The 61,656-nt window shown below is 42.4% G+C and overlaps 5 protein-coding genes across 12 annotated transcripts; 1 reads left to right on the top strand and 4 right to left on the bottom strand.

The window, feature by feature from the left end:
• Nucleotides 1-3,842: 3,842 nt before the first annotated feature.
• On the bottom strand, nucleotides 3,843-14,544 carry LOC110515879 (acidic leucine-rich nuclear phosphoprotein 32 family member B). Its single transcript, XM_036933723.1, has 7 exons — nucleotides 14,098-14,544; nucleotides 7,696-7,845; nucleotides 7,277-7,399; nucleotides 6,987-7,164; nucleotides 6,567-6,673; nucleotides 6,427-6,466; nucleotides 3,843-4,112 (listed from the first exon to the last, which is right to left on the bottom strand). Exons 1-7 carry the CDS (start codon nucleotides 14,491-14,493, stop codon nucleotides 3,964-3,966), a joined length of 1,143 nt encoding a protein of 380 aa, XP_036789618.1. The 5' UTR covers nucleotides 14,494-14,544; the 3' UTR covers nucleotides 3,843-3,963.
• A 4,258-nt stretch (nucleotides 14,545-18,802) lies between these two features.
• LOC110519070 (acidic leucine-rich nuclear phosphoprotein 32 family member B) lies at nucleotides 18,803-39,140 on the bottom strand. 2 transcript variants are annotated; one of them, XM_036933724.1, is made up of 7 exons: nucleotides 38,492-39,140; nucleotides 33,708-33,857; nucleotides 21,652-21,774; nucleotides 21,214-21,385; nucleotides 19,497-19,567; nucleotides 19,372-19,414; nucleotides 18,803-19,269 (listed from the first exon to the last, which is right to left on the bottom strand). In XM_036933724.1, the coding sequence occupies exons 1-7, from the start codon at nucleotides 38,885-38,887 to the stop codon at nucleotides 19,112-19,114; spliced, it is 1,113 nt and encodes a 370-aa protein (XP_036789619.1). In that variant the 5' UTR covers nucleotides 38,888-39,140; the 3' UTR covers nucleotides 18,803-19,111. The 2 variants fall into 2 exon arrangements, with proteins under 2 accessions (XP_036789619.1, XP_036789620.1); XM_036933725.1 differs by having other exon boundaries at nucleotides 18,812-19,266; nucleotides 38,492-39,138.
• Nucleotides 39,141-43,036: 3,896 nt separating this feature from the next.
• On the bottom strand, nucleotides 43,037-47,675 carry LOC110497347 (tRNA (adenine(37)-N6)-methyltransferase). The gene is made up of 7 exons (XM_036933722.1): nucleotides 47,421-47,675; nucleotides 47,127-47,272; nucleotides 46,642-46,816; nucleotides 46,211-46,368; nucleotides 45,249-45,896; nucleotides 44,353-44,594; nucleotides 43,037-44,277 (listed from the first exon to the last, which is right to left on the bottom strand). Exons 1-6 carry the CDS (start codon nucleotides 47,504-47,506, stop codon nucleotides 44,362-44,364), a joined length of 1,446 nt encoding a protein of 481 aa, XP_036789617.1. The 5' UTR covers nucleotides 47,507-47,675; the 3' UTR covers nucleotides 43,037-44,277; nucleotides 44,353-44,361.
• A 327-nt stretch (nucleotides 47,676-48,002) lies between these two features.
• Nucleotides 48,003-51,016, bottom strand: hemgn (hemogen). Of its 2 annotated transcripts, none has more exons than XM_036933730.1 (4): nucleotides 50,863-51,016; nucleotides 49,792-49,882; nucleotides 48,721-49,199; nucleotides 48,003-48,548 (listed from the first exon to the last, which is right to left on the bottom strand). In XM_036933730.1, exons 1-4 carry the CDS (start codon nucleotides 50,924-50,926, stop codon nucleotides 48,433-48,435), a joined length of 750 nt encoding a protein of 249 aa, XP_036789625.1. In that variant the 5' UTR covers nucleotides 50,927-51,016; the 3' UTR covers nucleotides 48,003-48,432. The 2 variants fall into 2 exon arrangements, with proteins under 2 accessions (XP_036789625.1, XP_036789626.1); XM_036933731.1 differs by having other exon boundaries at nucleotides 49,804-49,882.
• Nucleotides 51,017-54,712: 3,696 nt separating this feature from the next.
• Nucleotides 54,713-59,958, top strand: LOC118936735 (acidic leucine-rich nuclear phosphoprotein 32 family member B-like). 6 transcript variants are annotated; one of them, XM_036933737.1, is made up of 7 exons: nucleotides 54,713-55,000; nucleotides 57,303-57,452; nucleotides 57,757-57,879; nucleotides 58,144-58,330; nucleotides 58,963-59,063; nucleotides 59,157-59,220; nucleotides 59,339-59,958. In XM_036933737.1, the coding sequence occupies exons 1-7, from the start codon at nucleotides 54,947-54,949 to the stop codon at nucleotides 59,419-59,421; spliced, it is 762 nt and encodes a 253-aa protein (XP_036789632.1). In that variant the 5' UTR covers nucleotides 54,713-54,946; the 3' UTR covers nucleotides 59,422-59,958. The 6 variants fall into 6 exon arrangements, with proteins under 6 accessions (XP_036789632.1, XP_036789631.1, XP_036789630.1 ...); XM_036933736.1 differs by having other exon boundaries at nucleotides 59,336-59,958; XM_036933735.1 differs by lacking the exon at nucleotides 54,713-55,000 and adding an exon at nucleotides 56,888-57,045 and having other exon boundaries at nucleotides 58,963-59,045.
• Nucleotides 59,959-61,656: the final 1,698 nt, after the last annotated feature.

Raw genomic sequence — 61,656 nt, 5'->3', positions numbered from 1 at the left:
ATATGGGCTAACAAATTTGCACCTGGGCACACATGCACTTCTAAGTAATTGAGGCCAGAGAGCATAATTGCTATATTCTAATTCAAATCATAGACCCATAAGATAACACATGACCAAATCAATGCATGGTCCATATAGAATTAAAACAACATTATTCTTAATGAGAAATATGATCTAATAAACAAATGTTTGCATAATCAAACAGGATGTTCCCCCATGATAGAAGGGTGGCATGACTAAAAACGTTTGGGAGGCACTGATCTAGCTAATGATAAGCACAAATACGGATGGGCATGTTTCAGCCTATTCATTTATAGCCACTATGCTGCTCCAGTTGGGTTACAGGTGATAATGCAGTAACACTTTATTTGAATAGTCCATCTGTAGATGCTCTTCAGACTATCAGTAACATTTCAACTAACCAGTGTTGGGGAGTATTAAACTATATGCGGTTCAACTAGTAATTGAACTACATTTTGCATCAGCTTTGTGGTAGTCAAATTAAATTCATATCATGTTATGCCATGTAACAGTGCTGTTCTGAACGACCAGTTGAAAAACGTGGTGTTGGGTTGTGGGTTCAAAATGCACAACTGCCCTTCAAATACGCCACACGGAGCAAACGTAGGAGATTTCAAAGTCTGTTCAAGAACATTGAAGAACGTTTTGGGGAAACGTGTTGTTCAGTACAAGCAATTACGCAATGCAGCAGACGTTCAGTTGAACTGAGCGCACCCCCGAACTGACTTTCTCACAATCGCTCTACAAACAAATTGCCCAGCATGGTTCATTTCTGAACTGTAAGAGTTAGACCAGTAGCTTAACGTAATACACAAATTGTTATTTCAGTTGTGATTGGGATATATTTACCAAATTATCAGGAACGTTTTAGATGTATTTTCCCTTCAAAAAATGCACCAGAAACAACCATTTCACAGCTATTTATTTTAAAATGTTATGACATGGGGGCATGCCCCATTGACCTTGACCCCTCCCCAATGGGCAACACAAAGTTACACCCTTGATGTCTATAGTCCGAAATTGTAATTTATTTCGCCACTATGGCCTATTTATTGCCTTTCCTCCGGTAATCCTACCTCATTTGCACACTGTATATAAACTTTTTTTTCTACTGTATTATTGACTATGTTTGTTTATTCTGTGTGTAACTCTGTTGTTGTTTGTGCTGCACTGCTTTGCTTTATCTTGGCCAGGTCACAGTTGTAAATTAGAACTTGTTCTCAACTAGCCTACCTGGTTAAATAAAGGTGAAAAGAAAATAGCAGCAAAGGGGGGACCATGATGTTCGACGAGCAGATGTCCACATACTTTTGGTCATGTAGTGTATGTAACCATGGGTCTACACCAGGGGGTGGGGGTGGGCATCAATGTAAAAATAAGAATTTGTTCTTAAAGCTACAACGCAACTCTTTGGGCACCCTGACCAAATTCACATAGAAAAGTGGGTTATATATCTTTCATGCTCATTGAAAGCAAGTCTAAGAAGCAGTAGATCTGTTCTATGTGCTCTATTTCTATGATTCATGTTAAGTTTAGTGGTCTTTTCCTTTCGGTTTTGTACACTGGCTTCACACAGCTGGAAAAAAACTCTGGTTATTGAGAATATATTTCACAGCGGTTTAGATAGCACAATGATTCTCTACACAGGTAGTATTCATCTCTTACCCTGAGGTCCGGCACCTGCTGGATTTCTGTTCCACCCGATAATTAATTGCACACACCTGGTGTCCCAGGTCTAAATCAGTCCCTGATTAGAGGGGAACAATGAAAAATAAGCAGTGGAACTGGCTTCGTGGTCCAGAGTTTAGGCACAAACTAAAATTAGGCAAACTATTAGAATTTTAGCAACTAGGTAACGGCGGTGCGATTTCTGCATATTCTACTTTTAAGTAGTTAACCACATAGCTACCCCGTCTATCTGCAATAACCCTTTTTGCACGAACCTCGTACCCCTGCACAGACGTGGTACTGGTACCTCTTGTATATAGCCATGCTATCGTTATTCATTGTACATTTTACAAAGCATGTGACAAATAACATTTGAGTTGCAGTGAAACTCCTGTTCCTATTGCAGTCTTTTTACCTTCCCTCCAATTCAAAATAAAATAAGCTGCAACATGTCATCTCGTAGAGTGACTAGAGTATCCATTGAGGAATTTGGTGCATATTGTGTGATATAAATTAGTTCTAGACTTGTCACTAGCGCAAAACGTAAACATTTTATTTACAAAGCTTGGTCATACAGAGAGTAAAAAAAAAAATGTAGCTATAACCTTGATTTGTGCAACAGGCGGCCACACAAAATCACAGCTCGCTTCTCGCACAGTTGCTATAGCAATTTTATTTTTGGGGAAAAAAATAAAGAATGCAGACAAAGGGGTAAGAAATAAACCTAACAATGTATTCATAATTCATCCAACAAAAATATTAAAAGCGCAGACCCAAAATGAAATACCAATCCTGAAGTCCTCACACAGGTATACATAAAGGGGAGTTGACAGTGAAATTGTGGAATGCGGAGTGGTGCGCTGCTTGAGAACCTTGGGAATGTCTCTGGATTCCATGGGGCGGAGGCAGCTCCACTCTGACCAACCGTCTGGTACAGCCTTGCCCTAGACTAGAGGTCGACCGATTAGGATTTTTCAACACCGATACCGATTATTGGAGGACCGAAAAAAACGGACAATGTTTTATTTATTTATAATAATGACAATTACAACAATACTGAATGAACACTTATTTTAACTTAATATAATACATCAATAAAATCAATTTAGCCTCAAGTAAATAATGAAACATGTTCAATTTGGTTTAAATAATGCAAAAACAAAGTGTTGGAGAAGAAAATAAAAGTGCAATATGTGCTATGTAAGAAAGCTAACGTTTCAGTTCCTTGCTCAGAACATGAGAACATATGAAAGCTGGTGGTTCCTTTTAACATGAGTCTTCAATATTCCCAGGTAAGAAGTTTTAGGTTGTAGTTATTATAGGACTATTTCCCTCTATACCATTTGTATTTCATTAACCTTTGACTATTGGATGTTCTTATAGGCACTTTAGTATTGCCAGTGTAACAGTATAGCTTCCGTCCCTCTCCTCGTTCCTCCCTGGGCTCGAACCAGCAACACAACGACAACAGCCACCATCGAAGCAGCGTTACCCATGCAGAGCAAGGGGAACAACTACAGGAAGGCTCAGAGCGAGTGATGTTTGAAATGCTATTAGCGCGCGCTAACTAGCTAGCCATTTCACTTCGGTTACACCAGCCTCATCTCGGGACTTGATAAGCTTGAAGTCATAAACGGCGCAATGCTTGACGCACAACGAAGAGCTGCTGGCAAAACGCCCGAAAGTGCTGTTTGAATGAATGTTTACATGCCTGCTTCTGCCTACTACCGCTCAGTCAGATTATATGCAACGCAAAACACATTAGATAATATCTAGTAATATCAAACATATGTAGTTAACTAGCGATTATGATTGATTGTTTTTTATAAGATAAGTTTAATGCTAGCTAGCAACTTACCTTGGCTTACTGCATTAGCGTAACAGGCAGTCTCCTTGTGGAGTACAACGAGAGAGAGGCAGGTCGTTATTGCGTGGGACTAGTTAACTGTAAGGTTGCAAGATTGGATCCCCCGAGCTGACAATGTGAAAATCTGTCATTCTGCCCCTGAACAAGGCAGTTAACCCACCGTTCCTAGGCCATCATTGAAAATAAGAATGTGTTCTTAACTGACTTGCCTAGTTAAATAAAAAAGGTAGAAAAAACTATAAATATATATATAAAAAAAATAATAATACATTTTTTTTTTTTTTTTTTTTTTTTTTAAATCGGCGCCCAAAAATACAGATTTCTGATTGTTGTGAAAACTTTAAAAAAATCGTCCCTAATTAACCGGCCATTCCGATTAAATCGGTCAACCTCTACCCTAGACAGGCTCAAAGCTGGGAGAGAGTCGTGGCGTAGGCAGGGTGGGCGTCAGGGTGGAGAGGGAAGGGGTTGGTAACTTGATAGGCTGTCGTTTTCTGCTCATAATCATCGTTGTCAGGCTCTTGCTTTCTCTTCTCTCCTTGAACAGCCTTGATTTCTGGTAGAAATGGGAAAGGGTTATTATACTATACTAGTGATGCACTGACATGACATTTTTGGCCGATACCGATATGCAACATTTTCCTTGCCAAAAAAACAGATACCGATAACCAATATTTCAAATTTTAGCAGCCTTTTAAGCATTCTAGTACAGTTAAATAGTTAACACACACAACCATGGACGCAGCGGTCTAAGCCACTGCATCTGAGTGCAAGAGGCGTCACTACAGTCTCTGGTTCAAATCCAGGCTGTATCACATCCGGCCGTGATTGGGGGTCACATAGGGCGGTGCACAATTGGCCCAGCGTCGTCCAGGTTTGGCCGGGGTAGGCCGTCATTGTTGTTCTTAACTGACTTTTCTAGTTAAATAAAAGGTTACACACAAACTGACTGTCGTTCATTTGTTCAGTCGTTTCATTCTCAACCAGGATTGATATGGAATGCCGTTTGGGTCTTTGCACAGCAAAAAAGATGCATATCGATGAATTGTTGTGACATGAAATTCAAGTAATAATGTAAAAAAATTTATGAACGCGTTAAATTATTGTGACATGCAGTCATATTCAGGTCCTGATTGGTCACACCATTTGACGTGTCAAATAAGCTTGTTGACCAATCAGGACCTGAATATGACTGTACGTCACAATAATTTAACATGTTCATTCATTTACGTAGTTATTTAAAATTGATTACACCATTATTTCTATTTCATATATGTCACAACGATTCATCGGTACGTATGCTATGATGCTGGTAAAGTTGTCTCGCACAGTGCTGATCATAAAAAAAGAAGCTAGCTAGCTCATGGATGCAAACAATGTTCTTCCCCAAAAACATAGCAAAACCACATGTTTCAGTAGCATAGCTAGGTGTCATCTAAAATAACCCTAATTTATAAGACAGTTCTTATTTGATTAATGGTGGTCGGACCCATCTATGTGAAGCTAGCCACAATAAGGATTAGCCACAATAGTGGACTTTGCGGTTAGCCTTCAAAATAAAAGTTTGGCATAATGCTACTATTTGTATTCATTTGCATCACTGTCAATGACACTTATTTTGAAGGCAAACTGTGAATTCCACTATTGTGCCTAATCCTTATTGTGGCTAGCTTCACGACACATAACCCGGTCCGGTCGAGCATCACTAGCATTGGGCAACAGGGTTAAGTAGCTGGCTAGCAATTTATTTTCATGAACTGAAGTTCAATTTCAATAGGTGAACAACAAGTGGCAACCTAGCTAACACTTACGATTCCTAAATCATTGCTAAGAATAATGAAAATGACTGCAGTTTCTACTGTTATTGCTTTTCAAGCTGGTTGTATTGGTGCTACCTAAAGCTAGCTACCCCAGAAGATGAGGTCAAACAAATGACGCTTTATTAAACGCGGTATTGTAAGCATCGTTCATGGCCTTTATTAAACGCGGTATTGTAAACATCGTTCATGGCCTTTATTAAACGCGGTATTGTAAGCATCGTTCATGGCCTTTATTAAACGCGGTATTGTAAGCATCGTTCATGGCCTTTATTAAACGCGGTATTGTAAGCATCGTTCATGGCCTTTATTAAACGCGGTATTGTAAGCATCGTTCATGGCCTTTATTAAACGCGGTATTGTAAGCATCGTTCATGGCCTTTATTAAACGCGGTATTGTAAGCATCGTTCATGGCCTTTATTAAACGCGGTATTGTAAGCATCGTTCATGGCCTTTATTAAACGCGGTATTGTAAACATTGTTCATGGCCTTTATTAAACGCGGTATTGTAAACATCGTTCATGGCCTTTATTAAACGCGGTATTGTAAGCATCGTTCATGGCCTTTATTAAACGCGGTATTGTAAACATTGTTCATGGCCTTTATTAAACGCGGTATTGTAAGCATCGTTCATGGCCTTTATTAAACGCGGTATTGTAAGCATCGTTCATGGCCGGTGTTTGCAGACTTTTTTGTAGAGCTTTGACAGTTCTACTGTATCATTTTTGACACGCAAAGACCCAAACGGCGTTCCATAGTATGTATGTCATAATGCTATTACGGTGTTACTCCGGTAGGAGCTATTCTGAAACATAGCGCAATTGGTAGTGTGTACCAGTGCTCGACCAGTCGGCGAAAGTCAACGTCACCCACGTGGCGTCATTAGCTCATGTACCTACTTTATAGGTATGCATGTCAGCTTTGACATCGGTTTTGCACATTGGCGCTAATCAGATGTGTTCACCGATATATCGTGCATCCCTATACTATAACGGTACTGTACTTAGTGAAGTATCCAAAAGTGAGCTTGTGTCAAAGTATGAATGACATACCATCTTCGTCAACTTCATCATCAATGCCAAGGTCTTCCTCCTGGAGAGAAGTGACAGAGCAGGTCAGCATCCACAGAGCTCTCAAACCATGTTGATCTTTTTAAACTATTGGGTCACAAACAAACCGAAAATGGCTTTACCTCCTTATCTTCGCTGATCTCATCATCCTCTCCTACTACTACTCCCTCCTCTTCATAGTCATCATCCTCCTCGTCAAAGTCTTCCTCCTCTATGTCCTCATCCTCTCCTAAAAAACAAATACACCACCTCCATTGTCAGTCAACAGAGAAATGCCGACAAACCCTACAAATACACAACAGAATTGCCTTCCATGACAAAACATATAGATTGCAATATATAAATATTCCATTTAGCAGATGTTTTATAGTGATGCGAGCATACATTTTACGAACAGGTGGTCCCGGGAATCGAACCCAGTATCCTGCCGTTGCAAGTGCCATGCTCTACCAACTGAGCTACAGAAGACCTTCCAGTCAACGCACATCTGCACTTACATTTCCTTGTATTCCCTCAAAAACACAAACTAAATGGCTGCCCACCCTCATCGTCGTCATCGTCGACCTCTCCGTCCGAGTCGGTCGCCTCCCGGTCCTCCACGTCGTACCCGTCCAGGTAGGTGAGCTGAGGGAGCAGCTTGAACACACTCTCCCTGTAGTCGTTCAGGTTGGTCACCTCACAGTTGAACAAGTCTAGAGACTTCAGGGCATCCAGCTTTTTCTGTGGGACCAAATTGGTCAAAACTATATGGGGAAATGAAATTTGAGGCATAGCCTGAGCCAATGAGATGGTGTCGCACTGTATTGTGCTCTACTGGGAGTTGTGTACCTACCAAAGGTTCCAACGTGCTGATGTCTTTCAGTTGGTTCCCGCTTAGATTTAGATGTGTGAGGTTGGGGAGTTTCTCTGCTAGCACGTCAAGGCCACCAGAGATTCTGTTGTCACTGAGTTCCAACTGCAACATAATGTGAAGATATCAGTCACTTCTGTCCAAAAACACCAAAGCAAGTAACAGCCTTTCAGAAAATAATGACTACGTCCCAAATGGAACCCTATTCCTTACATAGAGCACTACTTTAGACCAGGGCCCTCAAAAGTGCACTATATAGGGAATAGGGTGCCATTAGGGATGAACAAATGGCTCTTTCTATACCACCCCCTGGCAGAATTTAAGGTATTTTTCAAAAGGAGTTAACACAAATGTTACTGTAAGTGTAAGCTTGTGTTAAAAATTGAGGCCCCCCCCCCCACCTTTTTCAGTTTCCCAAGTTTGGGAAGGTTGGAGACTGAGATTAGGCCAACGTTTATCAAACTGAGGAATTCCAGATTGACAAATTCTTCTGTAAGGCCTTTGATTTTCCCTTCATTTGATCTGCAGTTGTCCAGGACAAGTTCCCGTACCTATAAGGATAAAATCATTTGTTCAATTGTAATCCATGTCATTCAAAAGAAGAAAAAACACATGCATGAGTTGTTTCAGATGCATTAAACACACAATGGATAATGCACCCATATTATGAAAAACATGTTATGCATTTATATAAAAGTTGTGGGAAACCTGTTTAGAATAGTCACATGTTGGCAACAGTAACTTGCTGCATCAATATTTTTCATAGATAAAAACAAAAAGCTTTTAATCTAAACTTCAGGATGAAAAAAGTCAATACACAAAATATGGACCGCAATGATAGGAGTGGCTGTTATTCCACTAACAGTTTCCCTGACTTCTGTATGAATACTTGCAACTGCTCAGTTCCTAGTTACAAAATGTTCCATTTAATTGTTTAAAGAGCAGAGTTCACATTTAATAGTCAGGGACAGTCGTTGCGCAACAAAAGGGTTGAAGAAAGTTAACGCTGAACGTCAAAGGTCATGATTTGCACACTAACAAAGTGAAACATTGATAAGGCTGTCGAGGGGAGCCATCAAAAGCATTTGGTTGCATTGTTTTGTCGAGGCACCGCGGTTGTTTCTTTAAACCAGCTGCCACGAGGAAGAACCGCACATTACAGTTCTACCTTCACTTGCCCGCTGTTCAGTCACTAATGACACATGCAATGCTTTTTGTTAGCAAGCTCGCTACAGGCTAGCCATTGCCCTTTTAAGCGCTGCCGTGCAGTGGAGGACCTGCAAGAGAAGCCCGACTGCCCGCCATTACCTACCCTACAGCAATGGAAAGGATTGCAAATATACTCTAAAGTGAAAACATTGGAGATAAATTGATTGACTAGCCGTCGAGCGAACAACTGATAGGACAGTTTGTTAGAAATTAGGTTGCAACTGCAGCCCGCAAATCAGGGTTTTCCTACAGGAGCCGCTCTATATTGTAATGACCTGACTAGATCATAAAGGAACAATTGTCCAGACTGAGGCTCGAGTTTACGAATTGACGGTTTATTAACCCAACTTTACACAGGCTACTGTGGCCGTAGCCCACACCAAATAAATTAAGGATACCCCACAAACCAACCGTGACCTTCTCTTGTGAAGCCCAGACGTAAGAGAGAGAACAATGGCTAAACCTGGTCTTAACTTCCAATGCTCCATCCCCCTGCCCAACCCCCTTCCACACCACTCTGCCAACCACCAGGATGCCCAGCATCAGAACATTACAGGCATTCCCGTGATTGGGAGATAGCAAGTTGATTGGCATGTCGGACACCGAGAACACTGATAAGTACAACACAACCCATTTATAGCCTAACACACAGCTGTCTGTGCGGGTTGCTACACAGCCCCCCCACCACAAAGTCCCTCGTCCCCTACCCTCTCCAGGACGCTGCAGGGTCCCACCCAGTGCCTGTCCAACTTGGGACATCTGCCTTTTTTTCTCAGGGGGCTGTAGACCCAGACAGCTCCCTAGCCACCATGTGCCTTCCCCAGGTGTGCACGTCATAGTTCCTTTTCTGCCTCACACCTGCATTCACCAGCTTCTCTCTGGCGAAGGTGTGGGCGGTCTCTGGGCGGTCCTGGAGTCTCCGGGCATACTCCGGCCCCGGGGGAACATGAGGGCTATCCAGGGGCCGACCAAATGCCATCTCCGCAGTGGTGCGAATCTCTCTCCCCAGCATGAGGAGGGCAGGCGTGCAGGAGGTGGAGTCTTGGACAGCGGAGCGGCATGCCATGAGGACCATAGGCAGGTGCTTGTCCCAGTCACGCTGGTGTTTGGCAGAGACGATGGCCAGCTGCTGTCCAAGCATTGTGTTGAAGCGCTCCACAAGGCCATCACTTTGAGGATGGAGAGAAGTAGTGCGGGTCTTGTGCATACCCAGCCTCTCACACATGGTGGCGAACACACGGGACTCAAAGTTTCTGCCTTGGTCGCGCCAAACCTGCTGAACATCCCCGCTGTCAGGGCGTCGACAATGGTCTCTGCCTCCTGGTCAGGCAGAGTATAGGCCTCAGGCCATTTTGTGAAATAGTCCATGGCCTTGAGCACCCAGCGGTTTCCACTGTCTGTGGTGGAGAACGGCCCAACTACATCCACTCCCACCCTCTCCATGGGAGCCCCCACTGGGAACTGTTGGAGCTGAGCACGAGAGCGGCCTAGGGGTCCCTTTTTCGCTGTGCAGTGGTCACAGTAGCGGCAAAAGTCCTCCACATCCCTCTTGTGCTGCCCCCAGTAAAAGCCCTGACAGAGGCGGCGCAGTGTTTGTGACCCCAAAGTGTCCAGTTCCCACCCCTCCATGAGTACTCTGGAACACAGCCTCCCGCAATTCTTTTGGGACCACCACCTGCCACCTCTCCCGTAGCCGACTCCTTCCATGCCCGCTGTAGCACGCCATCAGCCAACCGCAGTCTCTCAAACTTTGACCACAACCCTTTGGTCGCGAGTGAGAGCGCTGTCACCTCTTCCCATGGTGGCCTCACCTGCGCCTCTACCCACTGTAGCACTGGCTGTAGGTCTGTGTCCCGTCCCTGCTACTGCCCCCATTCAGCCACTTCGACAGTCTGCAGCTCACAGCAGACAGGCCCGCTCGCCCAACACACTGTGGCATAGACCCCCTCCTCTGCACACAGCTCTAACCAGAGGCCACTGTGTTCTTGGTGTGCCTTCAATGATGCAGACATTTTTTGGTACCCTTCCCCAGATCTGTGCCTTGACACAATCTGTCTCATGGCTTGGTTTTTGCTCTGATGTGTACTGTGGTACCTTAAAATAGACAGGTGTGTGCCTTTCCAAATCATATCCAATCAATTGAATTCACCACAGGTGTCTCAATGATGATCAATGGAAACAGGATGCACCTGAGCTCAATTGAGTCTCATAGCAAAGGGTCTGAATACAAATGTAAATAAGGTATTTAAAAATTTGTAAAAAAAAATAAAAAAACAACCATTTTCACTTTGTCATTATGGGGTAACAAAACGTGGACAAGGGGTCTGAATACTTTCCGAAGGTTGCTGGCTGTCACGTGACCTATATCAGTACACTTAACTTGAACATTATGAAACATATATTAGATCAAATACACCTCACGTAGCAAATAGGCCATACATTTTTGTTGACCAAATTCAAAACTCATTGACCGCCATACAAAAACTCCTTGCTTGGTTGGCGAAACAACCCCACTAGCTGGAGGGAGAAAGATTTTCAGCCAAATTAGGCCTCACTTCCTCTTTGTTATAGCTAGTACACACCAGTAGCACAGAACAATCAGACAGATATTTCACCAGTTGTATGAATGTGAAGCATCTGGTTGGTGTCTGGTTAGCATCTGGTCACGCAATACTAAATATGGTGATGAGAGGAAGCCCAGTGGCCAGCAATGGGAGAAGATGGAGTTTGGGCCGACATTTTGCTAATTTTCTCATCTATTAAACATTTGATCTCCATACAGTATTGTTTCCCCAAAACTAGAATATGTAACAGACAAGAGTTTTGTAGACTTTACCCTTTGCCAAAGTAAAAAAAAAATACGTGTTCCATATGAAAAATATGCAATAAATTATAGAACGTGCCAATAGGATCTCACTAGCTCGTGCATGCTCTGCCCATCTCCTTGGTTGTTCTGCCAACTATGATTAATTTGCTCCCATTGGAAATGACAGGCTCAGGTCTATCTTGGGCACAGGAGGTTGGTGGCACCATAATTGGGGAGAATGGACTCGTGTTAATGACTGGAGTGTGACTCGTGACTCGTTTCAGAAAAAACCTTGCGCATGTCACGGGTCACTATTTCACAGGAGAGCCATTTGAATATAAAAAAATGTTAAATCAAAATGCATATTTTGGCAGAAATGTCTTCTGAAACATAACTTTCATGTGCCTTAATAAAACTGGTATGCCTTCTGTAAATACAAATAAAATTGTTAAAATACTGAGCCTAGTTGGTTTAGCCACAGAAAGACAGCAACCTTCTCGCTAGCCATGATTGGCGGAGATAATGAGTGGACTGGACATGCCGAGAGATGAGTTCAGATTGGTCTGCCATATAGCACGCTTCTGTCCATTTGAGCTGGTCAGTATGTGTAGGTAATCCTGTCTTGTGCGGCTTTTTTTTTTTTACAAGTATATTGCGTAGGAGAACTGCATAAGTGTTGCTCTCCACTTTCTGGAGGACCAAGTTTTAACCAGTGGAATTAGAGAATGATAGCTAAGGAGATGGCGAAAAAACACCAGTCTCTGGATTACATCTTCAAACTAAGGGCAACCATGGTCAAATACATCAAACACGTGGTTTCTGGCCATTATGAGTCGTTCTCCCCGCAGCAGCCTTCTGTGCTCTTGGGTTAGTTATAAAATCTTTACCAGTAGTGTCCTTCGCCCCCACCGGTCGGACGCTGTTTTCCCGAAAGTTCTGCTAACGACGGCGGCAGCGGAGGACACTGTGCTAGCTTAGCCAGCTCGTCCTGAGGCTGACGCCGGTACACAGCAGGCGGGGGCGATGATGTGTGTTAGCTAGCTAACAGTGTCGCTGACTAGCAAGCTAGCTAGTTAGCACATGGTGTCGTCCCACCTGTCGTGGGGGCGACCGTTAGACAGTGTCCTTCGCCCCCGCTTGTCAGGCATGGTTTTCTCCGGTACGTGGGGGCGACAGTGTGCTAGTTAACTAACTAACAAGCTAGCACACAGTGTTGCTAACTAGCACATAGTGTTTCCCCAGCTTCCCGACTGCTGTGGGAGCGACCCAGTACAGTGTCCCGCTAGCTAGCAAAGAGGACTCTGGTACACCGCAGGCGGGGGTGACGCCGTGCGTTAACTAATAAGCTAACAGTGTTGTTGATTAGCAAGCTAGCTAGTTAGCACATGGTATTGTCCCAGCCTCCCACGTGTTGTGCTAGTGGGAGGTGGGGGGCGACCGGTAAACAGTGTCCTTTGCACCCGCCTGTCAGGCATGGTTTTCTCCGGTATGTGGGGGCGAAAGTGTGCTAGCTAGCTAACTAACAAGCAATCAGTGTCACCCCAGCCTCCCGACTGCTGTGCTAGCGACCACTAGACAGTGTCCCGCTAGCAGGAAAAGAGGACTCCGGTACACAGCAGGAGAGGGTGAAACATTTATTTCCCTTTTGATCCACATTCAAAAAGGTGTCACACAAGCATGAAGATGTTGTGCTCTAGGGGTGCATTCATGCGGGAACCAATGGACTTATCGGGGTGTTTCTACAGATGCAGGAGGGGACGTCCCTAAAGATGCAGGAATGCCCACATGCAACAACGCCCTGAATTGCAGGCTGCAGTTGCACACTATTGGAAATCAGTAAAACAAAGATGGAGTTCCTTCCTCTAGAGCTTCAAATACGACAGAATGACAACATGGCGATTCCTGAGATGCAGTGATCTAAACGCTCCAAATAAGAATGACTCTTTACTCGCAGTAATACCGTAAAAATATCAATTAAAATGCATTCAATGTTGAATACTTGTATTCATGCATGCATGAAAAGCCAGAGGGTCGTACGGAGTTTTAGCAACCCACACACCGAACGCCTTTTGCTCGGTCTCATGTCATTCAGGCCGGCTTTTTCACAAGACGGCGACCAACATGTTAATTGTCTTTCCTATACATTATAAAATGTGAAATTATTAACACAAAGTACAAAATATCGACAATGAACGTGGAGCTTGTTGGCCAGTTTCAGTAAGTTTTTTGTTTTCCTTCGTGGTAGTTGCGAGGAATAATATGGCTGGGAATATACATTCGTTGACCGCTCGCAACAGACGAAGTCGATCGAACTGGACCAAAACAATGGAATTGCCATGGAAACGCATATGGGAAAGGGCTGTGGAGGAAAGATTCCGAATTTCTTCATTGCCCCCAACGAAATGAGTTTACATTTAGGCAATGTATTTTACACGTTAAGGTAAAAATCGGTGTAGAACGCTTATATGGATGTCCACATCATGTCATCGTAACCAATCAACTGTGTTACAGTTAAAAAAACGACTGACTACCACCGATTTATGTATGCTACCTAACAAGTTTAGCTATATGAACGGGAGTTAGTATTTAGCCGTCACTTCTTCTGAGCCTTAAGGGGCAACTTCTAAACATTATGCAGCGAAAACAGCCAAACATATCAATCGGGTTGTGGGCCTGTGACAATACATAAATAAACCCTTATTTGATACATCCACTTTGTTTGGCGCACATTCAACAAATCTGACCTATCTAATCAATGGAACGATCTGCATTCCACTGACTCCTTTACCGTATCTACACAGGCGATGTTTTTCCACTCTTCGTTTGCCCGGCGTTTGCTGCTATAGCCCATCCGTGACAAGGATCGACGAGTTGTGCGTTCCGAGATGCCGTTTTGCACACCACTGTTGTACTGCGCCGTTATTTGTCTAATTGTAGCCCGCCTGTTAGTTTGCACGATTCTTTCCAATCTCCTTCGACCCCTCTTATCAACGAGCTGTTTACGCCCACTGGACTGTCGCTGACTGGATGTTTTTTGTTTGTCGCGCCATTCTCGGTAAACCACAGACACTGCCGTGCGTGAAAAGCCCAAGAGTGCGGCTGTTTGTGAGATACTGGATCCGGCGCGTCTGGAACCGACGATCATACCACGCTCAAAGTCCCTTAAGTCACTCTTTTTGCCCATTCTTACGTTCAATATAACAGTATAACTAGACGCCTGTCTGCACGCTTTATATAGCAAGCCACGTGACTGTCTGTAGGAGCGATCCATTTTCGGGAACGGGGTGGTGCACCAAATGATGTGTTTAACCCCTGGAGTGGGGTACTGTATTGCAGCCATCTTGGCACTCAATTGTGAAAAATAGTATTTTAGAAGCTATAGAAAAGCATGTGTCTACATTCGTTTTTGACACGTGTATTCTATTACAGACAACTTAATGCATTCTTTTAAATTATATGAGCTAAGCATAATATAAAAATGTTCCTTAAAGTAAAAGAAACGTCCCCTTTTCAGGGCCCTGTCTTTCAAAGGTAATTCGTAAAAATCCAAATAACACAGATCTTCATTGTAAAAGGGTTTAAACACTGTTTCCCATGCTTGAACCATAAACAATTAATGAACATCCACCTGGAATGTCATTAAGACACTAACAGCTTATACGCTTAGACGGTAGGCAATTAAGGTCACAGTTCTGAAAACTTAGGACACTAAAGAGGCCTTTCTACTGACTCTGAAAAACACCAAAAGAAAGATGCCCAGGATCCCTGCTCATCTGTGTGAACGTGCCTTAGGCATGGTGCAAGGAGGCATGAGGACTGCAGATGTGGCCAGGGAAATAAATTGCAATGTCCGTACTGTGAGATGAACAAGACACGGAGACAGGATGGACAGCTGATCGTCCTCGCAGTGGCAGGCCACGAGTAACTGTAACCGATGTGAAATGGATAGCTAGTTAGCGGTGGTGCGCGCTAATAGCGTTTCAATCGGTGACGTCACTCACTCTGAGCGCAAGGGCCGCGGCTTTTGTGGAGCGATGGGTACCGATGCTTCGTGGGTGTCAGTTGTTGATGTGTGCAGAGGGTCCCTGGTTCGAGCCCGGGTAGGGGCGAGGGGACGGACTAAAGTTAAACTGTTAAACAGCTACATCCGAACATCACACCTGCGGGACAGGTACAGGATGGCAACAACAACTTCCAAAGAGCAAGATCTCAATCCCATTGAGCACGTCTGGGACCTGTTGGATCGGAAGGTGAGGGCTAGGGCCATTCCCCCCAGAAATGACCGGGAACTTGCAGGTGCTTTGGTAGAAGAGTGGGGTAACATCTCACAGCAATAATTGTCAAATCTGGTGCAGTCCATGAGGAGATGCAGCTGGTGGCCACACCAGATACTGACTGTTACTTTTGATTTTGACCCTCCCCATGAAACATAATTGAAATACTGCAGAATCCCATTCATTCCTATGGAGGACTGCTCCTACTATGGAGTGCCAATATGGCCAACCGGTGGCTTCAAAGCCTCAATGCCCAATAAATAGCATCAGCAATCCAGGGTTTATATACATCATTGGGTCTACCCAAAACTGACCAGAGTATGTAACAAATCAGCTTTAACTTGCCAGAAAATACATTTGTTTATGAATATCAAATCAAACAATATAGCATTTGTCGAGATGTGAGGCTAGGCGAGTAGAAGATGATCTGCAACATTGTATATGGCAATGGCCCCTCAATAACTTAAATCGACTGTTAGCAAGCTAGTATTATAAACTGGGTGGTTCGAGCCCTGAATGCTGATTGGCTGATAGCCATGGTATAACATGGCTATGACAAAACATGTATTTTTACTGCTCTCATTTCATTGGAAACCAGTTTATTGGTTAGAGCATTGGCTCAGTAACCGAAAGGTTGCTGGATCGAATCCCTGAGCAGACAAGGTAAAAATCTGTCGTTCTACCCCTGAGCAAGGCAGTTAACCCACTGTTCCTCGTGCACCGAAAACGTGGATGTCGATTAAGGCAGCCCCCTTAAATGCGGAACACACATTTCAGTTGAAGGCATTGTTGTACAACTGACTAGGTATCCCCCTTCTCCCTTTAAAGTTGGCAATAAGGCACCTTGGGGTTTGTGATATATGGCCAATATACCACAGCTAAGGGCTGTATCCAGGCACTCCACGTTGCGTCATGTATAAGAATAAGAACAGCCCTTAGCCGTGGTATATTGGCCATATCACAAACCCCCAAGGTGCCTTATTGCTTAAATATAAAACTTTACATTATGGCTAGGCAGCTTAAGGGGGGGGGCTAATGGTAGTTATAGCCTACAAGATGTGGATGACCCGAACTAGTGAAACATTTGTTTGCGTAGCTAGCCTAGCTAAATATCTGGGTCTCCACTGAATCAGGAAAAATGTCTAGGACTCAGTTTAGCACAAATATAGTTGGACCTGCTGTAAAAACAATGTATTATTGCTGGGGGATATATAAAAGTGCACTGTCATAAAGGGCGCCCCCATTTAAGCATTTATGCTAGCAACAAACATGGCTACCAAGGTCAATTTAAAATAAACCATTCCGCCTGTGTAATGCATTGTGGAAACGTTGACCTCCTACAACCCCGATGTAGAAGTTAAATGATTGAGACAACTTTGCAATTAAACCATGTGTGTGTGCAACCCACTAGGAGGCTGTGAATTGGTTAAACACTGCACTAATGCCAGCAAGCAAAATTAAATTGTCAGTGATGCCCCATTCATGTGCAAATCGGAAATGTCAGATTTGCTAATAGGTTTTAGTTATACACATGCTACGTTCAACCAGTTAGCATTCCGAGTTCCGACCAGCACTTGAATGTGGCATAAGGCCTGGCAGGCTGTCTGGTTGGCAGTTAGTAAGTTGCTGGTTGGCTAGCTAGAAATTACGACATGCACAGAAACCTATGACATTTGCCCATGTGTACTTTTGTTAGGCGGCATAAACAATCACTGATATCTTACAACGTAATCAGATGTATGAAATCAGATCTATTTAATCTATTCAGATCTGTCTCTGTGATACGATCACAGGCACCCTACATCTCTATGACTCCCCACACAGTAGAGTGGACATTGACACAGATACTTATGACTGTGGCGTCCAACCTGAGACCACCAGTGTACCATCAGAAGAGGGGACCACCAGTGTACCATCAGAAGAGGGGACCACCAGTGTACCATCAGAAGAGGGGACCACCAGTGTACCATCAGAAGAGGGGACCACCAGTGTACCATCAGAAGAGGGGACCACCAGTGTACCATCAGAAGAGGGGACCACCAGTGTACCATCAGAAGAGGGGACCACCAGTGTACCATCAGAAGAGGGGACCACCAGTGTACCATCAGAAGAGGGGACCACCAGTGTACCATCAGAAGAGGGGACCACCAGTGTACCATCAGAAGAGGGGACCACCAGTGTACAATCAGAAGAGGGGACCACCAGTGTACCATCAGAAGAGGGGACCACCAGTGTACCATCAGAAGAGGGGACCACCAGTGTACCATCAGAAGAGGGGACCACCAGTGTACCATCAGAAGAGGGGACCACCAGTGTACCATCAGAAGAGGGGACCACCAGTGTACCATCAGAAGAGGGGACCACCAGTGTACCATCAGAAGGGGGGGGCTAATGGTAGTTATAGCCTACAAGATGTGGATGACCCGAACTAGTGAAACATTTGGGGACCACCAGTGTACAATCAGAAGAGGGGACCACCAGTGTACCATCAGAAGAGGGGACCACCAGTGTACCATCAGAAGAGGGGACCACCAGTGTACCATCAGAAGAGGGGACCACCAGTGTACCATCAGAAGAGGGGACCGCCAGTGTGGAGACGCTGCATTCAGACTCAGTAGCTTCGTCCTCCTGTACTGTTGATCCCCAGTTGGATTTGGGGGTTGAGAGACGGGATAGTCATAGCACAGACCCCAGAATACTCCACTCAAAAGACAAATCCAAAGTTCACATCCTCCATCCAGGCGATGCCTCCAGCTCTTCTGCTCCTAAATACCCAGGCAAAGACATCACCCCTGTGCTGGGGGAGCTCAAGGCCTACATCAGCCAGGTAGATGACCACCTACCCTGGGAAGCTCTATAGGAAAGTGCCAGGCCTACAGCACCATCGCATTGTTGGGAAGGGCCTGTAGTAAAGTAAGCTTTTCACTGTTAGTCTACACCTGTTTACAAAGCATGTGACGAATAAACTTTGATTTCATGTGTTCCTATTGCCGTCTTTTCACCTTCCCTCCCATTCAAAATAAAATAAGTTGCAACATGTAATCTCGTGGAGTGACTGAAGTATCCATTGAGGTATTTGCTGCATATTGTGTGATGAGTGTTCGACTTTTCCCACTGAGGCAACCCATTGCACTCAGCAGGAGTTGAGCGACAGGCACTTGTAGCTACAACCTTGATTTGTGCAACAGTCAGCCACACTGAATCTTATCTCGCTCTTCACACAGTTGCTATAGCAATACATTTTATTGGTGAAAAAATAAGGAACAGAAAAGATGAAGAGGGAAGAAATAAACCCAACAACAACTTTCTCTTCATAATTCATCCAACAAAATATTAAAAAGCACTGACCCAAAACTAGATACAGTACCAGTCCCAAAGTCCTCACACAGGTATACATAAAGGGGGAGTTGACAGTGAAAAAGTGGAATGCGGAGTGGTGCGCTCCTTGAGGATGGCTCTCGGTTCCATGGGGCGGAGGCAGCTCCACTTGAACCACCTGTCCGATACAGTCTTTCCCCACACGGGGGCTCAAAGCTGGGAGAGAGACGTGGAGTAGGCAGGGTGTGGGTGGGTGTCAGGGTGGAGAGGGAAGGGGTTGGTAAGTTGATTGGCTTTCTTTTTTTGCTCATAATCATCATTGTTGTTAGGCTCTTGCTTCATCTTCTCTCCTTGGACAGCCTCAACTTCTGGGGGAAATGGGAAAGGGTTATTATATTATACTTCGTAAAGTATCAAAAAGTTAAACTTTTTAACATAAGCTTGTGACAAAAAGTACAAGAATGACATACCATCATCATTGTCGTCCTCATCATCAATACTAAGGTCTTCTTCCTGGGGAGATAGGACAGTGCTTTCAAACCATATCCCCCGTTGATCTTTTGGGTCACAAACAAACCAAAAAAACGGGCTTTACCTCTTCGTTGCCGCTGACTTCATCATCCTCCTCGTCAAAGTCTTCCTCCTCTCCATCCTCATCCTTCACTCCTAACATTTAAAAAAAAAAAGCAAAGAAATACATCACACCCACTGTCGAAAAACCCAACACAATAGAATCTCCTTGCATGACAATATCCACGATGTACTAACATGGTCTCTAACATGTACCGAAAAAAAATATATATAAGACGCAACATATAAAGTGTTGATCCCATGTTTCATGAGCTGAAATAAAAGATCCAATAATTTTCCCATTCGCACAAAAAGTGTATTTGTCAAATTTGTTTACATCCCTGTTAGTGAGCATCTCTTTTGTCGAGATAATTCATCCACCTGACAGGTGTGGCATGTCAAGAAGCTGATTAAACAGCATGATCATTACATAGGTGCACATTGTGCTGGAGAGAATAAAAGGCCACTAAAATGTGCAGTTGTCAAAACACAATGCCACAAGTTGAGGAAGCATGCAATTTGCATGCTGATTGCTGAAATGTCCACCAGAGCTGTTGCCAGATAATTGAATGTTCATTGCTCTACCATTAGCCACCTACATAATTTTAGAGAATTTGACAGTACGTTCAACTGGCCTCACAACCGCAGACCGTGTAACCAAGCCAGCCATGACCTCCTCATCTGGCTTCATCACCCGCGGGATCATCTGAGACTAGCCACCCGGGCAACTAATGATACTGAGTTTGCACAAATGAAGAATGTATGCACAAACTGTATCAGGGAAGCTCATCTGCATGCTTGTCGTCCTCACCAGGGTTTTGACCTGACTGCAGTTTGGCGTCATAACCATCTTCAGTGGGCAAATGCTCACCTTTGTGTATTGCGTTGTGTGGACGAGCGGAATGCGGATGTCAACGTTGTGAACATTAGTGGCCCATGGTGGCAGTGGGGTTATGGTATGGGCAGGCATAAGCTCCCGACAATGAACACAATTGCATTTTATCAATAGCAATTTGAATGCAAAGAGATACCATGATGAGATCCTGAGGCCCATTGTCATGCCATTTATCTGCCGCCATTGTCTCGTCTTTCAGCATGATAATGGAGGACCCTTGTTGTAAGGATCTGTACACAATTCCTGGAAGCTGAATGTCACAGTTCTTCCATGGCCTGCATACTCTGACATGTAAACCATTGAGCGGTTTGGGATGCTCTGGATCAACTTGTACGACAGCGCGTTCCAGTTCCCGCCAATATCCATCAACTTCGCACAGCCATTGAAGATGAGTGGGACAACATTCCAGACCACAATCTACAGCCTGATCAACTCTATCCAACGACCCTACCATTAAGGTATCTGTAACCAACAGATGCATATCTGTATTCCCAGTCATGTGAAATCCATAGATTAGGGCCTAATGAATTTATTTCAATGGCTGATTTCCTTATATGAACTAACTCTGTAAAATATAAGAAATTGGTGCATGTTACGTTTATTTTTGTTCAGTGTATAATGATATACCATTTAGTAGATGCTTTTAGCCAAAGTTGCTTGCAGTATTGTGTGCATAAATTTTACATGTGTGTGGTCCCGGGAATCAAACCCACTATTATGCCATTGCAAGCGCCACACTCTACCAACTGAGCTACAGAAGACCCACATTCTCAACTCAAATTACAACTGCATTTTAATTTTCTATTACTTCCTCAAAACATGGGAAAAAAACGAAATCGTTGCCAACCCTCATCGTCGTCGTCCACCCCATCCACGTCAGATGCCTCTCGGTCCTTCACGTCATACCCGTCCAGGTAGATAAGCTGAGGGAGCAGTTTGAAAACACTCTCCCTGTAGTCGTTCAGGTTGGTCACCTCACAATTGAACAAGTCCAGACACTTCAGGCTGCCCAGCTTTTTCTGTGGGACCAAATGGGTGTAGGGTAATTAGGGGGTGAACAACACTACCTGAATAAATCTCTAATTAGATTTGAGAGCACACCTTATCCCCATATAGGCTAGCAAACAAATTTTGACGAGAGCCACATAGGGAAACAAACATCACACTGCCAACTAGGTCTATGGTCAAAACTCTAAAAAGGGAAAAGTGTCATTTGAGACATAGCCTGAGACAACGAGATGGTGTCGCACTGTATTGTGCTCTACCGGGAGTTTGGTGTACCTACCAAAGGTTCCAACGTGCTGATGTCTTTCAGTTTGTTCCCGCTAAGATTTAGATGTGTGAGGTTGGGGAGTTTCTCTGCTAGCACGTCAAGGCCACCAGAGATTCTGTTGTCACCGAGTTCCAACTGCAACATAATGTGAAGATATACAGTGAGCTCCAAAAGTGTTTGGCCAGTGACATTTGTTTTGACTGTACTCCAGCACTTTGGATTTGAAATGATACAATGACTGTGGTTAATTTTAAATGAGAGTATTTTCAAGTGAGCATTTTAGAAATTACATCACATTTTGCACATACAGTATTTCTCCCATTTTAGGGGACCTAAAGTATTGGGACAAATTCACTTGTGTATTAAAGTAGTTAAAAAGTTGAGTATTTGGTCCCATATACATGGCACGCAATGACTACATCAAGCTCGTGACTGCACAAATTTGTTGGATGCATTTGCTGTTTGTTATGGTTGTTTCAGATGATTTTGTTCCCAATATAAATGAATGGTAAATAATGTAGTGTCATTTGAGTCACTTTTATTGTACATAAGAACAGATTACATTTCTAAACAGGTCTACATTAATGTGGATGCAACCATGATTACGGATAATCCTGAATAAATTGTGAATAATGATGGGAAAGTTAGATGCACAAATAGCATACGCCCAAGACATGCTAACCTCTCACCATTACAATAACAGGAGGTTAGCATTTTTGGGGGGGGGGCTATGATATTTCTGCGTGCCCCTGTGACAACAATGTTGGACCCCCTTGTGGCCCCACTAAATGTGGAGTATTAAATATTTTTTTACAATATGACAACAATAACATCTAATGTAACTGGCCCCTCTAGCAGTGCCCCTGTGACAACTATGTTGGACCCCATTGTGGCCCCACTAAATGTGGAGTATGAAATAATTTTTTACAATATGACAACAATAACATCTAATGTAACTGGCCCCTCCAAAGTACCTGAACCTCTCCAAAGTGCCACCAGAGAGGAGGCTGGTCGTAAACTTTCTCTTGCCTTTTCAGTATTGAGAATAAGTGTCTCAGACATTCCAAACACAAATTATGCGGGAAATGGTTGGTGGGGATTGAAACAATCATGTCATATCATTTAGCATTTTGTGATGTCATTACGGATGGTATAACAATAACTATCTTTAAGAGCTTTCACAATGTAGATATCAGATTTGCATCTAAATGTTCTAAAACGTATGATTAAATATGAAACTAGCTGTGAAAAGATAGCAATGTGACTTTAGCCTTCTAAATGAGAATTGATTGACACCAAATCAGGCCCTCGAGGACTGGAGTTGCCCACCCCTGCATTAGACGGACCGGGCGATTTCAACAGAGAGAAGACAGACAAGTGTAAATAAATACATTGCAATTCTTTTCAAATGAGCGGTCGTTCATGTGCAATGTATTCACATTCCCATGAGCATAGTTTTCCAACTGTATATACGATGGGTTCCCTCTGTCTCTCCCGCTCTCTTTCTCCCCACCTCTTTCCATTGTTTAACAAGCCTTCAAAATCGGGTTAGTCCACTAGGGACCTTTCATTGCATTGTTAGTAATCAATTCAACCTATACTGTGTGTGTTTTTTTATGTATTTCTGTGTATAGTTAGTAAATAAATTAAGCCAATTTTTGTGTCGCTGAATCATTTAGACTATGGTTCGTGCAGATTTATGAGGTCAAGAATTTCAGAATGAGACTGATGAGGTAATAATGATTAATGGATGACTGGTATGATAATATATTCTTGAGTTAATTCGGAAAACGGTAACTCATTAAAAACTTTTTCCATGGTACCCCAAGTTACTAATGAGTTCATTGTTACATGATTCATTTAATCACGTAATAATTAGTTATGTGATGACTTATTTTATAAAATCAATTAAATTATAGTCACGACATACATAAAATAGCTTATCAAACAAACTTGGTTACACACGTATCCTTCACTAAAACAAGGTGCAAAAATAGAAATAAACTGAACTATTTACAAATGGCATTCGTGTTCATTTTACATCCCAGGTGTAGATGACTAGACTTCACTTTCACCATAGCTTGTGCATGTCGTGATAGTCTGAAGCAGTCCCTCTCTGACAGGAAACAAAAAGCAAACTGGTATTTCAGACAGAAGATCTGGCATTTCACAATTTTTCCCCCTTGTGTTTTGTGCAATGCTTGCAGTTCTTCCTTTTATCTGTTGGCATGCGTGTTGGGTAGTGACACTCACCTTGAATGGGGGGGGGGGGACAGTTGCTTTTGGACCCCAATTCAGCTATTTCCAACACCAGCTGCTCTCAGAAGGCCAACTGGGAGAGGGGTTTGACCTCTTGCTTTGGCCATCGGCTTGAGGAGAATTAAATAACTTACTGTGTCAATGTCCACAAAGTGGTAGAAAAAAACTATTATTCCACTTCCTGTGGAGGACCTGGTTGTGGCCTATCAGAGCATCAGATCGGTTGACACCCCCCCCGTGCTGGCATTGTAGTCCTTCACAGACACATAAATTCTTCCTCAACCATGCTCCATTGGCATTTTTCTCTCTCTGAGACATGGAAATTATTGAATGCCTTATGCTGTGTGGTGAGCATGGTTACTTCCCTAGTGTCCTTCTATTTCACAAAAAGCAGCTTGTTAGTCCTGATCCCAAAAAAATGGTCCCACTCTCTGCAGTCTTTGCCATGTCGTTTACCTTGGTCTTGGGGAAATCGATTCTGTTAGGACTAATGGTGCCACAAGCCCCTATTTTCTTTTTCAAGAGGTCTATGAAAAGCATGGGACTACAATAACAATTGTCCACAAAGAAGGGGAAGCCCATCAGCTGCATGAGTCATAACTAAGGCCCTTACCAGTGGGTGTGATCACCTTCATAGATGAAAGAAATTTGCCCATGTAGGCAGAGGCTGAATCGGCTAACACAAAGAGCTTGTAACCCCATTTGGTCAGCTTATTTTTAATATTATGCATCAAGCCAATTCAAGCCTTTGAGACAACCATATGCTCATCTATAGATAGATTTTAAGCAGGCTGGAAGTAAGTTTTGCATGCCTCCACCATGTCATGATAAAGGGGCTTGACTCTTGCAAGACGATCATACCCTGAAGTCCCCTTCTGGTCATTCTCCTGATCCTTTTGTGGGTCACACCTGTGACGAGTATGGTTGATGGCCAAGAATAGGTTCACTCATGATGGAGGCGGGAACTCAAACCGATAGAGTGGGGACTTGCTCCAGTTGTCAACTAGTCTTGATACCTTTACCAGTCTCATATAAATCACCTTACTAATTAGTGTTCCCAGTACAGAGGTGGTAAAGTAGAGCTGAAACAGCTGTAAGGGGGTGTATGTTTAATCACTAGCCAACTGTGGGCCTTCAGGTCGTTTGGGTATAGACCGAATTTGTTCTGGCTCCTCATCTTCAAGGACTGTATGCCACCGGTCCTCAGTTTCATCTCCCTCTGTTCTGCTGCTTCCACAGCCTCTTTGTTGAGGCCTAGATTTCCTCCCTGCCCCAGAACCTCCAGGTGAACTTACAGAGAGGGGAGTTGTGCCAGGGCCTGCAGTGGGGGAGGTTGAAGAGGAGTGGGGCCTCAGCAAAACTCAGAAAAAAAAGAAACGTCCCTTTTTCAGGATCCCGTCTTTCAAAGATCATTCGTAAAAATCCAAATAACTTCCCAGATCTTCATTGTAAAGAGTTTAAACATTGTTTCCCATGCTTGTTCAATGAACCATAAACAATTAATGAACATGCACCTGTGGAACGGCCGTTAACTTCTTGGGACTGGGCGGCAGTATTGAGTAGCTTAGATAAAAAGGTGCCCAGAGTAAACTGCCTGCTACTCAGTCCTAAAAGCTAAAATATGCATATAATTAGTAGATTTGGATAGAAAACACTGAAGTTTCTAAAACTGTTTGAATGATATCTGTGAGTATAACAAAACTCATATGGCAGGCAAAAACCTGAGAAAAAAATCCAACCAGGAAGTGGGAAATCTGAGGTTTGTAGTTTTTCAAGTCATTGCCTATCGAATATACAGTGTCTATGGGGTCATATTGCACTTCCTACGGGACCTGTTGGATCGGAGGGTGAGGGCTAGGGCCATTCCCCCCAAGAAGTGTCTGGGAACTTGCAGGTGCCTTGGTGGAAGAGTGGGGTAACATCTCACAGCAAGAACTGGCAAATCTGGTGCAGTCCATGAGAAGGAGATGCACTGCAGTACTTAATGCAGCTGGTGGCCTCACCAGATACTGCCTGTTACTTTTGATTTTGAACCCCCCCTTTGTTTAGGGACACATTATTCAATTTTTGTTAGTCACATGTCTGTGGAACTTGTTCAGTTTGTCTCAGTTGTTGAATCTTATGTTCATACAAATATTTACACGTTAAGTTTGCTTAAAATAAAACGCAGTTGACAGTGAGAGGACGTTACTTTTTTTGAGTTTAGATGTCCAAATAACATTTTATTGGTCACATACACATGGTTAGCAGATGTTAATGCAAGTGTTGCGAAATGCTTGTGCTTCTGGTTCCGACAGTACAGTAATATCTAACAAGTAATCTAACAATTCCCCAACAACCTCAACTAATACACACAAATCTAAAAGGGGTGAATGAGAATATGTACATAAGTATATGGATGAGCGATGGCCGAGCGGCATAGGCAAGGTGCAGTAGATGGTATAAAATACAGTATATACACGTGATATGAGTAATGTAAGATATGTAAACATTAAAGTGGAATTGTTTAAAGTGACTAGTGATGCATTTATTAAAGTGATCGGGTCTCAATGTTGGCAGCAGCCTCTGAGTTAGTGATTGCTGTTTAGCAGTCTGACGGCCTTGAGATAGAAGCTGTTTTTAATCCCTCGGTCCCAACTTTGATGCACCTGTACTGACATTGCCTTCAGGATGATAGAGGTGTGAACAGGCACTGGCTCGGGTGGTTGTTGTCCTTGATCTTTTTGGCCTTCCTGTGACATTGGTTGTTGTAGGTATCCTGGAGGGCAGGTAGTTTGCCCCCGGTGATGCATTGTGCAGACCGCACCACCCTCTGGAGAGCCTTGTGGTTGAGGGCGGTGCAGTTGCTGTACCAGACTGTGATGCAAGCCTGACAGGATGCGCTCGATTGTGCATCTGTAAAATTGTCAGGGTTTAGGTGAAAAGACCATTTCTTCAGCCTCCTGATGTTGAAGAGGCGCTGTTGCACCTTCTTCACTACACTGTCTGTGTGGGTCGACCATTTCAGTTTGTCTGATGTGTACGCCCAGGAACTTAACGTTCCACCTTCTCCACTGCTGTCCCTTCGATGTGGATAGGGGGGTGCTCTCTCTGCTGTTTCCTGAAGTCAACAATCATTTCCTTTGTTTTGTTGAGTGAGGTTTTCCTGATGCCACACTCCACGTGCCCTCACCTCCTCGCTGTAGGCGGTCTCGTCATTGATCAAGCCCACTACTGTTGTGTTGTCTGCAAACTTGATGATGGAGTTGGATGGCCATGCAGTCGTGGGTGAACAGGGAGTACAGGAGAGGGCTGAGCACACACACTTGTGGGGCCTCAGTGTTGACGGTCAGCAAAGTGGAGAGGTAGTTTCCTACCTTCACCACCCGGGGGCAGCCCGTCAGTCCAGGATCCAGTTGCACAGGGCGGGGTTGAGACCCAGGGCCTCCAGCTTGATGATGAGCTTGGAGGGTACTATGGTGTTGAATGCTGAGCTGTATTCAATGAACAGCATTCTTACATGGGTATTATTTTTGTCCAGATGGGACAGGGTAGAGTGCAGTGTGATGGCGATTGTGTCATCTGTGGACTTGTTGGGGCAGTATGCAAACTGAAGTGGGTCTAGGATGGCCGGTAAGGTGGCGGTGATATGATCCTTGACTAGCCTCAAAGCACTTCATGATAACAGAAGTGAGTGCTACGGGCGGTAGTCATTTAGTTTACTTATCTTTGCCTTCTTGGGTACAGGAACAATGGTAGCCATCTTGAAGCATGTGGGGACAACAGACAGGGATAGGGAGCGATTGAATATGTCCGTAAACACATTAGCCAGCTGGTCTGCGCATGCTCTGAGGACACAGCTAGGGATGCCGTCTGGGCCAGCAGCCTAGCGAGGGTTAACACGTTCAAATGTTTTACTCACGTCGGCCACGGAGAAGGAGTGGGGCAGTCGGTGTTAGCGAGCTGCGACGGTGGCACTGCATTATCTTCAAAGTGGGCAAAGAAGGCATTTAGTTTGTCTGGAAGTGTGACGTGGCTGTTTTTGTAGTCTGTGATTTCCTGTAGACCCTGACACATACGTCGTGTCGGAGCCGTTGAATTGCGACTCCACTTTGTCCCTGTACTAGCATTGTGCTTGTTTGATTGCCTTGCAGAGAATAACTACACTTTTATTAGCCATATTTCCAGACCTCTTTTCATCGTTAAATACGGTGGATCACGCTTTCAGTTTGGCGCAAATTCCGCCATTCATCCATGGTTTCTGGTTAGAGTAGGTTTTAATAGTCACAGTTGGTACAACATCTCCAATGCACTTCATTATAAAACGCACTCACAGAGTCAGCATATAAGTCAATGTTGTTCTCAGAGACTGACCGGAACATATTCCAGTCCTGGTGATCAAAACAATGTTGAAGTGTGGCGTCCGATTGGTCAAACCAGCATTTAATGGTTCTTGTCCCCGGTACATCCTGTTTGAGTTTCTGCCTATAAGACCGAACGAACAAGATTTTGGATTTGCCGAAGGGAGGGCGGGGGAGGGCTTTATATGCATCATGGAAGTTAGAGTAACAGTTGTCGAGAGTATCAGTCCTGCGTGTCGTGCAATCAATATGCTGTCAGAATTTAGGTAGCCTTGTTCTCAAATTTGCTTTGTTAAAATACCCAGCTACAATAAATGCAGCCTCTGGATATTTAGTTTCCAGTTTACATAGAGTCCAGTGAAGTTCCTTGAGGACCATCTTGGTGTTCGCTTGAGGGGGAATGTACACAGCTGTAACTAACTGACGAGAATTTTCTTGTGAGGTAATATTTGATTGTAAGGAATTCTAGGTTGGGTGAGCAGAAGGACTTGAGTTCCTGTATGTTGTTATGATTACCCCATGAGTCGTTAATCAAAGCATACATCCCCGCCCCTTCCTCTTCCCAGAGAGGTGTTTATGTCTGTCGGCGCTATGCATGGAAAAGCCCGGTGGCTGAAATGATTCCGACAACATTGGCTATAGGCTAGATTTGTTCCAACCAACCCAATTATTAATTTCATACCCCCCATGCCCCATAGCTATAGCTCAAACACAGAACAAATCAAAGCTTACCTTGTAAGATGTTTGCTTTAAATATTGTGTAAAAAAATAAAAAAAAAGACGCCCTGCTTTTGCAGATGGGGGCTACCGTTCTCATACCAGACTGCAGCAGGGTAGCCTAGTGGTTAGAGCGTTGGACTAGCAACTGAAAGGTTGCAAGTTCAAATCCCCAAGCTGACAAGGTACAGATCTGTTGTTCTGCCCCTGAACAGGCAGTTAACCCACTGTTCCTAGGCCGTCATTGAAAATAAGAATTTGTTCTTAACTGACTTGCCTAGTTAAATACATTTAAAAAAAACCTGAATTTAGCAGTTTTTAAAATCTTTGCTATGCTGTAATAAAGCCTTACATTTTTTTATCAGTTAGAACAGACTGGGATTACTTATAATTTGGTTGTTTACACTGTTCCAAACAGGCAGCAAAATGATATGGTAATCTAACAGCACCCCTTTGTGTCACATAATATGCACGCAGCTCTCGCTCCTATACACTCCTTTTTCTTATTATAATGATCATAATTGTAATAAGTAAAGTCGTTATCATTTGTAGGCATAGTATAGTATCCTTGTATAACCCCCATAGAGCTGTAGACCTAAGAACGCGTCCTGTTAAGTTTTAATACCGTAACTTAGGCCTATATTTCAATATATAGGCTACTGTATCAAATCGAATCAATCAATCATTCCTGCCATCACACAGCATACGAAACATTCAGGCTTTGAAACGCAAGCAACCATTTTAGTTTGAAAATGAAATAAAAGGAAGCTTTGAATAATTAACCTAAACAATAAATAAACCGCAATTTACTAATGCATGCAACTGTTTTTAGTCTGCTGTAATAAAGGCTATATTATTATTTGTTAGATACGACTCTGGTACAACACTTAGTGTTGTTTACACTGTTCCAAATGGTCAGATTTTTTTTTTGTAATGTTATTGCAACTGTTTGGCACACATAATACTCACACAAGGCGTACTCCTATACAGCTTTAGCAGGGACAGTGCAATAAACACTTGCTGTGGTGCCCTTTTCTGCAGTAGGGAGGTGGGCGAGACAACATGCACCAGTCACACCCCGTCATTTTTTTAAAACACTGTTTAATGACCGAGTCATTTGTGTGGCTTAATTATTTAATCAAACAGTGTGCTTAAAGCGTCAGACAAGCTCAGTGCATATGTAGTTGGTTTTATTCAAACACATAGGGTGTGTATGTCAATTATGGATAAAGAGGTTTAAACATTGACCAATCGTTTGGTCGAAAGAACAGGACGATTCTCGTTTGACCAATATATTTTTATGGGGACAGCCCTAGTAGCATCCACATTAATATAAGTTTAGAAACATCAATCAAATGAATCAATAAAATGTATTTATAAAGCCCTTCTTACATCAGCTGATGTCACAAAGTGATGTACAGAAACCAAGCCTAAAACCCCAACCAGCAAGCAATGCAGGTGTAGAGGCAAGGTGGCTAGGAAAAACTCCCTAGAAGGGAGGCTATGAGGGGTGGCCAGTCCTCTTCTCGCTGTGCCGGGTGGAGATTATAACAGAACATGGCCAAGAGACATATATTCTTATTTACAAAAAAAGTGACTACAAAATTACAAACCATTAATTTGTATTGGGCACAAAATAATGTGAAACAACCAAAACAAACAGCAAACGTATCAAACAAATTTATAGAGTCACAACCCTGATTTAGTCACTGCATGCTATGAATATGGGACCAAATAATTAAATTTTTACTACTTTAATACACATACAGGGCCTTCAGAAGGTATTTATACTCCTAGACTTATTCCACATTTTGTTATGTTCCAGCCTGAATTCAACATCGAATAAACACAAAATGAAAACATGTTTAGAAATTTTTGCAAATGTATTCAATTATATACAGTAATCTCTCATTTATATAAGTATTCACACCCGAGTCAATACTTTGTATAAGCGCCTTTGGCAGTGGTTACAACTGTGAGTCTATCTGGGTAAGTCTAAAACCGTTCCACACTTCGATTGTGCAACATTTCTCCATCATTGTTTTCCAAATTCTTCAAGCTCTGTCAAATTGGTTGTTGATCATTGCTAAACCATTTTCACGTCTTGCCCTAGATTTTAAAGTAGATTTAAGTCAACTCTGTAACTCGGCCACTGAGGAACATTCAATGTCATCTTGGTAACCAACTTCAGTGTAGATTAGGCCTTGTGTTTTAGGTTATTGTCCAGCTAAAGATGAATTCATCTCCCAGTGGTCTGGTGGAAAGCAGATTGAACCAGGTTTTCCCTGTGCTTAGCACCATTTTGTTTCTTGATACTGAAAAACTTACCCGTCCTTAACTATTACAAGCATTCCCATTACATGATGCAGCCACCACCATGGTTGAAAATATGGAGAGGTACTCAGTAATGTGTTGTGTTAGGATAAATTCAATACTTTTAATTCAGGGCAAAGTTTATTGCTTTGCAACCTTTTTTGCAGTTTTACTTTAGTGCCTTATTGCAAACAGGATGTATGTTTTGAAATATTTTTATTCTATACAGGCTTCCTTATTTTCACTCTGTCAATTAGGTTAGTATTGTGGAGTAACTGATCCATCTTCAGTTCTATCACAGCCATTCATTTGTAAAAAATATCTAAAAACATAATTCCACTTTGACATTAGGGGGTATTGTCTGTAGGTCTGTGACAAAACAATCTAAATGGAATCCATTTTAAATTCAGGCTGTAACACAACAAAATGTGGAATAGGTCAAGGGGTGTGAATATTTTCTGAAGGTACAGTAAAAGTGAATGTCCCAATACTTTTGGTCCCCTAAAATGGGAAAATACACTCAAATTAAAGCTGACATTCTGCACTTTAACCTCGGTCACTGTATAATTTCAAATCCAAAGTGCTGGAGTAGAGCCAAAATAAAATTGAGACTGACGCAATACTTTGAGCAGTCACTTCTGTCAAAAAATGCCCAAGCAAGTAACAAATCTTTCAGAAAACAATGACCATGTCCCAAATGGAAACCTATTCCTTACGTAGTGCACAACTTTTGACCAGAACCCTCAAAAGTAGTGCACTGCACAAGGAATAGGTTGCCATTAGGGACTAAATTTTTTCAAAAGAACACAAAATGTCACTTTACTATAAGTGTAAGCTTGTGTATAAAAAAAAATCTATAAAAAAAAGGGCCCCTCCACACACACACCCGGTCAAAAGTTTTAGAACACCTACTCATTCAAGGGTTTTTCTTTATTTTTACATTGTAGAATAATAGTAAAGACATCAAAACTATGAAATAACACATATGGAATCATGTAGTGAACAAATAAAATGTTAAAGAAATCTAAATATATTTTATATGAGATTCTGCAACGTAGCCACCCTTTGCCTTGATAACAGCTTTGCAAACTCTTGGCATTCTCTAAACCAGCTTTGAGGTAATTTCAATTAACATGTGTGCCTTAAAAGTTCATTTGCGGAATTTCTTTCCTTCTTACTGCATTTGAACCAATCAGTTGTGTTGTGACAAGGTAGGGGAGGTATACAGAAGATAGCCCTATTTGGGAAAAGACCAAGTCCATATTATGGCAAGAACAGCTCAAATAAGCAAAGAGAAACGACAGTCCATTACTTTAAGACATGAAGGTCAGTCAATGCAGAAAATTAAAATTTCTTAAAGTGCAGTCACAAAAACCATCAAGAGCTACAATGAAACTGGCTCTCATGAGGACCGTCACAGGAATGGAAGACCGAGTCACCGCTGCTGCAGAGGATAAGTTCATAAGTTACAAGCCTCAGAAATTGCAGCCCAAATAAATTCTTGACAGAGTTCAAGTAACAGTAACATCTCAACATCAACTGTTCAGAGGAGACAGTGAATCGGGCCTTCATGGTCAAATTTCTGAATAGAAACCACTATTAAAAGGACACAAATAAGAAGAGACTTGCTTGGGCCAAGAAACACGAGCAATGGACATTAGACAGGTGGAAATCTGTCCTTAGGTCTGATGAATCCAAATGTGAGATTTTTGGTTCCAACCGCCATGTCTTTGTGAGACACAAAGTAGGTGAACGGAAGAGCTTCATGTGTGGTTCCCACTGCGAAGCATGGAGGTGGTGGTCTGATGGCGTGGGGGTGCTTTGCTGGTGACACTGTCAGTGATTTATTTAGAATTCAAGGCACACTTAACCAGCATGGCTACCACAGCATTCTGCAGCGATATGCCATCCCATTTAGTTTGCGCTTAGTGGGACTATAATTTGTTTTTCAACAGGACAATGACCCAACACACCTCCTGGCTGTGTATGGGCTATTTGACCAAGATGGAGAGTGATGGAGTGCTGCATCAGATGACCTGGCCTCCACAATCACCCAAACTCAACCAAATTGTGATGGTTTGGGATGAGTTGGACCGCAGAGTGAAGGAAAAGCAGCCAACAAGTGCTCAGCATTTGTGGGAACTCCAAGACTGTTGGAAAAGCATTCCAGGTGAAGCTGGTTGAGAGAATACCAAGAGTGTGCAAAGCTGTCACCAAGGCAAAGGGTGGCTATTTGAAGAATCTCAAACATAAAATCCTTTAAGATTTGTTTAACACTTTTTTGGTTAATGCATATCCATATGTGTTATTTCCTAGTTGATGTCTTCACTATTATTCTACAATGTAGAAAATAGTAAAAATATAGAAAGAATGTTGATTGAGTAGGTGTTCTAAAACTTGAGTGAGTGAGTGTTTGTTTTAAATGAAGCAAAACATTACCTTTTTGAGTTTCCCAAGTCTGGGAAGGTTGGAAACTGAGAATAAGCCAACATTTATCAAACTGAGGAATTCCAGATTGACAAATTCTTCTGTGAGGCCTTCGATTTTCCCTTCATTTGATCTGCTGTTGTCCAGGACAAGTTCCCGTACCTATAAGGATAAAAAATAAATATTGAATGTAATCCATGAAATTCAAAGATTCTATTTTTTTTAATGCATGTGTACATTGTTTACAGCTGCACTACAAACTCAATTGAGAATGCAAACTTTATTTTATGCATACATGATAAATAATAATTTGAGTGCTTATTTCTATTTTACAAATGTCCAGAGACACCCTCAGAGAGTGGGGTCTCTGCCAGGGTCTAATTATCTACGGCGACACTGGAGCAATTAGGGCACACCCACAGATGTTTCACCTTGTTGCCTTAGGGATTTGAACTAGACCCAGTAACTTCATTCAAAAAGTGAGGCAAATTGTATTGACTTCATTCACACTCTTGTTTTGGTTCGGTAGCAGCAGGCATCACATGAGGAAGCACATGCCTCCCAGGCAGAAGTTCGGTTAAACCCTCTTTAGAGATTGAGATTCCACATAACTGATTGCATTTGGATGTCATGAAATGGGTCAAATAGTCTTGCAGCAAAGAAACATCTAAGCACTTTAGAAAAAGATCTGATCACATCGATTCTGATTAACAAAGCCATGATTCGCTAAAAAATTTTTTGTCAAATATGCCTCGCTTCGAAGCAAGCAACACTGAAGCATGCACGAGAGCGCCAACGGTTTTGGATGACTGTGTGATAACACTCCCGTATCCAATCTGAACAAAACCTTTAAACAGGTCAACATTCACAAAGCCGCTGGGCCAGAAGGATTACAAGGACGTGTACTCAAAGCATGTGCGGACCAACTGTCAAGTGTCTTCACTGACATTTTCAACCTTTCCCTGACAGTCTGTAATACCTACATGTTGCAAACAGACCCCCGTAGTCCCTGTGCCCAAGGAAGCGAAGGTAACCTGCCTAAATTATTACCGCCCTGTAGCACTCATGGGGGTAGCCATGAAGTGCTTTGAAAGGCAGGTCATGCCTCACATCAACAGCATCCTCAAGGACACCCTAGACCCACCCCAATTCGCTTACCGCCCCAACAGATCCACAGATGACGCAAACTCAACCCACACTACCCTTTCCCACCTGGACAAAAGGAACACCTATATGAGAATGCTGTTCATTTACTACAGATCAGCCTTTAAACACCATAGTACCCACTAAGCTGTTTATTTTGTTTATCTGTCGGCCCCGGCCTTGAACTCGGGCCCTGTGTGTAGTTAACTGGCCCTCTCTGCCCATTCATCACCATTTTACCTGTTGTTGTCTTAGCTGATTAGCTGTTGTCTTATCCGTTGTAGTCTTAGCTAGCTCTCCCAATCAACACCTGTGATTGCTTTATGCCTCGCTTTATGTCTCTCTAATGTCAATATGCCTTGTATACTTTTTAGGATAGTTATCCTTGTTTTAGTTTACTGCGGAGCCCCTAGTCCCACTCATCATGCCACAGATACCTCTTATCCCACCTCCCACACATGCGGGGACCTCACCCAGCATAACTAGTGCGTCCAGAGATTGAATCTCTTATCGTCACTCAATGCCAAGGTTTACCTCCACTGTACCTGCACTCTACCATACCCTTGTCTGTACATTATGCCCTGAAACTATTCTACCACACCCAGAAATCTCATTTTATTTTCTGTCCCCAAAGCACTAGAAGACCAGTTGATAGCCTTTAGCTGTACCCTCATCCTAATCCTCCTCTGTTCCTCGGATGATGTAGAGGTTAACCCAGGCACTGTGTGTCCCCAGGCGCTCTCATTTGTTGACTTCTGTAACCGTAAAAGCCTTGGTTTCATGCATGTTAACATCAGAAGCCTCCTCTCTAAGTTTGTTTCACTCACTGCTTTAGCACAGTACGCCAACCCTGATGTCCTTGCCGTGTCTGAATCCTGGCTTAAGGGCACCAAAACCCCTGAAATTTCCATCCCCAACTACAACATTTTCCATCAAGATAGAACTGCCAAAGGGGGAGGAGTTGCAATCTACTGCAGAGATAGCCTGAAAGGTTGTCTCATATTTTCCAGGTCTATGCCCAAACAGTTCGAGCTTCTAATAAAAAATAAAATAAATCTCTCCATAAATAAGTCTCGCACTGTTGCCACCTGTTATAGACCCCCCCTCAGCTCCCAGCAGTGCCCTGGACACCATATGTGAATTGATTGCCCCCCCCCATCTATCTTCAGAGTTCATTCTGTTATGATAAAAATTACAGACCTCTACATGCTTTGTAAGTGGAAAACCTGCAAAATCAGCAGTGTATCAAATACTTGTTCTCCCCACTGTAGATGCCCTAAATCTCACACAAATTATCAAGGAACCCACCAGGTACAACCATAAATCCGTAGACATGGGCACCCTCAGATATTATCCTGACCAACTTGTCCTCCAAATACACCTCTGCTGTTTTCAATATGAATCTTAGCGATCACTGCCCCATTGCCTGCATCCGCTATCGGTCCAAGGTCAAACGACCACCCCTAATCACTGTCAAACGCTCCCTAAAACACTTCTGCGAGCAGGCCTTTCTAAATCGACCTGGCCCGGGTATCCTGGAAGGATATTGACTTCATCCCGTCAGTGGAGGATCCCTGGTCGTTCTTTAGAAGTAATATCCTCACCATCTTAAATAAGCATGCCCCTTTTAAAAAATGTAGAACTAAGAACAGATTTTGCCCTTGGTTCATTCCAGACCTGACTGCCCTTGACCAGCACAAAAACATCCTGTGGAGGACTGCACTAGCATCGAATAGTCCCTGCGATATGCAACTTTTCAGGGAAGTCAGGAACCAATACACTCAGTCAGTTTGAAAAAGCTAGCCTTTGCTTTCCTAACAGACATTTGCATCCTGTAGCTCTAACTCCAAGAAGTTTTTGGACACTAAAGTCCATGGAACTACCGCGGTCATCACCCTCTTCAAAAGGGGTGACACTCTTGACCCAAACTGTTACAGACCTATATCCATCCTGCCCTGCATTTCTAAAGCCAAGTTAAACAGATCACTGACCATTTCGAATCCCACCGTACCTTCTCCGCTGTGCAATCAGGTTTCCGAGCTGGTCACAGATGCACCTCGTCCACGCTCAAGGTACTAAACGATATCATAACTGCCATCAATAAAAGACAGTACTGTGCAGCCGTCTTCATCGACCTGGCCAAGGCTTTTGACTCGGTCAATCACCGTATTCTTATTGGCTGACTCAACAGCCTTGGTTTCTCAAATGACTGCCTCGCCTGGTTCATCAACTACTTCTCAGACAGAGTTCAGTGTGTCAAATCGGAGGCCTGTTGTCTGGATCTCTGGCAGTCTATGGGGATACCACAGGGTTCAATTCTCAGGCCGACTCTTTTCTCTGTATACATCAACGATGTCACTCTTGCTGCGGGTGGTTCCTTGATCCACCTCTACGCAGACAACACCATTCTGTATACATCTGGCCCTTCTGACACTGTGTTAACAAACCTCCAAACGAGCTTCAATGCCATACAACACTCCTTCTGTGGCCTCCAATTGCTCTTAAACGCTAATAAAACTAAATGCATGCTCTTCAACCGATGGCTGCCCGCACCGGCCCGCCCGACTAGCATCACTACTCTGGACGGTTCTGACTTAGAATATGTGGACAACTATAAATACCTAGGTGCCTGGATAGACTAAACTCTCCTTCCGGACTCATAGTAAGCCTCGTTATTGTGTTGTGTTACTTTTTATAATTTTTTACTTTTATTTTTTAACTTTAGTTTATTTGGTAAATATTTTCTTAACTCTTCTTGAACTGACCTGTTGGTTAAGGGCTTGTAGTAAGTAAGCATTTCACAGTAAGGTCTACACTTGTTGTATTCAGCCCATGTGTCAAATAAAGTTTGATTTGAGCATGAAAAACCCAGCAGTGTTGCAATTCTTGACACAAACCGATGTGCCTGGCACCTATTACCATACCCAGCTCAAAGGCACTTACATTTCTGTATTTCTCTTTCACCCTCAATGGCACAAATAGACAGCATGTCTCAATGGTCTCATGGCTCAACAATCCTTCTTTAACTGGTCTCCTCACCTTCATCTACACTGATTGTGGTGGATTTAACAAGTGACTTGGGATCATAGCCGTCACCTGGTCAGTCTCATGGAAAGAGCAGGTGTTCCTACTGTTTTGTATATACACTCTGTGTGTATGGGTCCTTCTATAAATAAAGGGGGTCAACGTATGACATCACGCCTGAAGAATGAACAAGATAAACATCATTTCTATGCTTTAATAACAAACAATTCGCTGACCGCTCGCAACATATACGGTAAAGAGGTAAATCGAACTTAAGGCTATTGTTTGTTATTGAGGTAAAATCGGAGTATAATACTTATGATGTCAACCCCAATACATTCATGTCATCGTCACCAATCAACGTAATTAGTTAAAACCGACTGACTACTACCGATTTCTGTATGCTAGCTAGGCTAACCAGTTTATATGAACGGGAGTTAGAAGTGACTGCTAAATGCTAAGTTCTAAGTCTGAAAAGGGACTACTTTTAAATGTTATGCCGCGAAAACAGCCAAATATATCGAAATCGGACCTGATTTGGCGAATATCGACTTTGTTAGATCAGATTTGTTGAATGTGCGAAAATCTAGTAAATGTTGGAACGCAGTGTGTTCCATTGACTCCTTTACCTTATCTACACAGGCGGTGTTTTTCCACTCTTCGTTTGCCCGCCGTCTGCTGCTATAGCCCATCCGTGACAACGATCGGCGAGTTGTGCATTCAGAGATGCAGTTTTGCACACCACTGTTGTACTGCGCCGTTATTTGTCTAATTGTAGCCCGCCTGTTAGTTTGCACGATTCTTTCCAATCTCATTCGACCCCTCTTATCAACGAGCTGTTTACGCCCACTGGACTGTCGCTGACTGGATGTTTTTTGTTTGTCGCGCCATTCTCGGTAAACCACAGACACTGCTGTGCGTGAAAAGCCCAAGAGTGCGGCCGTTTGTGATATACTGGACCCTGCGCGCCTGGAACCGACGATCATACCACGCTCAAAGTCCCTTAGATCTCTCTTTTTACCCATTCTAACGTTAAATCGAATAGTTAAGCTGGATGCCCGTCTGCCTGCTTTATAAAGCAAGCCACCGCCACGTGACTCACTGTCTGTAGGAGCAATCCATTTTCGGAAATGGGGTGGTGTTTGCAGCAATCTACGGTCAGGAGAGTATTAGGGCCAATGAGACTTTACAAAAATATAAACACAACATGGAAAGTGTTGGTCCCATGTTTCATGAGCTGAAATTCAAGAGTCCAGAAATGTTCCATATGCACAAAATGCGTATTTCTCTCAAATAGTGTGCTCAAATTTGTTTACATATCTGTTAGTGAGCAATTTATCCTTTGTCAAGACAATCCATCCACCTGACAGGTGTGGCATATCAAGAAGATGATTAAATAGCATGATCATTGCTCCTTGTGCTGGGGACAATAAAAGGCCACTAAAATGTGCAGTTGTGCCACACAACACAATGTCACACATTTTAAGGGAGAATGCTGTGCGTCCCGTTGTTGAAATGCCTGACTTCGATGACCTGGTGAAATTATACTTTAGAATGTATTTATCTGTATTTATTTAACTAGGCAAGTCAGTTGGAAGGTGTCCCTTCCACTGGACGGTTGAGCTAACGTAGGCTAATGCGATTAGCATGAGGTTGTAAGTAACAAGAACATTTCCCAGGACACAGACATATCTGATATTGGCAGAAAGCTTAAATTCTTGTTACTCTAACTGCACTGTCCAATTTACAGTAGCTATTACAGTGAAATAATACAATACTATTGTAGGAGGAGAGTGCACAATTTTGAACACAAAAAGTTATTAATAAAAAATGTGCCATATTTGGGCAGTCTTGATACAAAATTTGAACAGAAATACAATGGTTCATTGGATCAGGTAAACTTTGCACATACACTGCTGCTAACTAGTGACCAAAATGTATATTGAACCTGGGCTGGAATAACATTATGGCCTTTTTCTTGCATTTCAATGATGATGGTACAAATAAAATACAAAATAATGTTGTTTTTTTGTATTATCTTTTGCCTATGTATGTTATGTTGTGAATTTGAACATGAACTATGCCCTTATTTAAGATGACTGTTTTTGTACAATGTACCCAATGATTAATGAAAACTTGCTCGGTAGGTCTATGTCCTCATTGTGGTTTTACAGACGTCTTTAATACGTCTTATTTACACACTTTATTCAAATATTTATGAAATGCATATTGTTATATTTGGTAGCACTTATTTGTTTTTCCTTCGCCTCAACCCCTTTCGATGCGTGGAATGGATGTGGGTGGGGCTAGGTCTACATAAGGGTGCAATTTATTTTTTTTTCTCACAAAAGCTCTGACTGAGGCCGATAGGGAAGCTTATTAAAGATCAGTGATACTATCAAGAGCAGTGTGCGGTTTCCTTTTTCCTTCATCTTGTTCAACTGTTACCATGCTCCTGCAAAAAAGATTGCTCAGATGTGCGAGTGCCTTTTGAATTTTGAACGATCTTTTACCAGATCTATTGTGTTATATTCTCCTACATTCCTTTCACATTTCCACAAACTTCAAAGTGTTTCCTTTCAAATGGTACCAATAATATGCATATCCTTGCTTCAGGGCCTGAGCTATAGGCAGTTAGATTTGAGTATGTCATTTCAGGTGAACATTTAAAAAAAGGGGCGGATGCTTAGGAGGTTTAACTAACTATTTAGCAGTCTTATGGCTTGGGGGTAGAAGCTGTTCAGGGTCCTGCTGGTTCCAGACTTGGTCCATCGGTACCACTTGCCATGTGGTAGCCGAAATAACATTCTGACTTGGGTGGCAGGAGTCTGACATTTTTGGGGGCTTTTCTCTGAGACCGCCTAGTATAGACGTCCTGGATGGCAGGGAGCTGCTCTCAATTGTGCCACTGTATAACCTTTTGAGGATCTGAAGGCCTTTGCCAAATCTTTTCAGCCTCCTGAGGGGGAAGAGGCATTGTAGTGCCCTCTACACAACTGTGTTGGTGTGTTTGGACCATGATAACGTCAGAGCGTTCATACATCTTGTGCTTCATAGAGCAGAGCTCTTGTGAAACAAGTTGTCAAGGAAGTGAGTTTCTGTTTATCCAGCACCTCCCATCAACCAATCATGTCAATGCGGAGCTATACGGAACCTTAGGCATCGTTACAAAATTTGGGAGATGCAAGGCGATATGGTACAGAGCTTGATTTGGCCTCCGGAGGCTCCGCAATTATGTCAAACCCTCCGGATCGCAAATACGGAGTAGGCATAAGTTGGCTTTAAGTGATGTGGACACAGAGGAACTTGAGCTCTCGACCAGCTCCACTACAGCCCTGTTGATGTGGATGAGGACATGCTCGTCCCTCCATTTCCTGTAGTCCACGATCAGCTCCTTTGTCTTGCTGACGTTGGGGGAAGAGGTTGTTGTCCTGGCAGTCTCTGACCTCCTCCCTATGGGCCAGGGATGGTCAACTTTTGTAGGCCCGCGGACTAATAAAAAAAAGGTTTGTCTCTCAACTTACTGTTGAGAGTTAGAATAATAGAATACAGAAGATGCAATTTCAAAATGTGGTTGTGCATCAGCAGTCACTTAATTAGCCCATGTCAGCAAAGCATTTTTAGATTGGTAAGTTAGTCTAGCGACCAGCTATCTAAACTTGTAGTAAGCAAGGTCGAATTACCGACTGGGGTGGGGCCCATTGATCATCAGTTATCATATTAAAAACTGCAAACATTTGCCTCCACCCTATGGCAAAATAAGTAGAATTGCAGGAAAGTAGCTGATCCACGAGCCACTGCAGCCCCTTATGATGAGTTCTGTTTTTTTGTGGCCCCCACACCCCCATCAGTTGCCCATCCCTGCTATAGGCTGTCTCATCGACGTCAGTGATCAGGCCTCCCACCGTTGTGTCGTCGGCAAACTTAATATTGGTGTTTGGAGTTGTGCACAGTTACATAGTGTCGGGTGAACAGGGAGTATAGGAGGGGACTATACACGTACTCCTGAGGAGCCCCCGTGTTGAGGGGATAGTGTGGTGGATGTTTTGATTCCTACCCTCACCACCTGGGGGCAGCCAGCCAGGAAGTCCAGGATCCAGTTGCAGAGGGAGGTGTTCAGTCTTAGGGTCCTTAGCTTAGTGATGAGCTTGGAGGGCACAATGGTAGTAATCTTCTCGTGAACATGATGATGATAGCTTAAGTGGCTGGGCTACTGTCAGAATACAAACAACCTGGTATTATTGCTGAAGCCATATCAGACATGTTACCAACTTGCCTGGCTAGCTAGCTTTTAGACTAAAGTGCTGGGGTGTATTCATTAGTCAGATTCCATCAGCAAACTGAGCAAAATGGGGCGGGACCTACCTACATTTCCCCAATAGAAACTAGTTTTTGTGGAAAAATGTTTTTGGTTTGGAGTAAATGATTTCCCTTGTAGAACATTTTGCAACAGACGAAACGTTCTGCAATTCTTTTTTTTTTACTAAAGATCTCACTCCTGGGGTGTAATCTTCCACCACTAATTGGCAACAAGTTTCGTTGGCAACTAAAACGAGTTTCCTTTGTGACAAATTCAGGTAGGTCCCGCCCCGTTTAAGAAACGTTTTGCAACAGAATCTGTGCACCCCGATGTACAGTATGTAACTAGTTAATGGGCTATGGAAGATAACGTTATCATTACGTTGACTAACATGAGCTAATTCCCATACCATTGGGCATATTATTCACTGTGTTAAAGGACAGAGATAAAACAGAATTTGAACTTCAAGGGGACATTTGTGTAACGTTAGGTAAATTGCCGTTAGCTAGTTAGCTACAGTAGTAGTTAGCTACTGGCTAACGTTATGAAACGTGACCCTGTTTAAATTATTCGGCTACAAAGCGCTGTAAATAAAAGTCCGAGCTATACTTAAAATATTTCCTAAAGAAAATGTTTTTGAATTAAGTAAACAAACATACTGCAGAAGGAAACGTCAACCACCACTTCTTTCAAACACGAGAAGGTTCGCTGCTATTGGCTATAAACCGTAAACGTCAAATCCAACGCCTTCACGTAAATCTATGGGTCGCATTTGACCAATTACTACCACCTGCTGTTGTGTTTGTTTAGTGTGTGGTATTATTTTCAAACGTTTCAGATGCTGCATGTTCACAAAGGCAAAGTTCAGTGGAAGTCACAGTAAAGCCCAAATTTGATTTGAGTAATTTTATTCACAAGACAGTATTTGTTTTATTTTCATACAAAATACAAAACATTCCAAGACAAGTTGTATACAAAAACAAACTTTTAGGGAGATTACAGAAATGTCAGGTGTCTCATCTGCATCTAATCCTCACCTCAATGCATCTGTCCTACTCGATGATTGGTATTAACGTTTTAATAGACAGGTCATTGATAGGACCGTTACCTACCTGAGCCGCGTACCACAGCACCATGTGATCGTGCTTGTCGACACAGTCATAGTCCAGTGCTTGGAGGATGAAGTCAGCCTTTAACATAGCCCGGTGGAGATTCAGTGGTCCCATTGCTTCCTAGGCAATTCAAATCAACTGGTGAAGGCTTGTTTTCTCTCTGTTCAGTGAACTCTTTACATCCGATTTAACAACACACTATTAATTAGTTGTAATTTGCTGACCCTAAAAACAGCGTCTCCTTACATGAAAATACCCACCGCCTCCAACTCTCTCTCACACACACACACTTACAAGAATACAAAGTAGTAGTGTGAAAGAGTGATTTGCTGTTGCTATTGGAAAGGGGAGTGGTTCTAGTAGTAAATCTATGCCAGACAATGAAAGGCCCACCACTCCACTCCATCCAACAATGACAAGTTGACCAATCCCACAGACTGTTGTCACACTGGATATAGACAGATGCAATTAAGTTCCCAATATAAATTCCTGAATTTAAAATACTTTGTACTGGACATTGGATTACTAAAACTGAGAGGTTGACAAAGGTCAAGGGAAATACTGGAAGCAATTTTGGAATCCATATCCTATCATAGCGGAGTCGATATTAAAACTGTAACAATCTAACTTAGATAGTAAAGGTGTGTTCACTACCATTACTAAACAGAACTCAACCGTAAAGATTCCATCTGATAAGTGATAGTGTGCACTGCAGTGTACTGAGGTGCTCTCTCCCAGCCTAGAGGTGCTTGGAATAAATGCTCTATAATGTAACTTACTGTAAAATAAAGTGTTACGATCATTCGGTATAACCAACCATTTCAACAAGCACTCTATCTTTACAGGGAAAAATAAATAAAATCTATTTTAATAACAGTTGTTGATAACATTGCATTTATTTAGTTAAATATTCATATTTTCTCAGATTTACCTGTAAAACAATTATTGAGAGCTGATTCCAAAATCAATCCATAGAACCAGAACCATTAGGATCATACAGAACCTGAACCATTAGGATCATACAGAACCAGAACCATTAGGATCATACAGAACCAGAACCATTAGGATCATACAGAACCTGAACCATTCAGCTGGCCAGTTCTTTTCCTACAGCCACGAGTCTGACCCGGAGCACCTCAGCGAAGCCCTGTCCGAACCAGCAGGTGATGTCTGCCGTGTCCAAGGTGAAGAAGAAGAGTCTGTCCTTACAGCGGCTCCTCCGATACACTGACCTGGGGTCAGCAGATAGAACCCCTCTGATGGCGGCAGCAGCCTCTTTTGGACCACGCAGGAACCGGAACCTGGGTCGGTCATGAGATTCTAGAGAAACGGGGACATTCATAGAGGAAGAAGCCAGGCAAAATATATCTATTTTAACAATTATGGCAAAATGGATGACGGAGAAACATGACTTTTTTTAAATACCGTTGACTTTAATTTGGTAGAATAGTTTGGTGGTTCCAAACTTCTTCCATTTAAGAATGATTGAGGCCACTGTATTCTTGGGGACCTTCAATGCTACAGAAATGTTTTGGTACCCTTCCCCAGGTCTGTGCCTCGACACAATCATGTGTCGGAGCTCTACGGACAATCCCTGACATGCACTGTCAACTGTGGGACCTTATATGGACAGGTGTGTGCCTTTCCAAATCATGTCCAATCAATTGAATTTACCACAGGGGGACTCATTTATCATCTCGAGGATGATAAATGGAAACAGGATGCACCTGAGCTCATTTTCGAGTCTCATAGCAAAGGGTCTGAATATTTATGTAAATAAGCATTTTTTTATATTTTTGTATACATTTGTAAAAAAATATATACCCGTTTTCACTTTGTCATTATGGGGTAGTGTGTAGATTGAGGATTATCTTTGAAATGTAATCCATTTTAGAATAAGGCTGTAACGTAACAAAATATGGAAAAAGTCAAGGGGTCTGAATACTTTCCCAAAGTACTTTTCCCAAAGCTTACCTGTATTGATGGGGGCAAGAAACTCCCCCAGCTCTCTCTCTGCATGGGGTGTGAAGCGCACCTCCAGACTGGTCACAGGAGGCTCCCTGATCCAGCCAGCGATGGTGCTGTAGGCCTCTTCCCCATAGCAAGGCCTAGCACTATCCTCCACTGGCTCCAATGGCTTGGCTTTAGGGCCATCTGAAGCCTGAGACTTTCCTACAGAGCTCCCCAGGGTGAGGGGGTTATGTCCCTCGCTGATGTAGGCCTTGAGCTCCCCCAGCACAGCGGTGATGTCTTTGTCCAGGGCTTTCGGAGCAGAAGAGCTGGAGGCATCGCCTGGATGGAGGATGTGAACTTTGGATTTGTCTTTTGAGTGGAGTATTCTGGGGTCTGTGCTATGACTATCCTGTCTCTCAACCCCCAAATCCAACTGGGGATCAACAGTACAGGAGGACAAAGCTACTGAGTCTGAATGCAGCGTCTCCACACTGGTGGTCCCCTCTTCTGATGGTACACTGGTGCTCTCAGGTTGGACGCCACAGTCATAAGTATCTGTGTCAATGTCCACTCTACTGTGTGGGGAGTCATAGTCAGAGATGTAGGGTTTGATATCGAGGACAGGGGTGCCTGCGATCATGTCTATCTCACTCAGATGAAGTGTGTCACCTTAAAGTAGAAAGTGAACTGTTTATTTCATAAAATACACCAATCCACATAACAGGCAGTTCGACACTGAACAATAGTGTGCCTATGGCATGCCAAGCTTAGCAATTATGGAGACAATAAGGCTAAGCATAACTGCAATAATGTCGGACACACCCACAAACTCTCTCTCTCACACACACACACAATGTACTGCTCAATCTGAAATGAGACTCTGCAACATTCTGGGGATTATATATTTGGTGATGCACCTTCACACTGTCACACTGCGCAGAAGAGCAAGGCAATTCGAGCTGTTTTTGGCGACTGATACTAACCTGTGACTCTGTCCAGCTTGGCCAGGGTCAGACCCAGGGCGTTGGGCCGGTGGGGGCTACGTGTGGAGTACACCCCAACCCTCTGGCCATTCAGTCTGGGTGGCTTCACCTTGGCCTTATAACTCAGGTGGCCGTTCTTATGGAACAGGAAGATGACCCTGGAAATGGAATGAGTGAAAGCAGGATAATGTATTTACTGTACAAGTGTAGACAAATTGGGAATAATGGGATGTAAGTTGATCAAAACAGTTCATGACTAAGAAAATGATTGTCACATCCTTGATACGTTTAGCTAATGAGAGAACTGTCTTTGCAAAAAATACATGTTGTTTTATGTAGTACTGACATTTCTACCTTCTTAAACAGCCTTAAGTTTAGCTAGCTACCCCCTCCACTAAGTTTGGCTCCCTATCCCCGTCTCTAGTACGTACCAGACATGAGAGTAGTTGTCCAGGCCGACCAGTGAGTGTTCAGGGTTGTTGAAGACACTCTGCTGGATCTGAAGGGTGGCCCTGGAGGGCCCACATATGGTTGGCTGTCTTGGGGTGCCATTCTTCACTGAGAAACAGGAGCTGATGTAACCTATGGGGACTGTCTGGATGGTCCCTGTGAAGGAGAAATTGACATTTAAAAAAATGATTAAAGGTCCATTATCTAGCTTTGTACCAGACCAAACATATTTCAGATAGAAATGCAAGCTATAGATATGTCATTCTCATAGAAAATGATTCCCATTGGAAGAAAGTCTGATAAGCGGAAGATCCTTTGTGTGCGATATTTCTATATTGATTCTATATTGAATAGAAGTTCTAATTAAGTGCCAGTCAGATAAAGCTAAACAATGATCAAGACAAGTCATGCGAGGAAGATATAAGAGAGGGATATAAGCGAGGAACCGAGTGCCTTAGTCAGCTACCTTTCTCAAGTGAATTCCGTGTCTCTAGTTCTGCCTGTGGCCTTGGCTGACTCTTTGGAGATCGACTCTGGCCAATGTGTGTCAAAGCAGACTGGAGAGATGTCATGTGTTTTCGATGAGAACGAACAGCACTGTCCAACAATTGCCTGGGTGGGGGGGAACTTGTTAATACCTGTGTTGACACATTATGGTCAGCAGCATATAGTCAATATGTAATACAAATAACGACTTAGCTAGATTCAGCTAGTTTTTTTTCCAAGATGCCATGCGTTACATCTTGCATTTATTTCATACCTGAGATTCTTAATTTCTTTTCGCATGACAGATATCTGCTGGTTGAGTTTGTTGACATGCTCGGTACAGTTGCAAGTGGCAGACATTTTGATAGTGTCTTGATTGCTTTGCTAGTTTGTCATTGATTAGATTAAATTATCAGAATTCATATAATAACATCTGATAATGTTGTAAAATATCAGAGATAGTTTGTGCTGCCTAACAAAAGTACACATCTCTGCTGAAATGCTTCCGCACATGTGTGTCGTCATTTCTAGCTGGCCAACCAGCAACTTACTAATGGAAAGCGGTGACTGAGTGCTGTAGCAAGCATACGCAAATGATTATGTAAATTGTGAAGCAAAATTTCAAACTCGTGTCCTGATGGGGAGTTATGGATGAAACTCGTAGAAATAACTATTTTTAATGGTTGTCCGTTTAGAGAAATGCCAAAACAACATGTCTACTGTAATATTGAATATATATAAGGACTCCTTCGAGATTGTTTCACTACTGTAAGAGGACAGCAGAGGGTACTATTGAGCAACTGAGACTTGTTCTTGTTTTGTAGATGATCATAACAAGGAGACAGTCATATTATCAACAAAGCATCACACCTTTATTATCATAGCGCTTATCTCAAATAAACCATTGGTATAAAAAAATGTAAAATCACAATTAGAAAACACAGTTACCAGAAATGATTAAATACAAATGTACTTTCAAATGCTGCCATGTTTAGCTTGTACAACTCATTTATTAAATACAGACAATGCAGTTCTTGCCACATAACACATTTAGACACCATTCATGAAGCAAAAATAAATAAATCCTTGTGTCGGTTTAAAGCTGGAATTCATGCATTTCATTGTACATTACATTTCATATCCATACTCTATCAGGCTCAAAATGACAAAGATGAGTTAACCAGTAAGGCTAAACTGCATCACGTCTCAAATGCACATGTTGACAGAATAAATTACATTGCATGTAATCTGTCTGTATGTTATCAGAGGCCAGATCTGAGTGGATTTCAGAAGACGTTTCTTGGTGGATGATCTTGTGAAGGAACACCAGTGTAGAACCTTGGGAACGTAGAGAACACTCTATTCTGTTCAGGCACATTGACAGACGGCTCTTCACTTGACCCTATGACAGAAAGGTGGTTAGTTTAACATTTCTGATTATGCTATATGTGACGAGATCATATCCCCCACAGCTAGATAACATCCCAATGAGCTCATTGGCCAGACACTTCAGTAAATTCAGAAGTCAAGTACATGACTGCAAAGAGACATTCATTAATTGATGCCATTAGTACCTTGATCAGTGCCCCAGTTGTTTTGAGATGGAGGGATGTCTTCCTTCTCATCAGGACCCAAGTCCTCAATCAGCACCTGGTCCAGGGTATCACTACCCTGGTCACTGCCTTCTGTGTACAGGGTCTCCAACAGGGATGGTGCAGGGGCAGTAACAGGGTTAGACATTGGAGAAGGGGCAACAACAGCCACAGGAGCAGGGGCAAGGATAGGGATAGGGTCTGGGACGGGGGGGACATACGCCGGTAGGGATTCTGGCGGGCTAGGGTCCACCGGAAGGAATGGGGATAGTGAGATCAAGGTAGGGGCAGGGGTGACTTCCACTGGTTTGGACACCACCTTTACAATGACAGCCTCCTGTTCTGGCTCTTCCAGGGAAGCTGGGAGCTCCGGTGTTGGATCAGTCTTCCTCGGCCTTCCTCGTCTTCCCGAGCTACTCTTCTCCTCTCTTCCCCTCGCTCTCTTCCTCCTGCTCTCTACCCTGAAGTCACACAAATAGAAATGTAATCGTGGGTCGTCATTACACTTCCTCGCAACTGGAATGTTTACACTTTGCAGCAGATTACGTTGTTAAGCTTGGCGATATTCATTCATTCATTGTTGATAGTGCAAAGTCCTTGATCTAAATGTGTGGTGCCAATAGTTGGAAACGCCTAAGCAACCTTTGGTTTCCTCTTGCTTCATATTGGACAATGTGGGCTGGAAGACTGATAGACAGCCAAATATGATCATGATCAAATATACTGTTTCATGTACACAACTTTATTTATGCATGTACACATCTTTTACTATTTCCTGCTCTTACATTCTTTAAACATACAAAAACATAAAGTCATGTTAAGTGGCTTTTCAGCCAAACTTATTTAAGCACGTAAGCACTAAGGACAAAGGGCTTGGCAGCTGTATTGAAGCCCACATAGTCCACTCAAGTTTCTAGTTAAACACGTTTGTCGGCTGAAGCAGAAAACCGTTATTAGTGGTTGAAATCTAGGCCTCTTCCTAACTCTAACATGTTTGTTAGAGGATGAGTGTGCATTACTAGTTCTGCACCTCTTCTCAATGTCTACATTTACCCATAAACCCACTGGTTAATCGCCTTCTCCTCGGCCTCTGCCTTTCTTTTCTTGAGAAGGTCTCTGTCTCTTAGTCGCCGCTGGATCCCACCTGTAACACCGACCAACATACACCAGTCAGTCAGTCAGCTGTCAACGACAGACAGGACACTTCACTCTCATTCCACATTTGAATTCTATTACATCAATAGTCCGAGTGTAAGACACATTTAGTAAATATCGTAATAAACCAACAATGATTCAATAAAAATTGGGTTACTTAGGCACTTTGTTTCATTATGATTTGTTTCACTGTCCTCTCTGTACTTGATCAATTACTGGTTTATGCTGTAGTAACAAAACTCTCTCCATATTTGAATGCTCCAGTAGTTTATGCTGTAGTAACAAAACTCTCTCCATATTTGAATGCTCCAGTAGTTTATGGTGTTGTATGATTTGTGTCAGAAATTGACTGCAAATCCAATGCAGCTATATAGCAGCAATTGTATAAACCATCAGCATACCAAAGTATAGGATGATAGTACATATTATACCATGGCATTGTTGAATACTCCTTTCTGATTGGCTTGAAGGGCATTCTAGAGCGTGCATTATTTCCCTATAACTCACTCTATATTTGCACGGTAGAATTCAATGGCTATTACATTGTTTGAGCTGCTTTTGAAAGAAAAAGTTTAATTGAAAACAGTATTGTATAGGATGATTAGTACATGTTAGTACATGGTGTCTGGGACTACAAACATACAGTATGAGACAAACAGACTCAGACAGAGAACATCTACAGTAAAAGTGTCTTCCAAATACATGTTCCTATTGAGTTGCAATCATCTTAATGGTACATCTGTTTGGACAGATCAACCATCAGTAAGTCCTTTGTGACCCAGTTTGCAGCCAAATACATTGGCAGGAATATGCATGAATAGAGCCAATGTTAAAAAATAAAAGGACAGTATGACATACTAATACTGGGACTAAGATAGTAACCTTTTCCAGAGAACAGTGGTACATCTGAGAAATAATAGGATATTTCACTATAAAACAGAATAGAGACAATGTTCAGAGGTCATTTACCTTGGTTATCATTGGGATTTTTATATTCCAACTCTGGTTTCTCTTTATCGAACATCCCCTCCATTTTGCCTCCTGTAGAAATGAATGTAACTTGTTGAGAGGGGCAAGCGAGCAGAGAGGGGTAAAAACGTTGATAAAAAAAGAAGTCCCGCCCCCCAAAAATCCTTATCTGGTTAACCATTACCATAGCCCTGCAAGAGTTCTTATGGCTCAGCTCTTATCGTATTTGTAAAGGTGGAGGAGTTGGCACAAAACGGGTATAAAAAAGCAGGCCATGTTGCTGGCTGTGTGTGTGTGTGTGTGTGTGTGTGTGTGTGTGTGTGTGTGTGTGTGTGTGTGTGTGTGTGTGTGTGTGTGTGTGTGTGTGTGTGTGTGTGTGTGTGTGTGTGTGTGTGTGTGTGTGTGTGTGTGTGTGTGTGTGTGTGTGAGAGAGAGAGACAGAGAGAGAGAGACAGAGAGAGAGTTGTCATGGGGCTGCCTATACAGATGTGTGTGTCTGAGAATAGCAGCACAGTATAAATAAAAGGTGCGGAGTGTGTCACTGGTGCTCAGGAGAGAGAATGACCGAATTCAGGCAATTTCTCTCTTGGTGTTATGCAATATCCAGTCAGTGATATGAGAAGGAGCACAGTAGGGTTCAACAAGAGAAAATAAAGCCCAGAGGGACTGAGGCAGACAGTGTAGGTAGGCTAGCTAGCTGTGAGTCAACGCTTCTGGGATTGACTGTGTGCAGCTCGTTAGAAGGGTATAGCCATAGACATGCACACATTCCGGAAGGCTCCACACCGGCCCTACATACATACAGTGTTTGACTTGGACTGAAAAAGGTGCCACCGGGACTCATTTTGGGTGACGGTACTGTTTATATTTAGGTGCAGGAGTTCCACAATACTTTTGAGCTAATATTCTTTAAGAGGAACAGGAGCTCAAGCAGTAGAACATTTGAGGTGCCGATACTCATCTCTGGGGAGCTCCTGCCCAAGTCAAACACTGAATACATAGTCTACATACTTTAGGCCATGTATTTTTCTCTTTCGAGAACTACAGTACAGAGAAAATGTATCCTATATACCAGATTCACTGGAACTACAGTATACATTCCTATAAGTTGGAAAGTAAACACAATGTCTTCCAATCCATTCACTGAATACTATTTAGTCTGACAAGAAGATATCTTTATGGCTGTTGTTTTTTCTTTCTTACAAATGAAGAACATAGCCAAAAAACCTTGAAATACCGCCATGTTTTGTTTTTGAATCAGGCGGCAAAAGTAGCACCCCTACCCCGCGACTCAGGGTCTTCTACAGTAGAGTGGAGGCATAACCATCTTATCTCATCGCAAGGGAGCTGCTCATTCTCTGGGCGTGTTCTCAATCTTCTCCCTGCACATTGAAGCCTCAACCTGCTGTGTCTGAGCCAGTGAGCCTCTCTGGAAGCCGCTGCTTCACTAGAGCAAATAATACTCAACTGCCTATCAGTCTTCAGTCAGGCACAGTTCTACTAAGAGGCCCTATACTTGATTACTGTACTTAGCCTAGTTTCTGGCTTTGGAATTTTGTGTCAAATATAATTTTTCTCAAACAATAATTTTACATCAACTTAGTAGACAGCCAAGTACTTTGTTAGCCATTGAAAAAACTAAGTAAGCCATAGCCTAAACAGTTCATTCTGGGAGACTAGCAATTTCCAATGAAAGGCCACAAAGAGTACTGCCCTACAAATAATCTATGGACTACCAGATATGTGACACCTCCTCTATTTTCATCTTCAGCTTTGGAGGAGAGTTTGACAATGACACTTATGCAGAACAATTTGCAAAGCAATAGTAGGTTACCAAAATAATAACTCAATGTGCAACAAATGAGGACACACACACATACACAAAACTACCTTGAAAAATGTGTGTTGAGGAAAATCAGTTTGCCGGGATCCTGCTGTCAGAATCAAATAAACTAACACACTAACACTTCCGTGGATATTATACTCAGCCGGTTCACAATATTGTACCCCCTTCTGTCTCTTTAAGGGGCAATCTGCCCTTGCTACATCCATTTTTGGATGTATGAATTAATGATATGTACCCATTGATTCTTGAAGAATATAATTTATAAATGCCTCATGAGCTTAGTTCAACTATCCTACCTCATCAGAACCCAAAATATAAGCTTTTTTTTACTCCAATGTTTGTAAACAAATTAGCCTCAAAACATGGTTAAAATTATAATTTTGATTTCATGGCTGGTCAGTCCTTGCATCCATACCTCTGTCTATGAATTGAGAGTGGTTACATGACTCCCTCAGCCGTTTACTAAAACAGGGGCAGCGAAAAAACACTCTGTTTCCACTGCTGATTGCCCCTTTAAAGGCTTGCACATATTTCTAAGCAATCGATTAGATAAGCAGATACAGTCAGAGAGGAGAGAAGGCACCCACACACACCCATAATGCATGATAACCTCATGAGTTTGAGGAGGCTGTACAAAGACATTGCAGTGCCCTCTCCTGGTAAATACTTTCTATTACCGATTACCATGTTCAAAACATGGTTGAAATGTACAGCGTAGTACAGTAGGTCCTGTAATGGTATTTATTTTAGAACATTGATTTTAAGATAGTTACATTCATATCCAAGATACAAAACTGCTGTTTTCATGTTTTACATATTGTGATTTAAAAGCTGTGATTGCGATTTTACAAATGTTACCACCATATTAATTAAAATCCATCCCAAAATAGAAACACATAGCTATCTCAAGCATAGTAATGGTATAGGTGCCGTTAGTCTTGAATGGGACACACGTTGGTGACCTGACTAGATCCTACGAAAGGCTTTTGTAGAGATGCACCTAGAGATGCAAGAGACTCTTTCATTGAAAAACATTTAAATAAATAAATTGGCTTGTTGATGAATATCAATTTCCACTAAGGTAATTTGTTGCTGGTTCATAATTGCCATAGGTTTAAGTGTTTCTTGTCCTGACAGAGAGGTGCTCTTTGGTGGTAGCGGGAGGCACACTGGTGGTTTCTTCTGCTTCGGGGATCTTGCGTCTCTATGCAGGAAGCGTAAGGGAGAAGTACCCCATCACGGTGTGCATATACAATGCTCCCTTCACTGTAAACCAAATAAACGCACTCTACTTACCGGTTCTAATAAAAGGGAAAATTTTATGAGATTATCAGGCATCGTCATACTGCTTGAGATGCTGATTATTATAAAATGAAATAAGTGTACACACATTAAATAGGGTGTAATGTTTATTGAGCATATGTACATTAGGACAACAATGTAATGTGTTTAGGTTACGTTGAAATGTACTGATAAACAAAGAATGCTATGAAATTAATTTGCCGCTGCCTTGTCAACAGGTATCTTATTAATTTCAAAATAAGGCCTTTTAAATACAATAATTAGGTGGTTGCTTGGGTTTGACCTGTTACACACGTACCAGTGTGTATTATACACGTGTGAAATGGAAATGTACTTTTTGCATATCCCAAATCCCCCGGAGACACCCTCGAAGTGTGGGGTCAAGGCTGGGAGGAGGGGAGCTCAAACATCTCTGCTGTAGATGTTTGAATTAAGTAAATAATAGTCCAGATTTCATTTGTTTTTTCTTTAGCAATTTTGCAATGATTTCTGATTATGTAATCAATTGATTTATTAAATAAGTTTCAAATAATCTCCGAATTACAGAATGTTACAAACTGGTTATTTTCATAAAAATAATCAAATAAAAAGACTGACAAAAAACAGTTGTTTGAAATTAGAATTGTACATAATACATCACTTTTCCCCCCAGAAATAAATCGCACATCAGTTGTTTCATGGCAGCGTCATGTTCTGTGACTGCAATGCCTGTTTAACCGCAGTGAGCGTTTCTGACCAGAGATGGCGCTATTGAGAATATATTTTGTTTTAGTCCCGTTTCCCTCCATGGTTTCTCCTCTCCGCGGGTAACTTGGCGTTTGGCTCAGTTCATTATACAGTCCCATATTCTTCCTCCATTAGGGCATCTCTCTGCCTTTGGACTGTATATAAATTACACCGACACCCAAGAGAAAAGTTCAACTTTCGTAGGGCGAGATGGACATGAAGAAGAGGATCCACTTGGAACTAAGAAACAGGACCCCATCTGATGTAAGTCGTGCCTTTTAAACCAAACCTTTAGTTTTCTGGCTAGCTTGCTACTTTTTTTTGCTTTCCAAGTGACCTGTGTAGCTAATGGTGACCACATGGGCTTAATGTTTCTCATTTATTAATAGAGCGGAAAATACTTAACTGTAACAGGCTACATTACACTGTCCCCGTTGGGGCGTGAGGGGGGACAAGACAATATTCAATCGTTACTTTCGAAAGCCGATTATTGTTGCTTTCTGGCATTATTGCAGTGTTAACAGTTTCACAGTCACTGGGTAGATGTTGCACACACACGGTTCGAATGCACCAACGTCTCAATTATTTGTTAACTTCTACATCTGTGTTGTAGGAGACGTGTTTTTCCACGATGCGTTAGACATTGACGGAATGGTTTATTTTATATAGACCTTGGTAGCCATGTTTGTTGCTAGCATAAATTCTAAAATGGGGCGCCCTTTATTACAATGCACTTATATCCACAACAATAATCCAAAATCAAGTTTATCCCATACCCCTACTTTTGTGATTATTATTCATGAGATCACGGGTGGCTTCTTTTCAACATTTTCCACAAATTGGGTAGGGACACATTAGATAGCTAGTTTGCTAGCTAGCAAGCAAACAACATTAGTCATTAACGTGTTCTCACGAGCCATCCACATCTTGTAAGTTACAACTTACTATTACACCCCCCTTTCGATAGCTAGCAATAAACGTTTTATATTACTTTACTTGCTAAGAATCAACTGAAGTTGAGGAAATTAGCCAGCTACAATGTCGCCGATGATCTAACGTTACATGCCTACCCTCACGTTCCGTCAAATGTTATTGTTCGATTTGAGATTCATAAACTAAATAATTTCCCGCAAATGAAAGCTGATTTGTTAATGTTGCTAATTCGTAGCAGTCATCGAATGTTTGGTTCCCGCCATATTATTCACCACAACTACCACGAAAGCAAATTAAATACTTATTGAAACTGGCTAACCTCCACGTTCAGATTCGGTATTTTGTATGTTAATCATTTAAAATATCTAATGCTTCGGCTACCGACAATCTCCGAATAACGTGTTGGTCGTCGGCTAGTGCAATAGCCTGCTTGAATGACACGAGACAGAGGAAACTGCGTTCGGTGCGTGTGTTGCTAAAACTCTACGTTGACGCTCTCTGGTTTTCATGCAAACATTGATAAAAGTATTCTACATTGAAAGTTAATTTTAAGGGATGATTTTACGTAATTACTGCATGTAAACAGTCATCCATCTCCGGAGAGTTTAGAGAACTCTGCATACTGTATCTCAGGAATCGCCATGTTGTCATTCTGCCGTCTTTGAAGCTCTGGAGAAAGGAGGCTCCATCTTTGTTTGACTAATTTCCGTTCTGAATATTTCCTTCGACGTTGTTTACGAAACGGTGATCTAATGTAACAAACTGTTAAATCGGTCGTTCGTTCGACGACTAGGCGATCCATTTCCCCAATAAATTCGACTTGAAAATAAAAAAGTGTATCTTTACAGGGTATATTTGCAATCCTTTCCAATTGCTGTAGGGTAGGTAATGGCGGGCAGTCAGGCTTCTCTTGCAGGTCCTCAACTGCACGGCAGCGCTTAAAAGGGCAATGGCTAGCCTGTAGCGAGCTTGCTAACAAAAAGCATTGCATGTGTCATTAGTGACTGAACAGCGGGCAAGTGAAGGTAGAACTGTATTGTGCGGTTCTTCCTCGTGGCAGCTGGTTTAAAGAAACAACCGCGGTGCCTCGACATAAAACATCATGCAACCGAATACCTTTATTGATGGCTCCACTCGACAGCTTTATCAATGTTTCACTTTGCATCAATGTTTCACTTTGCCACTGTGCGAATCATGATATTTGACGTTCAGCGTTAACTTTCTTCAACCCTTTTATCGAGTTTTTGGTTGCGTAACGACTGTCCCTCACGTGAACTTTTTAAACGATGAGATTGTGTTGTGAGGAATTGACATGTTGCAAGTATTCATACATAAATCAGGAAAACGTCAGAATAACAACCACTTCTGTCGTTGAGGTCCATATTTTGTATATTGACCTTTTTCAACCATGAAGTTTAGATTCGATCGTAGTTTGGTTGTTGTATTGATGTCACAAGTTGTTGTTGCCAACATGTGACCATTATTAACATATTTTCCCACACCATTTTGCGTATATGCGTAAAATAAAGCTTTTATAATATGTGTGCATTCTCAATTTTAGAGTTTGTAGTGCATCTGTAAACAATGCATACATATGCTTTTCTTTGGATTACAATTTTACACATTTTTATAGGTACGAGAACTTGTCCTGGATAACTGCAGATCAAATGAAGGGAAAATCGAAGGTCTCACAGCAGAATTCGTCAATCTGGAATTCCTCAGTTTGATAAACGTTGGCCTAATCTCAGTCTCCAACCTTCCCAAACTTGGGAAACTCAAAAAGGTAATGTTTTTTTTTTTACACAAGTTACTTACAGTATAAACATTTTTTGTTGACTCCTTAAAAATACCATGTAAGTTCTGCCTGGGTGGTATAGATAGAGCCATTGTATGCATTCCTAATGGAAACCCATTCCCCATATAGTGCACTATTGAGGGCCCTTGTCAAAAGTAGTGCACTGTTGTGTAAGGAATAGGGTTCCTTCCATTTAGGGCATAGTCGTTGTTTTCTGAAAGACTGTTACTTACTTGGGAGTTTTTTTGTTGTTGTTGACAGAAGTGACTGATATCTTCACATTATGTTGCAGTTGGAACTCAGTGACAACAGAATCTCTGGTGGCCTTGACGTGCTAGCAGAGAAACTCCCCAACCTCACACATCTAAATCTAAGCGGAAACAAACTGAAAGACATCAGCACGTTGGAACCTTTGGTAGGTACACCAAACTCCAAGTAGAGCACAATACAGTGCGACACTGTCTCAGGCTGTGCCTCAAATGACACTATTCCTCGTATAGTTGGCAGGCAACTGTTTTAGACTCATTTCTGATTTGTTTCCCTATGATGTGGCTCTAGTCAAAATTTGTTTGCTAGCCTATATGGGCAAAGGTGTGCTCTAAAATTGAATTAGAGATTTATTCAGCCAGTGTTTTTTTTTTCACCCCCTAATTAACCTACATCCATTTTGGTCCCACAGAAAAAGCTGGATGGCCTGAAGTCTCTAGACTTGTTCAACTGTGAGGTGACCAACCTGAACGACTACAGGGAGAGTGTGTTCAAGCTGCTCCCTCAGCTCACCTACCTGGACGGGTACGACGTGGAGGACCGAGAGGCATCCGACTCGGACGGAGAGGTCGACGGTGTGGACGATGATGATGATGAGGGTGGGCATCCATTTTTTTGTGTGTGTGTTTTGAGGGACAAATATGAGGACGTGTAGATGTGAGTTGAATGGGGGTCTTCTGTAGCTGAGTTGGTAGATCATGACGCTTGCAACATCAGGATAGTAGGTTCGATTCCCGGGATCACCCACACATGTATGCTCCCGTGACTAAGTCGCTTTGAATAAAAGCATCTGCTAAATGGCATATATTACAATCCATAATAGTATATCGTGGGTGTTTTGTCGTGCAAGGGAGTTTTATTGTGTATTTGTACTGTTTGTCGGCATGTGTCTGTGTGACAATGGATGTGATTAGATTTTTATTAGGATCTCTTTTAGTCCTCAGTTGGCCTAATCTACCAAGAGTCCTTAAATATTAAATACAATTTATAATATTATCACATTTTCACATAACCGACATAATACACTGACATTGACCAGGTAAATACTCTAAGTCTGAAAATAGAGAGTGATTCCTTCATCTACCATAGTCCTGCACAACCTTCCAATTTATTATATCTAAATGGATCTAATGTTTTGTTTGAATTTCTATATTGAAAGGTTTTTGGTTTGCTCAGATAAATTATTAAATTGCTCTGAATCGAAAACTGATGCATTTATTTTGTTTTTTAGAAGATGAGGAGGGAGAGGAGGAAGACTTTGATGAGGAGGATGATGACGACGAAGAGGGAGCAGAAGGAGAGGAGGAAGATGAGGTCAGCGGCGATGAGGAGGTAAACTCCTTTTTGGTTTGTTTGACTCAATAGTTTAAAAGATCAACAGGGGGCATATTGTTGATTCTGACCTGCTCTGTCCCTTCTCTCCAGGAGGAAGACCTTGGCATTGAAGGTGAAGTTGAAGATGAGGATGATGAGGACGACGATGAAGAGGGTATGTCATTGTCATACTTTTTGTCACGAGCTCATGTCCGAAACTCATGTTAAAAAGTTGAACTTTCGGATACTTTACTAAGTACAGTGTAATAACTCTTTCTCATTTCCCCTAGAAGTTGAGGCTGTCAAAGGCGAGAAGAGAAAGCGAGAACCCGATGATGAAGATGACGATGATGATGACGACGAGGACGACGATTAAGAGCAAAAAACAAGAGCCTGTCAAGTTACCAACCCCTTCCCTCTCCACCCTTACACCCTGCCTACGCCACGCCTCTCCTCTCCCCCAGCTTTGAGTCCCCGTGTGGGGAAAGACTGTACCGGATGGGTGGTCCGAGTGGAGCTGCCTCCGCCCCATGGAACCGAGAGCCATTCCCAAGGTTCTCAAGCAGCGCACCACTCCGCATTCCACAATTTCACTGTCAACTCCCCCTTTATGTATACCTGTGTGAGGACTTTGGGACTGGTATCTAGTTTTGGGTCTGTGCTTTTAATATTTTGTTGGATGAACTCTGAATTTATATTTTATGTTGTTGAATTTATTATTTCTTCCCCCTCTTCTTTTGTCTTTGTTTTATTTTCCGTTCCTTATCCCCCCAATAAAATGATTGCTATAGCAGCTGTGTGATAAGCGAGCTATGATTTTTTTGTGGCCGCCTGTTGCACAAATCAAGGTTGTAGCTACATTTTTACTTCCTGTATGACCAAACTGCTTTGTAAATAAAATGTTACAATTTTACGCTCTGCTCTCTTCCTGCCATACTTTTCTCTTGTCACATCTAGAGTTGAATGAATCTGAGTTAAGTGCACCCCCTGCTGATTGCAATAGGTTGCCTCAGTGAGAAAATTCTGTTACACTCATTTTTATATTACATAGAATATTAATTTCCTTAAGGCCCCAGAATGGATACTTCAAAGTCACTCTACAAGATGACATGTTGCACCTCATCATTTTATTATTTTGAATGGGAGGGAAGGAAAAAAATAGGAAGATGTGAAATCCACTTTAACCCCAGAGCTGCCATGTGTTCGCACTTCTCTTTGTATGTTTGACTTTGAGAGTTGCAAAAGAGGTTATTGGTTCAATTCTAATTTGTTTTGCTTTGAGTGCTCCTAGAGATTTGAGGATTCTAGTGCCCAAATGCCTGTTTTAGCATGTGCAGCACCACTGAGGACTTTCATCATTTTGAAGTAGTCAACTGGGTGGGACTTCCTATGGCTTAAGGAAAGATCACATAATTCCATCCAGGTCACCAGGAGGAATCAGCCAATGAATTAGACTTGTGAGGAAACATTCCATAACTGCAGATGGTAGTAAATTGCCAACCTTAATATGGCTGTGCAGTTGAGTATGTGCCTTCAATCCATGAGGTTATGTGTTCAAACCCCCATTTCCTGTTTTCTAGTGTATATTTAAAGATGTCAAATTTAAGAAAATAAGTATAATGAATGTAAAGGAGTCAGTGGCTCTGGCATAGGGATCTTCCCCCCCCTAAACAAGGGATTATAAAGTTGAACCCAGCCCTGGCTCTGGAGCAGGGTTGCCTTAACACTGAGGACTGCCACAGAGCGCATCAAGGCCACTGGGAGTGGCTGCCTAACATAAGATGGCCAGAAAGTGGTGATGTTGGCCGGAAGGTTGCCATAAATGATCGAGTTCCCCCCCTGTGGTGCCTGATCACTAACCAGCAGTGGATATGGGGATAAGTCCCCGGAAAAAAGTTGACACTTACAGCGCTTTTTACATATTAAAACTTTTTAAGAACAGTGGCTACTTTTTTCAGGGATTTCCACCGTAACCTCTGCTGTACTCAGGAGAGGAGACCCCAGGTATTCATAACCATTTTTTAGCGTGAATGCCACCACATTGCCCTGCTTGTAAACTCAGCAAAAAAAGAAACGTCCCATTTTCATGACCCTGTCTTTCATAGATAATTTGTAAAAATCCAAATAACTTCACAGATCTTCATTGTAAAGGTTTTAAACACTGTTTCCCATGCTTGTTCAATGAACCATAGACAATTAATGAACATGCACCTGTGGAACGGACGTTAAGACACTAACAGCTTACAGACGGTAGGTAATTAAGGTCACAGTTATGAAAAGGACACTAAAGAGAACTTTCTACTGACTCTGAAAAACACCAAAAGAAAGATGCCCAGGGTCCCTGCTCATCTGCGTGAACGTGCCTTAAGCATGCTGCGAGGCATGAGGTCTGCAGATGTGGCCAGTGCAATAAATTGCAATGTCCGTACTGTGAGATGCCTAAAACAGAGCTACAGGATGGGCAGCTGATCATCCTCGCAGTGGCAGGCCACATGTAACAACACCTGCACAGGATCCAAACATCACACCTGCGGGACAAGTACAGGATGGCAAAAACAACTGCCTGAGTTACACCAAGAAAGCACAATCCCTCCATCGGTGCTCAGACTGT

The sequence above is a fragment of the Oncorhynchus mykiss genome, chromosome 10, assembly GCF_013265735.2.
Source record: "Oncorhynchus mykiss isolate Arlee chromosome 10, USDA_OmykA_1.1, whole genome shotgun sequence".
NCBI classification, from domain to species: Eukaryota; Metazoa; Chordata; class Actinopteri; order Salmoniformes; family Salmonidae; genus Oncorhynchus; species Oncorhynchus mykiss.
Note: the sequence above shows the minus strand (reverse complement) of the source record. Positions and strands in the feature narration are given on the sequence as shown.

What these genes read in the sequence shown, in the direction of transcription:
- LOC118936735 (XM_036933732.1), top strand. Translation starts at nt 56,956, where the DNA reads ATGAGATTGTGTTGTGAGGAATTGACATGTTGCAAGTATTCATACATA. An exon ending in AACTTGGGAAACTCAAAAAG is followed by an intron (nt 57,453 to 57,756) that starts GTAATGTTTTTT and finishes ATTATGTTGCAG; the next exon opens with TTGGAACTCAGTGACAACAG. An exon ending in TCAGCACGTTGGAACCTTTG is followed by an intron (nt 57,880 to 58,143) that starts GTAGGTACACCA and finishes TTGGTCCCACAG; the next exon opens with AAAAAGCTGGATGGCCTGAA.
- LOC110519070 (XM_036933724.1), bottom strand. Translation starts at nt 38,887, where the DNA reads ATGGGTAAAAAGAGAGATCTAAGGGACTTTGAGCGTGGTATGATCGTC. An exon ending in ACACCGCCTGTGTAGATAAG is followed by an intron (nt 33,858 to 38,491) that starts GTAAAGGAGTCA and finishes TTATCCTTATAG; the next exon opens with GTACGGGAACTTGTCCTGGA. An exon ending in TGAGGACGACAATGATGATG is followed by an intron (nt 19,270 to 19,371) that starts GTATGTCATTCT and finishes CATTTCCCCCAG; the next exon opens with AAGTTGAGGCTGTCCAAGGA.
- hemgn (XM_036933730.1), bottom strand. Translation starts at nt 50,926, where the DNA reads ATGGAGGGGATGTTCGATAAAGAGAAACCAGAGTTGGAATATAAAAAT. An exon ending in AAATCCCAATGATAACCAAG is followed by an intron (nt 49,883 to 50,862) that starts GTAAATGACCTC and finishes TCGGTGTTACAG; the next exon opens with GTGGGATCCAGCGGCGACTA. An exon ending in CAACTGGGGCACTGATCAAG is followed by an intron (nt 48,549 to 48,720) that starts GTACTAATGGCA and finishes TTTCTGTCATAG; the next exon opens with GGTCAAGTGAAGAGCCGTCT.
- LOC110515879 (XM_036933723.1), bottom strand. Translation starts at nt 14,493, where the DNA reads ATGGGCAAAAAGAGTGACTTAAGGGACTTTGAGCGTGGTATGATCGTC. An exon ending in TCAGCACGTTGGAACCTTTG is followed by an intron (nt 7,165 to 7,276) that starts GTAGGTACACAA and finishes TTGGTCCCACAG; the next exon opens with AAAAAGCTGGATGCCCTGAA. An exon ending in CGACGATGACGACGATGAGG is followed by an intron (nt 6,674 to 6,986) that starts GTGGGCAGCCAT and finishes TTTGTTTTTTAG; the next exon opens with GAGAGGATGAGGACATAGAG.
- LOC110497347 (XM_036933722.1), bottom strand. Translation starts at nt 47,506, where the DNA reads ATGTCTGCCACTTGCAACTGTACCGAGCATGTCAACAAACTCAACCAG. An exon ending in GACAACTACTCTCATGTCTG is followed by an intron (nt 46,369 to 46,641) that starts GTACGTACTAGA and finishes TTCCATTTCCAG; the next exon opens with GGTCATCTTCCTGTTCCATA. An exon ending in CAAGCTGGACAGAGTCACAG is followed by an intron (nt 45,897 to 46,210) that starts GTTAGTATCAGT and finishes TTCTACTTTAAG; the next exon opens with GTGACACACTTCATCTGAGT.